Source organism: Petaurus breviceps, unplaced genomic scaffold (genome assembly GCF_028583685.1).
Source record: "Petaurus breviceps papuanus isolate PSGF00001 unplaced genomic scaffold, PetGlider_PUasm1.0 90865, whole genome shotgun sequence".
Classification (NCBI taxonomy): Eukaryota; Metazoa; Chordata; class Mammalia; order Diprotodontia; family Petauridae; genus Petaurus; species Petaurus breviceps.
Genome location: NW_027187367.1, coordinates 11,541,186 through 11,612,268, shown reverse-complemented (window position 1 = coordinate 11,612,268; position 71,083 = coordinate 11,541,186). Strand labels below are relative to the sequence as shown.

Genomic DNA, 71,083 nt, shown 5'->3' with positions numbered 1-71,083 from the left:
TTCCTTCCTTCCTTCCTTCCTTCCTTCCTTCCTTCCTTCCTTCCTTCCTTCCTTCCTCTCTCCCTTCCTTCTTCCCCTCTCTCTCCATCCCTTCCTTTTTTCCTTTCTTCCTTCTTGACCTTAAACATATATGAGTTTGCCCTTACTAGTGGCTATAAGAATACACACTGTCAATATCTAATCCAACATGTGGAACTTTAGGAAAACTGCTTTCAGCCATGAATAACTCAGGGATCCATACTATATGGTGATGAAAAAAGCTTTCTGGTTGGCTCAGGAACTGAAAGGAATGATAATTCAGTAGAGGGAAAATGCACTTACAAAAGATTCAAGTGTACATCTTGACATCTTATTCACTCTTCTTTGGCTGTTTTCAAGTGAGGAAGAATTACTATGAATCACCAGGGAGGGGGAAGGGCAGCTGGTTATTTATTTCCCCTTCCCCTACTGGGCTACCATGTGGCCTTGATTGTATGAGGTCTAGTTGTGTGTGTGTGTGTGTTTATTCATTCCTGATCTTAGGTGAACAACCTTAGGAATCAACCAAGTTATGACTTTCCAAGCTTCAAAAGGTCAGAAGAGACATTACAGCAACTGGACATTTCAACAAGTGAAGTTGGTAGCCAAGACTACCCTAGCTGATAGCAGCAGCAGCAACTGAGTCTGGCAAAGAACCAGTGGAACAGCCCTGCTTGACCCAACTCAGCAGCAGATCAGCCTGACAGCTCAGATACCATGTCCTGGAAGGAGCTCCCACATCCCACACCCATCACCAACAGAATGCCCAGAAAGGAACTTGGTGGGGATTCAGCAAAGGTGGGGGAGGCAAGGCCAGGTGCCCATCACACCTACATGGGTGCCCAACTACCTTTGCTACATGAAGTTTGAGATCATTTCTCTTCTTCCAGGGACCTCACGTATGTAAGAGAAGCATGCACCCCTAGTTTGGAGGGGGGAGGAATATTTTTGCAACTTCCTTCCTTGTTTATCTCTTCTTGGGAAATGCTCTCTTGCCAAAGCTAATTGATGTCAACTTGCCGATTGATATTAGAGGGAGCTCATGGGATAGGGGCATGTGAATAAACAAGAGTATTAGAAGCCACCACTGCTCAGTATTACCCCTAGAACCCTGAGAGGAGGTGGAATAAGCTGCCCTCTGGGGAGCCAACCTGAAGGGGGAGTGGGAGTTGGGAGAATGGGGCTCACACAAAATTACAGGATTGGAAAGGATTAGTTCAAACTGGTATTCGGACACTACAGGATCTATGATTTCATAAGTATGGAGATTTCTTGGTGTGGAAAATTCCCTCCGCTGAGCAGATCACAACCCACCATGACAGAGTAGATAAATTCTGTGGAATTGCCCGAGACCCAGAAAAGTTTAGTGTCATCCAGAGATATGCTGCTTGTAAGTCCAGAATACCATCACCTATACCCTACTGTCGAACACATCCCTGAACCAAAATTCCCTCTCCATCATTCCCAACAGGAGCCTCAGCCTTCCCCTAAAAAGAGCCAATGATAAGAAGATGGCTAGCTCCAAGGCAATCCATTACACTTCAGGATAACTCTAGTTCAGATGTTCATCTCTTTAAATCAAATCTAAATATACTTTTCTTCAACTATAAGCCATTGTTTGTAGTTCTAGCCTAGAGAGCCAAACAGAATGTATTTAATTTCTCTCATGACAGTCGCTTCAGATACTCAAAGATAAAGGTCATTTCTCCCTTAGTCTTTTATTCTCTAGGCTCCTGGACTAATTCCAAGGAGGAGCTGGAGTCCCCAAAGACTTGGCAGGTCTCAGCAGGGCCTAAGGCTTAGGGAAGAACCTTTCCTTAGGTGGATAGAACTAGGGACCTGGGAGATATGATTTCTATGTGACGTTTAAATGCACAGGAATCCACACCTCTACTCCATAGTCCCAGGTCGGCTAGCTTTTCCAAGTGTCAAGTCATCAAATCTCAATATGCTGCCAGAAACACATTTAATCAAAAGATTTAGAGCTGGGAGGAACCTTAGGGACCATCTGGTCCATCATCCTACAAAGGAGGAAACTGAGGATCAGAAAAGCAAGTCATATGCTAACATGATAAAAAAAAAAAAGGAGAAAAAAAAGGAAAGAGTTGAACTTGGTGTCACCAGGACCTGAGTTCAAATACAGCCTAAGACACTTATGAGCTATGTGATCCTAGGCAAGTCATTCTCTGGGCCTCCATTTCATCATCTGTAAAATGGAAGTGAAAATACTCTCTGGAGAATGCCTTGGATGGAAGTAGGAATCACTATTATCATGTGCTTTTCCCAAAGTCATAGAATTATTGAGTAGTAAAGTCAGGATTCAGGCCTACATCCTGTCTGAGCACCAGTGTTCTTTCTAATACAATATGCTTTGTAATTCTTAATAAAAAGATTTGTTCTATAAAACTTGGACTCAGTCAAAAGGCCACACCCAAGGACCTAGAAGGCCACTGTGTCCTCAAAGCTGTAGGTTCCCCACCCCTGGATCTTTTTTTTTTTTTTTACTCATCATGTAGAGTTTGCCTCTAGCTGCAGTTAGGATAACTAAGCTCCTTGAAGCCAGGATTTCTTGGGTCTGTTCCCCTTCAAACCACTGCTCCCCAGTAAAGCCCAAACTCCTCAGTCTGACATTTATAACCCTCTTCGATGTCACCTCTTTTTTTTCACATTTATTTATTTTATTTTTAAGTTATGGAATAAAACAAGTATTTCCATAACAGTATAATAACAAAAAAGATGATTGCACATGAAACTGAAAAATCTATTATGTACAACTTGCTATTCCTTTTAAAAATATATTAAAAAGTTATTGTGTAAATTTCTTTTTTCCCTTTCTTTTTTTTTTTCTTCCCTCCTCCCGACCTTTCCATGTACATGTCACACTTGTCCCTTTCAAGTGCTTTGACACTCTAGCCAAACTGGATGACTTTCCTTCCCGGCTGCCATGGCTTTGCTTACATAATTCCTTCTCCTTAGAACTCCTTCCTTGCCTCCTTTCTTTACCTGCAGTTTTTTACCAATCCTTTGAAGCCCAGATCAAATGCCTCCTCTCTCACAGAGCCTTCCTTCTAACCCAAGATACAAATGATCCCCTCCTTGGAAATCTCAAGGATTCTTTTATCTTAGGGTCCTAGGTGTAGGAAGGGCCCTTAGGGTCCACTCTTAGTTCAACAGCCTCATTTTATAGAAATGAGGGCCCAGGGACCTTACTCTTCTTGCCTAAGGTGTTGTCACAGGCAAGATTGGACCTGGGTCCTCTTCAGAGCCTTTATTCTTTCCACTGTGCCACACTGCCTGCTTTAGGATTCATCACATTATAGCTATCTTTTTGGTTATTTGTAAATATGTCTTACTTCACCCCCACCTCCAGATCGTCAGCTCCAAGAAGGCAGGAACTATATTTCGTTCATTTTTGTAACTCCCACAGTGCCTTACCCATAGTAGGAGATCAATAACACTGAGTTGCCTTGCTGCATCATGGAGGGAATATTAGGTTATCAAAGCTATACAATATATACCATATATATATATATATATATATATATATATATATATATATACACCTTATGGTGGGAGGAATAACAACTCTTTAAATTTGCATAGTTTGGTTCCTTAACTAATTGTAATTATAAGACCAAATCCCTACATATATATATACACATATACACACATATGTATATATATAATTTTATACTCCTTAAAGAGCCAGGGACATGGTAGGTGATGAAAAAAATGTCTGTTGATTACTGAAACAGTTAGAGGTGGGCAGGGTGATTTTGCCTCCCCATTTGACAGATGAAGAGACTGAGGACAAAGAGTCAAACTGGGCCTCTTAACACTAGCCACCTTCCTTTAGCTAACCATCTGGAAGTCTTACACACTCAGCAGAGGTCTCTGCCCTGGGGTAGTCCTCTTTCTCCCCAGGAGAGTACTGAAGCAAGGCAGCAATGACTCTTACCTACCTGTCAGTCTGTCAGTTGCTCGGTGCTTGCTGTGCCCCTCGCTGTCCCAGAAGAGCCCTCTTGGGCCCTGGAGTTGCTGTGGAAGGCTGGAGCTGTTAGCAACCTTGCTGTGGGCCACTTGTCCCCTCTCTTGCTTAATTAACTACTCCTTCCGTTACTAAACCAGAAAATCTACTGCCCCAATCTAGAGGTTTTCCTGTTGAAGTAGCTTCTCTCTGTCCTTCCCCAATCCTGACTCATCCCACCATGGTACTTTCCAGACCACCTAACCCAGGGGTCCTCGGCCTAGGGCACACATACCCCTAGGGGGTACAAAAAGCTTGTCAAGGGGATACTAGAAATATTAAGCAAATAACTACATTATCCTATTGAGATGAATTAACTTCTTTTTTAAAAAAATTCTTTTGTGCATGTTCATGGTAAAAGCTAGAATTTATTTCCTTTCTTTTCAAACATGGCCTACAGGAGAGAAGGTTCCCTGAAATTCACGAGAGAGGAAGATTTCAAAAGGTCAGGTGCCCCAACGTAGTTTGAATCCTTCATTCTACAACTGAGGGCCTGATGTTCAGAGTTGAGCATGAAAGTCGTCATCATTGCTGTTTGTTGTTATTGGGACTGATGCTCAGGGTGGGAAATGACTTTCTGGAGCTCACAGAGTCGATTATCACTGGAGCCAGGATCAGAACTCAGACCCAGCGATCTTCCCTCTAAGCCTTGTCCAAAAAAGGATAATAAAAGACAGAGTTATTTATTGCTAGGGAAGGAGAGGGGAGCAGGGGCTCAGCTCAACCTTTGAAAAGCCCAGAGCACTTGGGGTTCCGTGGTGAGAACAAAAGTGACAGACACACATCCCAACACTCCCAAGGGCCGCCGAAGCCAGATTAAAATGGATTGGGCAAATATTTAACATATTTTATCAAAAATACAATAGAATCTAAATAGTGTTAATATGGTCTAAATCGATATGTAGGCCCATAGGGATCCTCATGCACTGTTAGTCACATTATTAGTACAGAGGAAAAAACACTGAATTTGGTATCAAATGTTTTGGGTCTGAAACCCAGCTCTGTTACTACTTGTATTGCCCTTACTAAGCCTCCTTATATTTCCATGCAATTAATTTCAATAAGCATTCATTAAGTACCTACTGTGTGCTAGGTCGTGGAGCTACAGATACAAAAAATGCAACCATATCTACCCTCAAGGAACTTATAATAAGGATAATACTAGATAGCATTAGCAATTAATAGAATTCTTACTAAGTGCCAGACACCGTGCTAAGAGTTTTACAATTAATATCTCATTTGATTCTCACAACAATCTTGGAAAGTTGGTGCTATTATTATCCTCATTTTACAGTTAAGGAAATTGAGGCAAACAGAAATGGAGTAAGTGACTTGCCCAGGGTCACACAACTAGTAAGTGTTTGAGACTGTATTCAAACTCAGATCTTCCTGACTCTGGGCCTGACACTCTAGGGGGAAACAATACATAAATAAGTTGGAAGGAAGGAAAAGATTATTTATTAAGCACCCATTCCATGGCAGGTACTATGATGAGTGAGGCAAAGGTAAAGTGACTTGTCCAGGATCACACAGCTCATCTGAGGCTGGATTTGAACTCAGGTCCCCTTTCTGACTCCAAGCCTAGCATTCTGTCCACTTCAACACTAGTTGTAAAATGTCCATCATAGAAGCAGAGTTCACATGAAAACACAGTGTGTTTTTGAGAACTATGACTCAGACTCTCTACCCAGAGGGGGAGGCCACCACCAGTGGTCTTGACTTTTGCCTTGACTTTGACTTTTTGCCTTGGATGATTCAGGAGGAGAGAGTGAGGCTGATGACTTTCTGAAGCTCTGCCTCACTAAAATCCGATTCAGATAGAAGTCAAGATATCACCCCATGATGTCATTGGTCCTCTCTGAGAATGAAGGATGAGCAACAGAAGGATAGGGAATAGACCCATGATTTCACTGGTACAGGGAATTCCCATGTGAGGAGACTCCTTTGAACAGTGCAGCTCACACTCAACTCTCCAACTTCAAGACTCAGAAAACTACCTAGAGCACAGAGAGAGGGTGTTTTGCCCAAGGTCACACAGACAGTATGTGTTAAGCTTAGGACTGAAACTAGCCGGCTTCAGAGCCAGCCTGCTACCCCCAATGCCATACTGCCTTTATATGCAAAATATATAGAAAGAAGAAAATTTCCAGAGTCAGAAATATTTTCCATATTGTTACCAGAGGTGGGGCCTTGAGGTCACATGAGACCCTCTAGGTCCTCAAGTGCAGCCAGTTTCCCACCCCTGAATTAGGGCATTTGAAAAATGCTTTCTGTAGCCATTGGTGTTCAAGGGATCCAGGTATTACAAGATAAAGAAGTCAGGAATGAGTGTCACAGGAATGAGAGTCAGCCTTTGAAAGGGGAGGGAGGGGAAGGTGAAAAGTTACTCTTGGGGAAAAGCAAGATGCTTACATGGTTTACAGGGGACTAAAGTGAATGAGGAAAAATCAGGCTGAAAAATAGGCTGACGCTGGATTGCAAAGGGCTTTCAATAGCAAGTTGACTTTGACCTCTTCTTTGGGCTTACTCACAGAGGTGATGCCCTGCCCTATGATGCATGCTCAAGGGTGGGTCTGCCATTTACCTTGTGATAGGAGGAAGTCTTATATTTGCAGTTTTGTTTTTCTCTTAATTTTCTCAAGAACTTTTCTATCCATAGTTTCATTTGGTCCTCACAACCAAGGTAGACAGAGGTAGGAATATTATCCCCATTTTACAGATGAGAAAACAGATTTGGGCTTTTAATGATTTTGCTCAACAAGTTTTTGGCAAATCCAAGACAGGAAGTTCTCTTGACTCCTATTCCATTTTTCTTTTCATTATCATTGTTGATATAATTGAAATTTAGTATTTCCTATGACTGTACATGTATAGCCTATATCAGATTGCTTGCCCTGTTGGGAAAGGGGGTAGAGAGGGAGGGGGAAAAATTCAGAACTCAAAATCTTATAAAAGTGAATATTGAAAACTATCTATTTTTTTTTCTTTTTAGAGGGAAATTGGGGTTAAGTGACTTGCCCAAGGACACATGGCTAGTTTTTGTGTTGTGTCTGAGGCCAGATTTGAACTCAGGTCCTCCTGATTCCAGGGCAGTGCTCTATTCACTGTGCTACCTAGCCACCCTGAAAATTATCTTTACATATAATTGGAAAAAATACTATAAAGGTGGGGGGGAAGAAATTTAACATTGCCACTCCATGACTGTTTTATTCTGGCATGGCGGTGATCTTGGGTTCTGGAAGGATTTGCCAATAGAGCACAAGGTTTGGCAGGTCCTACCAGGATGGTTTTGAATTTAGGTCCAGTGATACACAGTGTGTCTGTGATGTGGAGACCATTTCAGTGAAGTTCAGAGAGTCATGACAAACTGAGGGGATAATTTTGGCTTTTATCTTTGTATCTGCAGTATCTGGCCTTGCATATAGTAGGTCTTTAACAAATTAATATTTTAATTAAACATTTGGTAAATGATGAGCGTTGAATTGACTTGCCCCATTATGATATCCAAGTATTTTTGTTTCACCTCAGAATTTAAATACTTCAACAATTCCAAAGTTCTGTGGTTTCATCAGTGTCAGTGTTTTCTCTATTGAGTATGTAATTCCTCCTTGTCTTCATAAATGGTCTTCATAAGCTTTATTCTCATAAAAGATGAGGAAAGGAAAACTTAAACCCATTTTAGAGATGGGGAAAGTAATGCTCACTGAAGCCAAGGGATTTTGTTGCAGGTACCCCAGGAGTTTATAATCAGTCAAGTGAATATGTGTGTATGTGGTAAGCTGTGAAGAAATAGGCTATTTGCCAATCACCTTGAAGATGGGGCCTGCCCCAGCGCAGAAGAAGTTTGATTTAGGTCTTTATTTTTTAACGTTTTATTATTCAAAGTGATATGGGATGCAAAGTAGTTAGCTTAGGCTGGACAAAGCAGTGATCCAGGGAGCCAGGGTTCTGATTTGGAGTCAAGAGGACTTGAGTTCAAATCCAGTCTCAGAGACACTAGTTGTGTGACCTCTGGCATTTAACTTCAGTCTGTCTCATATTCCTCAACTGTAAATAGGGATAATAATAGCACCTACCTCAAAAAGTTGTTGTGAGGATTGAACGAGGTTTCATTTGTAAATTTGCAATGAAATCAGCTCTGGTGCCTGGCATATAATTCTTGGTGAGTCACGTCCAACTCTTTGTGACTCCATTTGGGTTTTCTTGGCAAAGATTATGGAATGGTTTGCCATTTCCTCTCCAGTTCATTTGACAAATGAGGAAATTGGGACACACAGGATGAAGTGACTTGCCCAGGGTCACACAGCTAATAAATGTGTGAGGCTGGATTTAAACTCAGGTTTTCCTGCCTCCAGGCCCAGTGCTCTAGGGACTACAATACCTAGATGCCCCTGGCACACAGTAGGTATTTAATAAATGTCCTTTTAAAATAGTTGTCAGAAAGTGTCATTTTTTAGTGGCTCTGTGAATAGAAGTCATTGTTTTTTTTTAAATAGTTCCCTCTCTGCCACTGTGTGATTGAGACAAGTGACTTCTCCCCTCTGTGCTTCAGTTTCTCCCACTGCAAAACAAATTTGTGATTCTGCAGCCAGCCTGTTCTCATACAGGTGTGATCCAGCCAGGACTCTGAGCTGAACTAGTGAGGCTGGGGTGAAAGGAGTAGTAACAGGGTACAATTTACAGCCAAAAAAAGCAAAAGCCCTTTGGTTTGTCTGGATTGGGTTGGGGAAACTGAAGGGGGACAGTGATGGCCAAGAAAAGGATGGAACCAATCAGATTATTCTGATTAGGACTGGGCCCCTAAGCTTGGGTTGATAATGGGAGGGATGACCACTGGGAAAAGCTACAATGTAGAGTAAGTCTTTGACTCCCCCTACACACTCAGTGCTCCTTTCTCTCCTGGTACATCCCTGGGAATCCCAGTGCTCTCATTTCTTCCACTCATGCAGGTCTGACTTCCTCATGCCCCAAACTCTGAACTTTCTCCCTCCGACTTAATCCTCTCCCCAGCCTTTCTCCTCCCCCTAAGTCCCCCCAAAATGCTCCTCCCAGCTCTTGGGACCTTTAAAACGTTCCGATAAACTAATTCACACTGAGTTGTTAATGAATAACAGCAGCTTAATGCCCTGGCCCTCCCAGTAGTGTTTGACCTTTAACCTTCTAAGACTTAACTCAAAGGAATGAATTTCAACAGCGAAATTTTAGACATTTGCCAAAGGCCTACAGAGGTTCTATTTGGGAAAGGAGGAGGAGGAGGAGGAGGAGGCCTTTCTTGGACCGTATTTTTGTGTAAATTACAGGGATGGCTTGAAGACAATTACTGGGACATCTAATTCCATCTAAATCTGGGTAGTATTAGGTCCCAGCTTCAGATCCTGCCTCCAATGTTCACCACCTGTGTAAGCCTGAGCAAGTGTGTGCAAGTGTCTCTCTATTAGAAGGGGAGCTCCCTGAGGGCAGTGATCCAGCACTTCTATGGTGCTGCATGTTGACTTCACAGCTTTTCTAGGGCTCAGTTTCCTCAAACAAATGGCCCCTCTAGCTCTGCATCCATGATCCTTTCTGGAGCTGCCATCACCCTATATGAATAAATCTTACCCTGACTTGCTCCATTCATTCAATAGAGCTGGATTAAAAGGCTGTAAATTTTAGTCACTGACCCAGCCTGCACCACACAAACTCCCTCATCTTCAGCTCAAGCTTAGCACCAACTCACCCAACCCCACAAGCCTAAGATATTCTCCCCTCCTTCTCCCCACAACACTCAGTCTCCCCTCACCAGACTCTGTCCTCTCCTCCTGCCCCAACCAAACCACATGCCCACCACATTCTGACCCTTCCCACCTCCTCAACAAACTCTGCCTGTCCTGTCTGTCTTGCTCTGTAATCCCAGGCCCTACCAGTCTGGTCCCATTCCTGTTCCTTCCCCACCAAATGCAGTCCCTCCCTACCACACCAAGCCCCTCCCCTCTTCTCACCACACAGAGCCTCTCCCTGGCTCCTTCCTCACCAAACCCTAACCCTCTCCCTATCTTTCTCCACTGCCAAACCTCCCTCCCTACTACACCATGCCCCTCCTCACCTCTCCTTACCTGACCCTTTCCCTCCCCTACTCACCAGATCTCTCTCCTTGACTCCTCCCTAGCATTTCCAGTGACTCCTCAGCCACTCCTATGGGACTTGACAGCTGTCTTCTACTATCTGGAGAACCGTCTTATGGAAGCTTGTTCTGCCATGCCCTACTAACAGAAGCTGGCAGAGAGGAAAAGAAGGCGGTCTTGGGCTTGATGTGAAAAATGCCTCCAAGCATGGAATGAGTGGCCTATGAGTACCCACTGGGAGTGCTGCAGAGGGCATTCCTATTTCTAAGCTAGATTGGAGGGCGACCTATAAGATCCCTTTCAACCCTGGCACTCCATGACTGTGTTTCTTCAGTTTCTCATCAGACTACATCCCTCCCCTGTTCTCCTCCCACCGATTGCCCTCTCCTTTCCCTACCTTCGAAGTCTCTTCCAAGAAGCCTTCCCAGAATGACCCTGACAACTCTGATTCTTCCTGTCGCTGAGGATGCTAGGTACTCTGACAACTCTTCCCACACTGAGCATGCCCAGTTTGCACCTGCTTTGAGGCCAGCCTTGTGGTTTTCCCCTGCTTATGTGTAGGAACAAATGTCTTGTCCCTAAGCTGCCTGAAGGTTGGGTCCTCCAGGATTCAGAGTTGGCAAGGACCTGAGATCATCTCATCCAAATCTTTTATCTTACAGATGACGAAACCAAAGCCCAGAAAGGAAAAGCGGGAATCCATGTCTTCCAATTCCCAAACCAGTCCATTTTCCACTTTACCAGATACTGAGATAACACCACATAATTAAGAAATTAAAACCAAGCCCAGAACCCACAACCAACACAAAACCCAAGGGATAAAGAAAACAACAATAACATCAAAGGAGTGTCGTTAGGTCAATAAGTATTATTTACTGAGCACCTGCTATAATACCCAACCCTGTGTTAGGGGTCGTGTGGGATACAGAAAAGTATAAGGCACTGTCCCTGCCCTCAAAGAGCTTACAGTCTAGTTGAGACCAAGACATACACATGAACCAGAACAAGAGAATAGAGCCTAGAATCAAGTGCTCAATTGTGTGGTACAGACTCCAAGTGCTTGCTACCTACTCTGCCCTCTAGGGTCAGTGCCCAGGCTGGGGTTTTGTCCACAGGACTTTTGGGACAGGGCAAAATAAGGATGGAATGAAACCTGTTCCTTCTGTATGCAATCAGCAACAGCCCCTCTCACCTTCCCCAGAAAGGCCAGAACATCCTCATCACCCTGCCTCACTTCCAAACCACCGTCACCTTGTTCAGCTGCTACACAAAGTACAATGGGAAGGGAAGGGAGAAGGGAGGAGGAAAGAGGGAATGGGGTCAGGGGGCAGGGATGGGAAAGGGATGGTGGAGAAGGGGAGAGCTGAGAGGAAAACCTCGCCCCGGAACGGTAGCTAGGTCTCTGTAGAAAGTGCAGGGCAGGACAGCACCAATAGGGACCCGGGATCCTGAGCAGCTTGGCTGGTCCACCTTTGGGGAACGGATGCCCACCTGCCTACCCAGTGCCTGAGGGCAGGCAAAGAGGGTCATGACAGAGGGAGGGGGGTAGGGAAAATGCTACAGGAACCAACTCTCTCCCCCACCTCTCAGTAGAGGGCAAAGCCAAAAGGTCAATGGGGTGGGACCCCTGCCCTTCATCCCTTGGCTTTGGCCATCTCAGAGGAGGACAGTCACTTTGTACCCCTACCAATCCTACCCCCAACTCCACCCTCCCAACAAAGTGCCATCTGTTTTTATTTTTATATATATTTTTTCAAATTAAAATTAACTTAATTTAGAGAACCCGGGAGAATTCCACAACACCTGATGGGAAAGAACTGCCCTTGGGCATGTCACCTAACCAGGAGTTCCCGGGTAAGGAACGAGAGGCAAGGAAGTTAGCAGCATTTTGTAGCTACACCAATTTCTGGCCTTGAGGCCAACTTCATTCTATCTTATAGGATAGAGGAAACATAGGACAAGGACATTTTAAATAAGGTTTCAAAACATAAAAATACCCGACAGTCCGACTTATACAGCGGGGGTGCAGCTAGCTTTCCACTGTCGTTTTTTGTGTTTTTTTTTTAAATATTCTCCATGCTATACAGGCCAGGGCCCACCCAGCATGAAGAGAGCGTATATATACAAAGAGGAGTTTAAATTAAAATACAAACAATAATTAAAACACACACACACTGACGAACAAAAAGCTAGAGTATCTGAACGGGGTGGTCACCATCACCCAGGCTGGAGATAGAGAAATTGGAGCGGCAAGTCATGGCTTCCTCTTGTAGATGAGCCTTCGCTTTGAATGGTAGAAATCTGTTAAGGCAGAGGGGAAAAAGACAAGTCCAAGGGTGACCAGGTCAGCATAGCCTTACAAAGAAAGACAATACCAAGTTTTTTACTTCAGTTTTTCAAAGTGTTTTCCCACAAAAGTCCTGGAAGCCAGGGGATGAAAGTATTTATCATTCCCACTTTACTTGAGCCCAGAGAGATTGAGTGACCTAGTCACTGTCACAGGATTCAAACCTAGGTCTCAGGACTTCAAGTTTGACATGCTTCCCACTTCCCCATCCTGCCTATCACCCAAAGCAAGTAATTGAAAGAAAGAACCAGGACCCCAGAAGTGTGCCTGCCCTCCTAAAGAGGGCTTGATGGAGAACTTCATAGAATCAAAGGCTAGAAGGGACCTTAGAGGTCATTACTAGGTCTATTAAACTAACTGTATAACCGTGGATAAGTTATTCTCTCTTCTGGGTCCTAGTTTTCTCATCTGATTTGGGTCTGAACTAGACAATCGGAGCTAGAAGGAAACAGTCAGAAAATATTAAGTCTATTCCCATCTTTTTAAAAATATTTTTGGAGGCAATTGAAGTTAAGTGACTTGCCCAAGGTCACACAGCTAATGAGTATCTGAGGCTGGATTTGAACTCAGATACTCCTAACTCCAGGACCAGTGCTCTACTCCTGACGCACCTAGCTGCCCCCTGACCCCATAGTTTTACAGAATATAGTGAGGCCCACAGAGGTTAAGGTACTTAACCAAATAGCACAAGTCTTAAGTAGGAAAGTTGGGATTCAAATTTGGGTTTTTGACTCTAAACCCAGAGCTGCCTTAATTTTCTCACACTGCCTCATTGAAGCTATTTCTAGCTCTGATATTTGACAATTATAGGGAGCTGAACCAGTAAGGTCGTCTCCTTAAAGAATAAGATTCTATGGTTCTAAGTAGTCCCTCTCTGCCTAACCAAGTCCATTCACCCACTCACCCGTCATGCTGGTCTGCTTGTGTTTTCGAGTTGGCTGGGAGGTCCCAGCCATAGACCCTTCCTCCCGCTCTGGGGTCAGTGGTACTACGGTACAGGAGAGGGACAGGTCCACATGGTCTCCCTGGGTGGACATCTGTAGCAGGGCTGGAGAGCTGGGTCGGGGCTTTGGCCTCTTCCCCCCCAGGTCCTCCCTGCCCCATGGCCCCGATGGACGATATATGGAGGGCAGATCCAGGCCTCGGACCCTCTCCCAGGCAAAGTCGCCCTCCAGGGGGGTCTCAGTGATGAAGTCGAAGTTCCATCGGCGCTGGGCTTCCTGGGTACAGCTCTGCATCAGGTCTTGGCAGTCTCGCTTCAGCTGCTCATGGTCCACAGGTCCAAAGAGGTTCCGGCAGAGTTTCCCACTGCAGGGGATCTGACGGGTTCTGCTCGGTGACTCAGACATGGTGACGACTCTGGCTGGGAGACAAAACGACATTTAGTTGACTAGGGAACTCAGAAACACAGACTAAACGCTGCACAGAACCTTCTAGAGGCCACCTAATTCAGCTCCCTTTTTTGCAGATGGGACACCTGACAAGTTAAATGATTTGCCCAGGGTCCCAAGTCAGTAAGTAATACAGCTGGGATTTTGACTCCAAATCTAGCAGTGTGCCAGGCTTCCTCTCCAAAGGTCCCCACAGTCCTGACATAGACACCCTCCTCTACTCCCACCCCACCCCAACATACACACAGCAACACTCACTAACACACAAGAACAGAAAAAGACACAGAAAAGCTGAGTCCCCTTTCCCAGCTCTGTCATTGACTCCCCTGTCCAATGAAAGCTACTTCTTGATTCTGGGCCTCAGTTTCCTCTCCTGTAAAATGATCACAATAATACTTACATTATCTACTCCCTGAGGTTAGATGGAGAAAAGAATTTTAAAGACCCTCCAAGCCTTATAGAAATGAGAGCTATCATTACTGGTATAATTTGAGGGGTTCCAGAAAATCACTGAAGTCAGGATGTTTATGTTCATAAAAATGCAGCGACATTATGACATCATCTCACTGGATCCTCCCAGCAACTCTGGGGGAAGTAAGCAAAGACTGTTATCTCCATTTCACAGATGAGGACACTGAGGCCCAAAGAGGCAGGAACAGGAAGAACTGAGGCTCAAATTCAGGTCTCCTGTCACAACCTCCCTGGAGTTGGCCTGAATACAATAGCAGTTAACAGATCATGTTTACAGAATTGCAACTAGAATAGATTTATTACCAGCTATTTCTCTTAGCTTATTGCTCAAACATGCTTGAAATTCACACATATGCATGGTAAATCCACACATATCCAGTGTAAAATGTTTTAGCAAGGGCCCAGCCGCAGGAAACATTTTTTTTACTCATTTCTCAGCCCAGGTCTTACTTCAACTAGAGACTAGTACTCTTTCCCTTAGGAAACTAAGACCAGAAAGACCTTTACTAGGAAATTTGTCAATCGCCCTTCCCCTTTGGCCTTCAGAACCAAGTTCAATGTCCCAACTTCCTTTTCCCAGCCCTTGATTAACACATATTCACAGACCACAGGCAAACTGGTATAAGCCCACAGACCCACAGTTATATTAAATGATGTTACATACATCAGTGTTTAATGCTGGTAGATTTGTGAACTACTCCAACCATTCTGAGAACAATTTAGCAACTACAGTCAAAGGGCTATAAAACTGTGCATACCCTTTGACCCAGCAATACCACTACTGGGTGTGTATCCCAAAGAGATCAAAGAAAAGGGGAAAAGATCCATTTGTACAAAAATATTTACAGCAGCTCTTTTGGTGGTGGTAAAGAACTGGAAATCAAGGGAATGTCCATCAGTTGGGATGAAATGAAATAGTTTCAGAAAAAACCGGCAAGACTTGTATGAACTGATGCAAAGTGAAGGGAGCACAGCAACATAAACAATGATCAACTGTGGAAGACTTGGCTACTCTGATCAAGACGATGATCCAAGCCAAATCCAAAGCACCCATGATGAAAAATCCACCTTCAGAGGAAGAAAGAATGAACATTAAATGCAGAGTGAGACATACTTTTCTCTCTTTATTTTTTATTTTGTTTGTATTTTGTTTTGTAACATCGCCAATAAAGGAGAAAAAACATAACCATGTTTTACAAGACCTTTACATATAGTCTCTCCTTTGACCTTCACAACAGTCCTGTGAGGTAAGCGTTAGTCCCCATTTTACAGAGAAGGAAACACCCGGAGGCTCGGAGAAATTAAGAGGCTAACTCAAAGTTTGATAGCTTGTGACAGGCAGCATTTGAACCCCGGTCTTCTCTCAAGTTCAACGCTCTTGCTGCCACACAATGCACGGGAAGAAGAGGAAGCCTTTATCCATCCCTTTAGATCTGGGGTTTTCCGCCTGTGAAGCACCTCACAGTCTTGCTGTATACAGTTAGCTTGTGCGCGTCTGCTTGCAAGCGCCTCCCCATTGTCTGTGAGGCACGAGGGCAGGGGCTGTCTTTCACTTTTCTTTGTGTCTGAAGTCTTTAGCATGATTCCTGGCACACAGTAGGCGACTAATAAATGTTAGCTGACTGACTAACAAACCTTAACACATAGACACACAGGTACAGAAGGGAACTTAAGAGGCCATCTCTATTTTAGAAATGAGGAAAATGAGGCTCAGAGATTAGAGTGACTTGCCCAGGGCCCCACAGGTAGTAAATGACAGTGGGGAGGGAAGATGAAGGAAGGGAACAAGCATTTTTATAGCACCTACTATGTGCCAGGCATTTTGTTTTGGGGGGGTTTTTTGCTTTTTGGATGGGGAAAGGCAGGGCAATTGAGGATAAGTGACTTGGCTAAGGACATTTGGCTAGTAAATATTAAGTGTCTGAGGCTAGATTTGAACTCAAGGTTCTCCTGACTCAAGAGCCAGTGCTCTGTTCACTGAGCCACCTAGCCACCACCCCATGTGCTAGGCATTTTGACATCATTAATATCTTATCCTCACGAAAACCCTGTAGTTGAACAGAGGTTAAACAACTTGCCCAGGGTCACACTGTTTTTAAGTTTCTAAGGCCACATTTGAACTGGGGCCCAGCTGCATCTACAATGGCTACATTTGAACCCAGGTCCTCTGATAGCAAAGCCAGTGCTCCTTCCCTTGCCTCTAATACACAGAACACAGGACATAACCTGGCCCATACTCAGAAGCACATACGAACACTGGCACAGGCCCACAACCACAAGGACCCATGTTCTTTCTCGGGGCTTCCCCAGGCTGGGATCTACCCTCCCAAGCACCTTAGTGCCAACTTGCCTCACCCAGAGTTTCTGGTTCTCTGCCCATAACCTAGACAGCCCTACAAGGAAGTAAGCACTAAAGTGTTGAAAATAACCTTTGGGCCATGGGGGTGGGGTGATTACTGCTAGAGCACAGCTGTGTGTGTGTGTATGCGTGTGTGTGTGTGTGTGTGTGTGTGTGTGTGTGTGTGTAGATGCCCCTATGACATCACTGGCAGCAGGCACTGTTCCTTGACAAAGTCAACTTCATGCTTTTTCTAAAGCCACCACCACTACCCCCATCCCTCCAGTACAGGAGAAAAGAGCCAGGAACTAGAAATCAGGAGACCCTTAGGCTCTAGTCCCAGCTCTGATCCAGTAACTGCAACACAACCCTGGCCAAGTCACTGACTTTCTTCAGGCCTCAGTTTCCTCATCTCTCTCACAAGGCAGCGGTGAGGATCAAGAAAGGCTTGTGAAAACCCTTTGAAAAATATGAAGGATTACCCACTTCTGTGTGGCTCGGACAAATTCCTTCCAACTCACCTTTCCTCAGGCCTCCCTTCCCAGGCTAAGTGGAGGAGCAGGCCCCAGACATTTGCCTTGTGACAATCTCTATGGGTTGAGGGAACAAAGATGCTTAAAGAAAAGTTCCACAACTATGTGGGGTAGCAGACAACACAACAGAGTGGAAGTCAGAAGGCCTGGGTTCAAATCTGGCTCTGTCCCCTAATACCTTCTCCTCAACTGTAAAATGATGTGGTTGGAGTAAATGATCCCTAAAGTCCCTTGTGAATTTCAACTCTGAGGATGATCCCAGGTAGAGCATGGTCTGAGGGATTAGAGAATTCCCTGTCTGGAACTAGAAGAGACTTAATTTCTATCCAATCCAACTGGCCCATTTTACAGATAATAAAACAGAGGCCCAGGAAAATTAAGTACCATTAACACAAGCCCACAGACCCACATGGACAGTAAATGATAGTAATGGGAATGGTCCAGAATTTTACAAGTGCTTTATATCCATTACCTCACATGACACTTAGAATTGTTATCTCCACCTTACTGACAAGGAAATTAAGGCTTGAATGACTTGCCCACGGTCACACAGCTAGAAAAGGTCAGAGGCAAAACTGGAACCCAGATCTTTCTGAGTCCAGGTCCAACACTCTTTCCAGTACACCAAACATACTCTAAAATATACTCCCACAAACCCTAACACAGACACACTGGCATATATTGAAGAGTCACAGGTTAGAGCTGGTAGGGACTTCAGAGGCTATTTCCATTTTAGAGATAAGGAAAATGAGATGCAGAGAGTTAAGTACTTGCCCTGTGTCACATTGGTAATAACTGACAGAGATCCTATTTGAACCTGGGTCCTATGACTGGTAGGATGGAATGGGGCAGGGCGGGGAAGGGCAGGGCAGGGGCCCATCAAGGGAAAGAAGGTAGTATCTTAGGAGACGAGCTACATCCTGAACAGACATATCAGGTGATTCTAACAGGCCACATACTTTGAACTCACTGGTTTTTAACTGCTTGACCCCAAGAGGCCACATTTCCAAGCACCAAATCAACAAAAAAATACATCTCAGCAGGCTTTCTGTTGCCCCCTACCTCCACATTTACCTAGGCTCCTCCTGTATCTGGCGTCAGAGGAGACCTGAAAAAATAAGCTTACCTATTTACGGTGACCCTGGTACTTGCCCCCACCCTACTCCTCCATGCCCTGACATCAGCCAGGCTTCTGGGAGTTATTGGCAAGCCTGGGCAGGAAGTTTGTTTTGAGGAGAGCAAGCCCAGGCTTGTGTCTTTCAAAGGGACAAATAATATTTGATAATTGAGCTAACCCCCACCCCCAGGGACCAGGGAGCTTGAGTCAGTAAGCCTGCCAACAAACATTTCTTAAGTGCCTACTGTGTGCCAGACTCTGTGCCAAGCCTGTGTCCCACCTTTTGCTACAGCCACAGAATCATAACATGGAATGAATGGAAGAATCTTAGAATTTTTCTAGTCTAACTTCTTCCCATAAAAGATGGAGAGACAGAAGCTCAGGGAAAGAAAATCTCTTGCCTCAAGGTTACAAAGACAGCGAAGCCAGTACGGGGCTCCTTCCCAGAGGGGGGCTCACTCCACTCTCAGTAGAAAAGAGCCCCACTCCCCAGTATACTCCATTCCCAACTCCCAAGGTACCCTCAAAATGACCCAAAGAAGGGAATTTTCTCTTGTGCTGACCTTCCTCATTCCTTCTCAGCCTCCCTCCCCCACCCAGGACAGGATAAGAATGGGAGTAAGAGTGGGGCATAGAAGCAGAGGGTTTATTTTCAGTGTCCCAATAATCCAAAGGATATGTTGGGTGGCTACAATTAGGACTTTGTTAAGTGGTAACATCAGAGAAGCTGACACTTAATGTCACTGCTGGAACAACTGTTCTACAATAAGAAGTTACAGGGCATCAATGCCCCCGCCCCAACTTTTGCCTTTGAGTTTGAATCCCAGCTGAGACATTTATTAGTTGTGTGACCTTGAACAAATCACTTCCTTTTGGGGTCTCAGTGCTCGGTACTCATCTGGGGGGGGGGGGCAACTAGGTGGTGCAGTGGACATAATGCTGGGTCTGGAGTCAAGAAGACCTGAGTTCAAATGTGACCTCAGACATTTACAGCTGTATGAACCTGGGCAAGTCACTTAACCCAGTTTGCCTCAGTTTCCTTGTCTGTAAAATGAGCAAACACTCCAGTATTTTTGCTAAGAAAACCCCAAATGGGGTCATGGAGAGTCAGACATGGCTGAACAATGACATATTCTACTCTGATAAAATGAAGGAATTGTTCTAGCTCCTTGAGGGCAGGGTATCTCCAGCGCCTAGCACTTAGTGCCTGGGATATGACAGACACTTACTAAGTTCTTACTAAAATCTGACTGGTATGTGTTTTAATAAATGTTTGTCTACTGATCAGCTCTAGAGTCTACAAATTCCAGGCACCAGTTTGGTAAGGAAAGGGTTATTTTTGCAAAGTGGAGCAAATCAGGAGAAAAGACCGGAGTAGAGTGCGTGATGAAATGCTGGCTGGCTGTACATGCCTGCTGAGTTCAGGACAGAAGGTTCTCTGGGAGTGAGACACAGGAAACAAAGGCCCCTAGGCAAGAGTCATTTGGGAAATTTCTTTTGAGCAATACTGGGGTAGGGTGGCTGGGCTATGCAGCCCCGGGTCCAGGAGGGGGCGCCTGCCTCTAGGAAATCCCCCCCTCACCCCCACCCCTACCCCACCCCCCTGCAGCCTGCCCTGGTGCCTAGGGCAGCGGGACAGTCCAAAAGGGAGAAGTTGTAGTGAGTCAATTTCCTGAACTGCCAGCCCGCCAAAACTTGGAGGGAGGCACGTCACAGACTCCTGGGGAGGGGCAGGGGGAAAGGAGGGTGGAGGGATGGGAGAGGGATGTGAACACGTCACGCTGAGCCAGCCGGGCTTCCGAAACTGCACATGACATTGTTGGGAAATAAGCCTCTCTCACTCCACTCAGACACAGACAAACAAAGACAGACCCAGGCAGAGGCACGGACAGACAAAGACAGACACAGCCAGGAGACACAGGCGCACATCTCTGCCACGGCCTCAGCTCCACACCCAATCCACCCGAGGAGACAACTGGTTAACTGGGGAATAAAAATAGCAGTGGGAAGCAAAACCCAAACGACTAACAACACCCCGCTACTCTTTGGGACGTGCCTGAAGCGGAGAGAGGAGGGGAAGGGAGGGGAGGGGACCTGCAGAGTAGCTAGGCATCGCCGCCTACTTAAAAGTATCCAATTCAGTGCAAAGCACAGCAAAGCAATTCTACAACTATTTGCTGCTGGGCGGGCACACACGTGACCTCCGTGTGTGTGTGTGTGTGTGTTTGTATGTATGTGTGTGTGCGTGCGCACGTTCTCCAGGCTGGCCAGGATCTGGAGCCAGGAGCCCTAATACACAACACACACGCCTTCGTAGTTTGCATACACACACCGGAAATACCCAACTAGGAAAGGTGCCTTCGCTGCCTCCACTACCACCCCACATTCTGGTCACTGGGTCACCGACAGTCCTAGGGCCTGGGGAGAGTGGGCCCTGCATCGAACATCTCCTGATCCCACTAGTAAAGGGTACGCGAGGCTCCCCAGACTTCCCTCCTCCCTCGGGTCCCCGCCCCCCTGGGTCTGGGAGGGGCAAGGTCCGGCTCCCGGACCCGGGCCGAGACGAGAAGCCGGCAGGGGTCCAGATACTAGAGAGGGATGTCAAGGAGAAAGGAGCCGTCCATCTCGAAAAGAGAAAGAACGCCTCAGAAAAGTGAGGGAGGATGGCTGTGCCCATTTTTCAGAAGAATAACCGAGGCACAAAGATCGCAGGCACTCAGGTGCCCCGGCTTTCCAAAAGCTTAGGTTTCTCCTCCCTGGACCGGGAGCAAACTTACAAAGCCGAAGCCTAGAGGAGGACTCTGGCCACTGTCCCCTCAACTCCTCTCGGGGGCCAGCCCCTTCCTCCCCCCCCCCCCCTCCCCATCCCCCCCTCCCTTTGTTAAGGGGTAGCTCCGGAGTCGGAGGTTCTCAGAAGCCTCGGAGCTCTCCCCACACTCCCCCCCCGCCAACCCAGCTCTCCTCCTCGGGGTGGGGCTCTGACCTCACCCCGCCCCACTCCCCGGGGTCTCCGTGTCACCCGTGAGTCACCTCCTGCTCCCCCTCCCTTAAGGGACAAGTCCCCGCACGTCCCAGGGGGCTGGCGACACCACCCTCCAGACCCGGAGCTGAGCTGGCCAGGCGGGCCGGGAAAAGGGGCTAGCCTGGGGGTGGGGCTCGGGGGACAAGGATTCCGGGCCGGGCGGGTGGGGAGGGGTGCAGAGGAGGTGGCCTCGGTCCCTGTCTCCCGTGCCAAAGGAAAAAAGAGAGGGGTGGTGCCTGTCGCTGAGAGAAACTGCGACATCGCCGTAGCCGGCTGCGATCCCTCCAGTCCTCCGGGATCCGCCAGGGAGCCGCCCTCGGGACCCGGAGACATTCTATTCGGAACCTACCCGGATCGATCAGCCTGGGGATCCCCGCCCCGGGGCGGGCCTAAGCTTTTAACCTGCCGGGCATCACCGACTCCCGAGCAGGGAAGAGTCCGAAACTCGCCTCCCACCCCTAGCCCGGGCCCCGGTCTGCATCGGGAGTGGGGGGTGTCTTCCTCAGATTCCAGCTCTTCGCCCTTCTCAGTCCCCCCAACTATGCTGGTGAGAAAGCAGGAAACGGGCGGGGTCCCTGAATCGGGGGTGAGACCCCCTTCCTAACACGGACGAGCTCTAGGGATAGCCCCGTCCCCCTCACCCCCTTCCCCTTCTCTCAAGTTTCTTCTCCTTGGGTCCCAAGAAGGTTGAGAGAATGCGCTACACGGGTACCAGGGCTGGACCGGGCCGGGACCATTCAGTAGAGACCAGAGAAGAAGAGAAACCGGTGGGGAGGGGGCGCTCCAACAAGAGGCCCCTTCTCACCCCAAGCGGGGAGACTCGGGCCCACCTTCCCCAGGCAGCCTCTCGGACCGCCCCCCCACCGATAGGGTGCCTCTCTGTCACAGCCCCACCCCCACTCCCTCTCTCTCTCTCTCTCTCTCTCTCTCTCTCTCTCTCTCTCACACACACACACACACACACACACACACACACACACACACACACACACCAATAACAGTAGAATTAAGGGCCTCTCCAACCCTCAAGTCCTGCCTCCTTCCAGTCCTTAAATCTTCAACTCCAAATCCCCTCTCACCTCCTCAGAATCCCTCAGAATGTCTCGATCAAGCCTTGCCTGTTCTGCGTCCCTGCCCAAGCCCCAGCTCTCGAACCCGGTTCGGTGGCGTCGCTCACACCTCCTCTTCTGACTAGGCTGCCCGGCTTCGGAGCCTATTATAGCTGCAGTCTCCGCCCTCCGCTGAGCAGTCCACCCAAACCCCGCCCTCCGGGCTCAGCCGGGGGAGTAGGGCGCGGCGCCAGGCTCGGGGAGTGAGTGAGTGACAACCGGGCTGGGGACTGCGGCCGCCGGTCTCCGCAGCCTAGCCAGAGGGCTGGGGGCAGGGGCGAAGCGGGCCCTGGCAGCCAGAAACTCTCCCTTACCCGGTCGAGACTCCCGCCCGCGCGCGGGCGCGCGCGCCCGAACACACACACACACACACACACACAGTCATACGCACACATACAAACACTTTTGTAGTTCTATTTCGTCGCCCGTGTCGCATTTCCCAGAAAACTTAAGCTATAAAATCAACATTCCTACTGAGAAAGGACGTAAGGGTCCTGAAAGGAAGGCAATGAATTTCTTAAGCCCTCTCTGGCTAGCTGCACAACCCCTCTGAGTAAGAATTTACCCCGAAATAGACGGAAGAACATTACTGTCAGTGATTACCTCTTAAAGTTGCCTAACCTCTTACACTAATTAATGCACTTTCATTTTCTGTATCTTTTCAGGCCCCTTCTTAAGGCCTCTTCTGTCCTCCTGGGGGTCCTAAAGGACCTGGGACAAGGACCACCAGATATCCTCATAGATGTGTGCAACTAGAAATGGACCTGGGCAGGTGATGTACTGACAATGACGGATAGTCCCAGTGTCTAGAAATAGAACCAGAGAAAGATTTATCAGACTTTGGGGTAGATGTCTCTGGAAGATTTGTGCTAAAATGTGAACTAGAATGGCACAGAATGGTTTCAGAGCAACTCTGACGAGGAGCTACCTACCTCCATTAGATTTCATATCTAACCTATTGATTGCTCAAGGGAGAAATCATAGCGTCAGAGAATGGGACCATCCAGACCATCCTCATTCTGTGGATGACTGAGGTTCAGAACAGAGACCTAAGTGTAACCAATGACAGTGCTGGGTGGGATTGAACTCAGGTCCTCTGACTTCAAATACAGAGGTCTTTCTGCTACCCTCTGCCCTTTGATCCCTAATTCAAGGGTCTTCTCATTACTTGGGTTAGGTTAACCTAGGATTTTGGGGAAGGAGGGACTTCCTTACAAGTTCAATCCAGGCTAACCCACTGACCAGGTCATTGGAGGGAAACCAAACTCCATTTCCATACCCTCATCCAGCAATTTCACTGTATTCTACCCCTAGCTGAGGTTATCCTTAGTTGTTCTGTGACAAAATTACTGATAGAAAGTTGATGGGTCTATGAAGATGAGGGTCAGATCTATGTAAGTAAACTACCCTTCTTCTGTCTAGCTAAATCCTGAGCTGCTCTGAAACAAAAAATAATATTGGGAAGCTGGCTCAGGATGGGACTGATTCACCTGAGCCCTCCATTCAGGAAACTGAGGCCTGTAGTAGATGAGACTTTTCCTAGGTCACACAAAGTGGATTGAAAGGCCAGAACTTGGATGTATATCATTCACTTTTCCAGCCCAGGGCTTTGCTTTGCTCTCTTTATCTCAATGTGTCATCTCTGGAACAGAGGTAATGTGATAATGTCCCGTTATCTTACGGCCCTTTGTTTGGGAAGTGGGAAGGGGAGAAAGAAGAAGATAATATCAATATGTTCACATTAAGGGGGGGGGGGCTCATTTTGAAAACACTAATCAGGTCATTTTTGCCTGTTCTAAATTACTGCTCTCTTGGACTGCTGGGACAGACAGAAAATAACCATGCCTTCCCTTCTCCCTTCCCCCACCCCAACAATGAATTCTACCTTTCTTTCCTCACCTCAGATACCTGAAGCTCCTGCCCAAGAAAGAGTGAGAACTGAGTAGGGAATCTGGACAGAAACTCTCAAAAAAACAAAATAGAATCCAGACTCTGCCATAACAATGACTGGAAGATAATGTTGGTTCAGTGACTGCAGAGTTCTGCCCAGACTTGTTCCTTCCTCTCTCCTTTGCTCTCAGAAAAAGACACTGGACCCTAGGTTTGCTGACCCCAGCTGAAGAGAAGGGCTCTTCATTCCTCCTGTCCTTATTAGAGACTCAGCAGCAGAAAGAAGTAGGCCTTACTGGTAAGGATCACAGCCCCCTACCCCACCCTTATCTCCTCCAAGTGGCCAAGGAACATGCCCTGTGGAGTCACTAAACCCGAACAGTTCTACTGAGCTGAAGACCCATCTCAGGGATGCAAATTGCTTTCAGAACTTGGACTCTTCCCTTGGGCAGGAGGGAGTCACAAGGGATGAACTGGTCAAAATGACAGTCAAAGGGGGGGGCCTATGGAAGAAATACTACAGTATAGTATGATCCAAAAACCACAATTCAAACCCAGGCTCTCTCCCTGTCTCCTCTATCCCAGCTGGGTGACCTTGAGCAAAATCACCACTTTTTTTTTTTGGAGGGTAGAAAGGAGGGCAATTAGGTTTAAGTGACTTGCCCAAGGTCACACAGCTAGTAAGTGTTCAGTGCCTTGAGGCCAAATTTGAACTCAGGTCCTTCTGACTCCAGGGCGGGTACTCTACTCACTATGCCACCTAGCCGCCCCAAACACCACTTTTCTGAGCCTCTATTTACTCATCGGTAAAATAGGGATACTTGCATTATCTCCTCACAGGGTTGTTATGAAGGAAAGTGCTTGGCAAACCTTAAAAAACCAAGACTGAGACATGGAGGATTTTGTTATTGTTACTGATCTTGTTATTGTGTTTGTTGTTATTGCTATTATTCTTAGCCCTCCTAGAGCTGTAACTACGAATATTTTCAAAGCAACTGAATGGAGGTGGGGGAGTGGAGGGTGGGGGCTGGGGGCATGGTAGTGGAGGTGCAGAGGACAGTTTGACCTCCACTACTGAGGACAGTTTGACCTCTGGTACAGTTATGTAAAGAGAAGGGAAGGTCTTGTTATTGTCTCTAGAGTTGGGATGGGGGGTGGGGAGGTAGAACTGGGCAAGAAGACTCTGGAGATGGTGGTGTTCTCCTAGGATTCATCTCTCCCAGAATCCCTTCAGGGGTAAAGGCCAGGCAGCCCCCTGTCACAACACAACTGAACCTCTAGCAACCAATCCCCCAGAAAACAATGAGATGAGTTTGAGGTTGGGGTCACTTCAAGTAGGAAACACACTCACGGGGGGCAAATGCACCCTCCTAGAGGCAGGCAACTTAAGGCAAAGCTCCATCTACCCCATGGAGGTTACAGCTCATAGCTGGCCAGAATTTTTTAAAAAATACTTGAATTTGTCTGGATTTTTCCTTAGGGATTAAAAATTAATAGGGGTTTTCTTAAATCTGGATGGTTGTAGAGCTGTGATTCATATGTTTTGTCTGATGGGAGAAAGAGGATCTTCCCATTCATGGTAAGACACGTGACATTTACACTACTGTGTGTTCAAGATGACAACTTTGAGGGACAAATCTTAGTAGGACTTGGTCCCATGGTAGAGTTGTTGAAGAGGAAGGGCATCAAATATTAAGAAACCAGCTCTGCTGTGCCATATAATGGGAGTAAATGGTCTTCCAACTCTATTTGCCTCCATTAGAAAGGTGGGATGTACAAAATGGGAGTGAACACATGGTAGAGAGCTTTGTGGATGATTCCGGAACTGTGGCAGAATCTTTAAAAATATTCCACTTTTCATATTGGTTCAATCATAGGGCCATAGGTTTATAAAATTAGCAAAGGATTGTTAAAGGCTTCCAGGGAGTGAGTGGTGAGAGAGCATGAGTTTGCAGGGTTCCTTTACAGGTGTTGCTGAAATGTCATTTTTGTGTGTTTACCCACCCAAACTGTTTCATTTCCATATGAGATCTTGAATTAACAGTATTGCTTATAAAAAAATACCCTTGTCCAATCTGGGAAACATTCCTGGAGTTCTATAAAGTTCAGCCCCAAAACTGTTATCATTAGTACTGGAAAACTCTTTTCTAGGGGCAAATGATCTCATTACAAGCATTGTTTGAGAATTCAGCTTTAAGGATCAGTCTGCTTGATGGACACAATTACTGAATGTTCACTCCGATTTTGACAATTAGAAATCTGCCTGAATTTGGTTCCAGTGCAATTTCGTTGGCGTTTGTTGTATAACTAGGTGGTGCTGTGGATAGAGTGCTGAACTTAAAAGTAGGAAAACCAGAGTTCAAATCCTGCCCCTGACATTTATTAGCTATGTGATTCTGGACCAATAATAATATAATAATAATAGTATCTAACTTACAGGGTGAGACTCAAGCAAGATAATAATATGTTGGTCGGTCAGTCGTTTCAATTGTGTCAACTCTTCATGACTCCACTTGGGGTTTTCTTAGAAAAGATACTGGGAGTGGTTTGTCATTTCCTTCTCCAGCTCATTTGACAGATGAGGAAACTGAGGTAAACAAGGTGAAGTGACTTGCCCAGGGTCACACAGCTAGGATCTATGGCTGGTTTTTAATTCACAAAGATAAGTCTTCCTGACTCCAGGCTGGGCATTCTGTCCTTTGCAAAACTGAGACAGATAGAGGTCAAAAGACTTGCCCAGGGTTACAGAGCTCTAAGTGTTTGAAGCCAGATTTGAATTCTTGTCTTCCTGACTCTTGGTCCATTGCTCTCTCCACTGCTCCAGCTAGTTGACGAAGTACTTTGGAAACCTCCCTGTATAAACATTAGCTCTCATTAACTCTTATTATTATCATTATTAATCACTCCAGACCAGCGTTTTCACTGGCTCTAATCAAAATATGCCAGCTTACTTGAGAGAACTTCATATGGCAAATTGAGCCCATGCACACTGGAGCCAAGAAAGACCTGAGTTTAACCCCAGTGCCAAGGCTGAGACTTGTGTAATCCTGGCTAATCTCTGACTGATTTCCTCATCTCACATTTCCTTGAAGGTAAGACATTTATTTCCATCCCCTGCATTATTTTGCATATCAGGCACTTCATTATTTCAGCTAGTTAACTGGAAAATGGAGAAAATAAACTTGTGCTTCCTACTTCAGAGAGTTGTTGTGAAAAACATGTAGGAGGTGCATGCTCTGTGTTTGTGTTTGCAATCTGAAGATGCTGTAAAGAAATGTGAAAAATATTCCTCTGCCTTTTTTCAAATGGCTCATTTCATGTCAGTTGCTAGAATGATTATTAATTAAGTACTTCCTTAACATAAAAAAAATGCATGTTGACTTGACTCCACCAAAATCCTCCTCTGATGTCTTGTCATGGCCCAGAGGTAAGAGCCCCTACCAAGCTATGAACTAACACTCAAGTAATTTATCCAGTGTGTTCCAGCCACTACCTGGACAGACAAAAATGAAACAGTGATTGCCCTCGAGGGGCTTGTATCCTCTGGGAAGAGCAGCCCAGAGAGGTTCATAAATAGAAATTTGACAGCAGAAGATACATTGATTTCTCCACGATCACTCCCAGGGATGGCAATAACCTAACTAAGGCAGGGACAGGGCATCTTTCCCCAGTGAAATCATAGCTCTTTTGGCATAGTGAAGGAAAGCTCTTTTTTTTTTTTATTCTGGCGATAAGTAACAGTTTGGTGTTATACTGTTTCTTAATTCTATGTGCCCTATGTGTCCTAGAGTCTACCTTCTTCCAGAGACATCTCTCTCCTTCCCTTATCCCCGAAGAAGCAAATGGCAGGTCCTTTTAATAGCAACAGGCCCGGTAGAGAGGCAGCCCCCTCAGACAGCCCCCTGGATGGACCAGAATGAATCATGAGTCTGATTAGGACTCCAACAGCCCAGTATAAGCTGAGACATGCCCCAAAGGGCCTGGTGGACCACACCCAAAAACAAAACCTTTGAGGGACACATTGTCAATCCGGCTCTTGGTCATCTAAGACTAAAAGTAGGTCTTTGGGCGGGAATGAGGTTCAGCCGTTGAAAATCTCAAGAATAGGGGTGGCTAGGTGGTTCAGCGAATCCACCGACCCTGGAATCAGGAGGACCTGAGTTCAAATTTGGCCTTAGACACTTAACACTAGTTATGTGACCTTGGGCAAGTCACTTAACTCCATTTGCCCCACCTTCCCCCCTCTAAAAAAGCAAAAAATTAAAAATTAAAAAAAAAAAAAATCTCAAGAATAGAGTTGTAGTCCTGACTCTGCCATTAACTTAATATGTTAACTAATTTTAGAAAAGGTCAGTCACCTCTCTGGGCTTTTGTAATATCCTCTGGAAAATAAGGGGGCCAAATGAAATGATCCTTAAAGTCATGACAGCGTTATGAAAAAAAAGCACCAAATTCAAAATGTCAGGACCTGAGTTAGAATCCCAGCTCCTCCATCTACCAACCTGTGCAAACTTGGCCACATCACTTAACTTCCCTGGGCCTCAGTTTCCAAATATATAAAATGGAGGCTGAACTGATTAGCCTCTAGATTCCCTTCCAGATCTAGATCTGTGAAACCAGCTCTGGCATTTTCCAGTCCTATGAAAAGCAATTTATTTCAGCGACTAGTTTGCTTGAGTCAACCCAAAACCAGGGGAATGAGACAGATGCAGAGAGAAAGTGGAAGTCCTGGGACTGTATAGAAGGAGGATGTGAAGATTCTCATAGTGAAGAAGGGAGTCTGCCTAAGAGAGGAGGGGAAGTATTTGGAAAAGAATGTCACCGTTTCTAAGAATGGCCTGGGAGAGTCCCAAACAAAAAAGAAACCCAATTCTGAGCCACCAGATTTCAGGGGAATCTTCCTCTCTATTCCTAACCAAAAAGTCCCCTGTGAGGAAAGAGAAATGCCATCTTACTAAAGGACCAGGGCCTGAATTGAATATGGACACAAGTACCAGAAAACAGAGCACTAATACCTGGAAATATCCCATCCCCAATAAAGACCACTATACATAATAGATGGCATGGCCAACTACTCAAGTGGCTTGACTTCAGATTTCTCCCTGCCACCAAATCTTTTTTCTTATACCCTTCCCCTCCACCCTCCACTCCCCAACCTGGTCCAGATACCTGAGATTCCACCACTAGAGATTCATTCCTTTGGCTAATACACAATAGATGACAAAGCCCTTACCTCTGTCACTGCAATAAACAGTATTCATCATAACCCTTTGCAGAGGGATGACTTGGTCTAGGGATCAAATTGTTAACTCGCTTTCTTAGGCTTACCTTAGTTGGAAAGTCTCTCCTTGCTGGGTCTTTGCTTAATTAGGAATAGTTTCCTATTCCTAAGCCTTAGTTCTGCCCCCCCTCCACTAACAATCTCTAGGCATGGAAGGGCGAAAAAGCCTACCAAGCTGAGCTTTGGTAAGTGAATAAATAGGAGTGTGTCCTAAAATTAATTTTGTGGGCTAGCTTCCTGCTTTCTTACCCAAAGCCCAGACTGGTAGGCTTTCTATCCTTTGCTCTTGAGAGCATGTAGAGGTCCATAGTGCAAGGATAGTAAGCTTACCACACTAGGCCTTGGTGAGGAGACAAGGAAGCTAATGTTTGAGACTAGCCAAAGGACACACTTACTAAGGTCCACCTTGGCAAGCTTCCTACTTTTCCATCCCTAGAGCTTGTCAATGGTGTATGGGGCCCGGGAGAAAAGAACTAGAGAAAAGAACTTGACTGATTCAAAAGGCCACACTTAAGTATTTAGAAGGCCACATGTGACCTTAATGCTGCAGGTTCCCCAGGAGAACTAGACTTGCAAATCAGAGAACCTGAGTTGTGGTTCCATCTAGGCCACTGACTTTCGTGTGTGACCCTGGGCAACATACTTCCCTCCTGTGGGCTTCATGCCCTCTCTGGTAAAATGAACAGATTGTACCAGATGACTTCTAAAGTTCCTTCTAGATCTGACATTCTAATTGCTGTTAGCCTGGGTGGGCTCATAGGAGCATAGATTTGGCATTAAAAGGGGTCTAACCTGTCCCCTTCCAGAGGATGAAACAGTGCCCAAGGTCACACAGTGAGTGAATACAGCCAGATTTGAACCCCATTGCTCTGACTTCCCAAGTCTAATATTTTTTTCCCAATGTGCTAAACCCAACTATTTATTTCAACTGAAGCATCCTCTTCCTCATCCACAGGAAGTTGGCAAGAACAATCCAGCTTATGGAACACTGAGCCTTTCCCAAATTATTCCACCCTTTTCAGTTTCCAAATTATTATTTCTTCTTCTTTTTGATTAATTAATTTATTTTAGTCTTTAACATTCATTTCCACAAGATTCTGAGTTCCAAATTTTCTCCCCATCTCTCCCCTCCCCCACCCCAGGATGGCATGCATTCTGATTACCCCTTCCCCCAGTCTGCCCTCTTCTCTATCACCCCACCCTCTCCTATCCCCCTCCCTCCTCCTCACTTTCTTTTAGGGCAAGACAGATTCCTATATTCCATTGCATGTACATCTTATTTCCCAGTTGCATGTAAAAACAATTTTTAACATCCAAATTATTTTCTAAAGCCATGGCTGACCACTAGCACCCTGGCTACATGATATTTAATGTAGTGCATAAAAAGAAATGACATGTCTTGGTATACTTTAGGGTGAAATGAGTGAAGCATAATTCTCTATAGCAACGCTTCATTCTGGGCTGTGATGATCATAGGGCTTTAAAGATGAAAGGAACTTTCAAGGTCATTCACTCCAACTCAGTTCATTTTACAGAGGAGGAAACTGAGGCCTAGAATTGGGAAGTGGCTTGCCTCAGGTCACCCAGCTAAGAAACAGCCAAGCCAGGATTGCTACTTTTATTCCCAAGTTTCTGATAAAATGTATGCCCTGAACATAATATGAGTAATTTAATGGACACAAGGAGAGGCCTATGATCAAATAAATGCTTCAGCAAGATAAGCGCTTATACAATTTCAGTCTTCAGTAATCACAGGGCAAGCAGGAGTCAAGAATTGCTCCCAGTCTAGCTGAACTAAAATAATTCTCTTCTAAATTCTTTGTGCCTCAGTTGGTCCTTCTGTAAAATAAGGCCAGGCTGTAGCTAAATCTCAGGGAAGCTTACTAGGGTTCTAGCTAATTGAAAAGCATCACAATTAAAATGTCTTTCTTGAGCCTCTTACTAATCTCCTCAGGTTTCTGTAGCTTAATTTACCTGAACCTACAAAATTGGGAATATTCCAAATTTGTCTGCCAGCATTCCTCCAGCTGGGGTTTTCATCCACTCTACAGATTACAGTCAGAACGTCACCCTCAGCAAATGGTTTCATTATCGCTTAAGGAATCACATGGGGATGTAGGCAGCCTGCCAAGACCAGCCAGGTATCAATGTCTCCTATTGATTGGCTGGGCCCATGGCACATATTGTTACCCAACCAATGGGGGAGTCAGGCAGAGACTGAAGGTGAGCAGAGCCTGGGGCCCCAGGCAGATCTCCTAGGAGAGAAGGAGGCCATTTGAGGTTGGAACATTGTAAGGGAGTGTGCTGTGGGGGGGTTGGGGAGGAGGATGAGCTCCTGTTTCAAGTATGACAGACTCTATGTGGTCACTTGGGGCTAGGGTCCAAATCAAGATAGGCTGGAGACTAGCTTTGAATTGTGAAGTACAATACCAACCAGCTTTTACTGGTCAAATAAACTTCAAGCATTCTGTTTAACTCTATAGCACTTTTCATTTTATATGTGTTTCTGTTTCCTTTGCATAAATTATTATTGGTCTGGGATTGTGGACAGATGGATAAATGACCATGGACTTAGGGTGCCCCTGAATTGGAAGGAACCTCTGAGACCATCTAATGCAACCCTTTCATTTTACAGATGAGGAAACTAAGGCTGGCCAGGAAGGTTATGACCTATCCACAGTCATATATGCAGAAAGCATCAGAGCCAGGTTTCTAGCCTCCTCTGACTGCAGAGCCTAAATTCTTTCCCCTGAACCACTCTGCCTCTGATTTCCATGTGCAAGATTCAGGAAGGGACCAGACCACAGTAGGACTTTAGGTAATGGACTGACCAGATCATTAGAAACTGAGTAGAAGAATTCAGGATGGAGACAGGGAATGTAAGCTCCTTGAGGACAAGGACCATTCCTCACTTTGTATCTGTATCCCCAGGACCTAGCACAGTGCCTTACATGTGTAAGTGCTTGATAGTAAGTAGGTGCTTGATCAGTATTGGTCACCTCAAACTGAAGTGGAGTTCCCAACCATAGATCCAAGTCCAGTCGCTGATCTATTCTAGTCTTCGGATTGTCATGGGCGTGGAGGCAGCTGGGTCCTTTGCATTTCCAACATTCTGTGCTCTAAGTCCCTTTGAATTCTGACATTCTGTGTCCTTAAGGTCCCTTCCAGTGCTGACATTCTTTATTCTGGGGTTCCTTGCATTTCTGATAATTCTAGGCCATTTAAGCTGTGTGACTTTTTATAACTTTGCATTTATACAGCATTTCATACTTTTAAAATCACTTTCTAGATTATCATTTCATTTTTTTTTCATAACAAACCTATGAAGATAGGTAGGAGACTAATATCATTAAAGTCCATGTCAAAAAATATGAGGAATCAAGGCCCAGAAAGGGAAGTGACTTGCCCAGATTTACACACTTGGCTAGTGGCAGAGCCAGGATTAGAACCCTGATATTCTGACCTTCCAGCCCAGTGCTTTTCCAACCATCCAGCAAGATGGTGGCTGTGAGATCTGGTGAAATACCTAGGCACCCAGTAGTCCTAGGATGTCACGATTATTGAACAGGTTTGAAGAATCTGTTAGGGGCTTGGAAGAAGGGCCCTTTACCTTTGGGAGAGCCACTTAAAGGAGGCCTAATAAGGAATTACTGTGTTACCCCAAGTTCAATAGGCATGTGCATCAGAGAACAAGGCCTTCCTTAACAAGGCTTGTTGGAAGCTTGGAATTGTTGAGGTTGGGGGTGGGGGGTGTGGAATTGGATCTGGAATGAGAGGACCTGAATTTGCATCTGGCCTCTGCTACTTCCTCATTATGTGACCTTGGGCAAATCGCTTCTCCTCTCTAGGCCAGAGTTTCCTCACATTAAAAAAAAAAAAAAGGATGGAGCAGCCAGGTGGCTCAGCAAGTAAGAGCACCCACCCCAGTGTCGGGATGACCTGGGGTATCGAATCCGGGCTCAGACACTCAGCACCAAGGTTACTGGCCGTGTAACCTTGAGCAAGTTACTTAACCCCAATTGCTTAATAAAAAAATAAAATAAAAAGGAATTGGACCAAATTAGAGGTTGCAAACACACAGACTACCAGATACATGTAGGCCCATAAAACTCTCCAGTGAGAATGAACCAAACAAAATTAAAAGTAATTGTGAAATATTTAACAAAATAAATCTATGGTAGAACATAAATAATGTCAGTGTACAGTTTTCCAAATCAATATACACATCACATGGATACTTATGCACAATTTAGTGGCCTCTTTTTCTCTGATCTTGACACCACTGGGCTAGGTGATCTCTAAGGGCCAATCTGATGCTCCATCCCATGATCCTAGGGGAGATGATTTCAGGAGCTTGGGAAAGTCCTGTTCCTTTATCCTCCACCCTTGACTGATGCCTGGGGCAAGACCACTGTACTGTAAGCTGCATAAGGATCAAGATACCTTGTCACATAAAACTCTGTATGTCCCTCTGTGCCTAGCATGGTGCTGTTCTCATAATGGTTGCTTTAGAAATGGTTGTGGAATGAAGGAATGACTCAGGAGAACTAGATCTGAATCCTGGCTTGAAAACTAACCCAGGAGCAGGTCCTTTCCAGCCCTTAGTTCCCCCAGCTATGTAATAGATCACCCTGCCTTATCTCAAAAGGCTATTGTGAGGAAAACAATTTGGAAACTTCAAGCTCTACAAAAATGAGAGCTGTAACTATTAACCATTTGAGCTTCATCAAAAGTCCAGAGTTAAGAGGTCATAAGTTATCTGTGCCTCAGTGTGATTGAAGGAGCTGAGAGAAGTTTTGGAGAGGAGTCAGATGGAATGGCATAGAAGCTCCTTGAGGGTAGGCATTTTTGGTTTGTTTTGAACAAGTGCTTGATTGGGCTGGACTACTAAAGAGAAGGGGACAGAATCAGAGGCTAATGCCTCATGGGGACAAGTAGAGGGAGGAATGGAGTGCCATTGACAGGAGTAGGAGACATTAAGGCCAAGGGTGCCTGAATATAAACTTCTGATGTCTCCCAATTTTGCCCAGGGCTGGGATGGCCTTGGCGGTGGGACCCCATCAAAGCAGCATCAAAAACAAGCTTTTCTTTTATTCTCAGTGCCCTACATCCCCACTCACACACAATACACCTTCTCCCCAGCTAGCCCGATTACTGCCCAGAATATGCTCAGGCATGTTTCTGATTGCATCATTGCATAGGGCGGTCTCAGAAATGTCCTGCTGCCAGATGGGCACCACCCACACACCCCTAGATGAAGCTAGGGAATTGGATCCTTCAGAGAAGCCAGGGGCCACAGGGCGAGGACAATGGAGCATTTTCTGTTTTACTGGCCAGGTCTTCCTAGCTCTGTGTGATTTTTCTGTTTTTGAAATAATGATAATAGTCAGAATGAAAATGAAAAGGAATACAGATGGAGGCTTGCAACTGTTATTCCAGTAGAATCTGACAATCACTGGACTTAGGAGTCCAATGGACCTCAGAAAACATCTATTCCAAGGGCATTTAGCCTTCTTTTGTGTCCTGGACCCCTTCAGGAGTTTGGTGGATGAAGACCCCTTCTCAGAATAACTTTGTTGCCTACATTCATAATGGAAAAAATGACAAATTTCAGTTAGAGGTTAGTGATAATCAAGATGTCACTTTCTTCCCTTTTTCAGGTTCATGGACTCCTTAAAATTTATCCATGGATGTCCAGATTAAGCTCCTGATCTAATCCAACTCCTTATTTAACAGAGGAGCCAGAGAGAAGGAATGACTTGAATACAATCAGTTAATAGCAGAGATGGGATGTGGTCCAGTAGAAAAAGCATTATACCTGGAGCCATGGGAACCTGGGTTCAAGTCTCGCCGCCATTAGTTTATAAGCGTGGACAAATGATTTAACTTCTCTAGGTTTCAGTTTCCTCGACTGTAAAATGGAAGGTCTAGATTAGAGGGCATTTGAGGTCCTTTCCAGTTCTAGATCAACAAGTCTAGACTTTCATAGCATTACTTCCAGGGCAGTGCACAAAGTTCTCCATTAAAAATGGTGACTCTGTGCACAACAGAACCTTCCAGTAGATCAGAGAAACTCTATTCTTTTCATGATAGCAATAATGATGATAGTACCTCATATCTATTTTGAAAATATAAGTCGTAGAATGTCCCTGAGAGAACTTTTTTGGGGGGAGGCAGACCTGGGATTTCATTGAGGTAAGAAATTCCCAGTAGGGAGGCTCTCTCCATTACAGCTCAGCCAATCTCCAACATCTTCTCTCAGAGAGTTGGCACTGAAAGGATCACAGAGACTTCCTTACTCCAAGGCCAGTCCTTTTGTCTACCCCTAAATGCAAATAAAGCAGTCACCCTTCTGGAAAAAAGAGACCTCTTTCTATTATGCACCCCTCCTCTTGTCTTCTCCAGTGAATGAGTTTTATAGATGGGGACACTGATCCTCAGAAAAAAAGGAAGTGATTCGTCCATGGTAAGTGAGTCAATAGCAAATATCCGGTTCCAGATTAGAGAGTTTGATAGAAGGGTTTGAAGCATCCCTACTTCCATCCAGGAACAATACATTTGCTTTTTCCACCACACCAAGGGAAGCTGCCATAAGTTTTCTATACATATCATAGAAACCTTGATTTAGAGACATAGATTTTAAGCTGAAAGGAACCTTAGAAGCATCTAAATGAACCACTTCATTTTACAAGTGAAGAAACTGAGAACCAGAGAGATGAAAGTTAGTAAATGGAAAAATTGGGATTCTAACTCCTGTCCTTTGGCTCAGCATTCTTTCTGTTGTTCCAAGTTAAAAATATAGGTGGCGCAGGGAATAGAGCACCGGCCCTGGAGTCAGGAGGACCTGAGTTCAAATATGGCCTCAGACACTTAACACAAAAACTAGCTGTGTGACCTTGGGCAACTAACTTAACCCTAATTGCCCTACCTTCCCCCCCTCCAAAAAAAAAGCAAAAAAAATAAAAATATAGGTGCAATGGTCAAAGAGGTAGGAGGAAAACCGCAACATTTTTTATTTTTATGGAAGCCAAGGAGTGGGTTTTAAGAAGGAAGGGGTAGTCAGTAGTATCAAAGATTAGAGAGGGGTCAAGATGGACAAAGGTACAAAGCAAAGTCATCAGTGATGCTCAAAAAGGAAGATGTAGTAGAATGGTAGGCATAGAAATGATGGAGGATTAAGGTGTGTATAGCTAACAGCCTGAGGCAGCTAGAATACTCAATGGGTAGAGCCCTGGGCCTGGAATCAGGAAGCCCTGAGTTCAAATTTGGTCTCAGACACTTAGTAGCTATGTGACCCTGGGAAAGTCACTTTACCTCTATTTGCTTTAACCTGCCAGAGGAGGAAATGGCAGATCACTCCAGTTTATTTGCCAAGAAAACTCTGTGGACAGCATTAATGCGCTATGGTCCATAGGGGTCGTGAAAAATAAGATACAACCGAACAACCAAACAACACAACAAGTTAGCAGCTTATTTGAAAAGTCTGGGAGAAGAGATATAGCAGAAGAAACAGAAAGGAGACACGAGAAGCAGAAATTATGGCCTCCTTTATTTCTTAGTGTGCATTCCTAACTAATGTTTCAGTGTAATCCTTCCTGGAAAAGCAGGGCTGGACTAGATCACCACTTTATCACAGAATAACAGTGTCAGAAGACACTTTAGAGATCATTCAGTCATTGCATGAGAAGATCAGATATTTAGAGCTAAAAGGGGCTTTAGAGATCACCCAGTAAAACCCCCTCCTTTTGCAGATGAGGAAACTGGAAGTCCAGTTTCTGGAAACCTCAAGAAACTGAAATGACTTGTCCAGGATCACATAGGCAGTAAAGGACAGAGCCAGAACTGTCAACTCAGGTTCTCTGACTTCAAGTCTTTCCACTGCATGCTTCTCTCTCCACCCACCTCTCTTGTTTTACAAGGGAAGAAATTAAGAGAGGGTGGGAGGAACTTTGACCAACTCCCAACTCACCTAGCTAGAAGGCAGCACCACTGAGATTTGAACTGGGGACTTGTGACTGCCATTTCTGGAGGCTTTCAAGTACATGAGGTGAGATTGCCTCCAGCATTTTCATTGAAGTTAGAGTCAACTAGATTTTTCTTTCTAGTTTGTACATTCTGCTGCAATTTGAAAATGTGCCCAGAGCAAGGGATGGAGGCAGTTAAAACAGACTCAGTCATGCAATGTCTTAACAAATCAACACTTTAAAACAACCAAGATGCATACACACACACACACACATACACACACACACTCACAAGCACGCATGCACGCATTAGCACACAGTTTATCACAAGAGGGATCCCAACCCATGAAAAGCCCCTAAGAAGGTTATCCAAGAAGCCACAGGCCCTGTGAACTCTATGTCTAAGCTGTGGACCAAATGTATCTTAGACTTTAAAGATAATTATGTTGCAGATGGAGGGGCATTGGCCAAGATCCCACATGGTTTGCCTGAGATGAGATGAGCATACCTTTTCTTTAAAAAATAAAAAATAAATATATCATCACGCTACATAAGCACATCTGCAGGGTCATCCACATGGAAAAAGCTGTCTTGTCCTGTGTGTCCATTAATTGGTTTCCATATGAGGAAGGCTTTTCTCCCCACCTAAAGGTGGTACAGTACATAGAGTCCTGGGCCTGGAGTCAGGAAGGCCTCAGACACTTAGTAGCTGTGTGAACCTGAACCAATCACTTCAACCTGTTTGCCTCTGTTTCCTCCTCTGTCAATTGAGCTGGAGAATGAAATGGCAAATCACTCCAGTATCTCTCAAGAAAACCCCAAATGGGGTCATGAAGAACAGGACACAACAAAACAACAAAGCCTGTAGTACTATTCTGCCTTCTATCTCTCTGCAGCCTCCAAGGTTGGAAGTATCCAGCAGATTATATAGAAAGAACATGGAACCCACTCAAATCCCAGCCGCGCTCGTTGTTTGCTAACAGCATGATGAATCAGCTCACCTCTGCTGCTCTCAGTTTTCTCATCTGTCAAATGGGAGTAATGCCACTCCACCCACCTGATAGCACTGTTGTGGGAAAGTGTTTTGTAAACCTTGAAGCTGCGTATAAATGTCAGCTATTATTAATAATCTATACTTTCTTGGCTGAGTGGTTGATAGGGCCCTATTTGGTCGGGAGTGCCCAGCCAGGGGCAAGGCTGGGTAGACAGCCAGCTGCTGAGTCTGCCTATAGGGTAGGGCTGGGTGTGGCCACACTTCATTAGGCACTTAATAAAAGGTTTCTGATGTTGAGATACAGGTGGCTCCCTAATCCAAACATCTCAACCAGGAAAGCAGTGTGGGGAATTAGAGGGAGGGTTTTGGAAGGAGAAAAATCTCGGCTGGAATGCCAGCTACCTCTGCTACTTAGTGACTTCTTGAGGCTGGGTAAGCTGTTTAACTATTGTGATATAGGGGGAAAACACTGTGTTTGATGTAGGTTCAAATACCACCTTTGTCACTACTTAGGACAAGTCGATCTTTACAGGCCTTTCTTTCCTCATCTGCAAAATAAGGGGGTTGGACTCAAAGTTCCCTTTAAGAGACATCACCTGTGTCTTTCAGAGACATCATCCTATGATGTCTTCCTGAGCCTTAGTTTCCCCATTTGTAAACAGAGATGATAATAATAATAGCATTACCTGACTCACAGAAGACTGATGTCATTAGGAATTAGACTTGCAATTTCACTGATATAATGAACTCTCAATTGAAGAAACTCCCTTTACCAACATAGGTTGACAACTCAGGTCTAGGTTCCTCCTTGTTCCTACCCTTAGTGGATAGATTTCTAGGGATCTGTGAACTTGGATGGGGAAAATTACATATTTATTTGCTTTAACTTCTAACCGAAACTCATTCCCTTCAATTATTTGAAAACATTATTCTGAGACGTGGTTTATAGGTTTCCCCCAACTGCTCAAGAGCCTCATAACACACAGGAAAAGCTTAAGAACCCCTGCTCTAGTTGTCTAGAGATTAAATAAATTACTCTATAAATTTGTTGTTCAGTCATGTCCAACTCTCTCTGACCCCATTTGGGGTTTTCTTGGCAGAGAGGCTAGGGTAGTTTGCCATTTCCTTCTCCACCTCGTTTGACAGAAGGAGAAACTGAGGCAAACGGGCTTAAGTGACTTGTCCAGGGTCACAAAGCTAGTGTCTGAGGCCATATTTGAACTCAGTTCTCTCCTGACTCCAGGGCAGGCACTTGAACTAGCTGACCCTCTCTGTAAATATAAAACACTAAAGATTTTATATTTGAATATATATTCAAATATACATATTTGGAGAATAAGGAGAGAAAGGTCAAGGAGAAAGGGGAGGGTATTTACCTATTCATACATCTAGTTGGAATCATTGTGTGCCTAGAATAATCAGAGCTGGGGGGAAAAAGGCTTTTGAGACTATCTAATCTTAATTCTCTAATTTTACAGAGTATAAAACTTAGGTCGAGAGTGTTGAAAGATTGTGGTCAAGGTCACTCAGCTAAAAGACATTGCTCTAAGAGTCCACCACCTTTACGCCATATTCTGGAATAAAGATTTCTTGGCCTCGAGAGGCGTCTAAGCCTGTAAATGCAGTCTGTCTGTCTCCCAGTTTGGGAAAGAGCTGATCTCTGGATCCCTAAATCTCTCCCCATCTTCAGCTCTCAGTTTCCACTCCTGGAAAAAAGAGGGCTTTTTGGAAGAGATGGTCCCTTTGCTCCCTCCCAGCTCTGGCATTTTTGTTCCAGTGATAATAAGAAGGGGGTGGGGGAGAGGGCGGGAGCCACAGTCAAGGCTCTGACTTTGGCTCCAGCTGATCTGAAATTCCAAGTGGAGGAAGCTGTCAGACCGTGTGTTTGAGGCTGTGAGTCACCTCAGCCCATGCTTCTTCGAGGGGGGCCCCCCCACCCCGGCTGGGGCAGGGGGCGGGGCCCAAGCAAAGGCCGGGAGCCGGCTATGGGGACATGCCCAGGCTTATATCCTCTGCAGTCCCATGCTGGGGTGTTTACAAGCCTCTCACATGGGTTCCTGTTTTCCTGTCTGGAGGACACCAGGGCCTCGGAAAAGACAGCATTCTGGGACATGTGGGCCACACCTGCACATCCATCAAAGCTGCTGGGGATGGAGTGGAGTGGGGGAGGGCATGCAGAGATGGGGACTGAAGAGTGCCGTGGGCTCGTTTGGGAACCAGAGACAGGAAAAGTCAGACCAGGAGGGTGCCCTGCTTTAAAATAAACAGGAGCGGAAGTGAGGGGCTGGGGCAGCGACCTAGAGGCCCCGGCTCAGGTTTCCCCTCCCCCCTCCCCTTTACCTTCCCCCCCCGCCCAGCCCCGTCCCCCCGGGCCCACCCCCCCCCCCCCCCCCCCTCCCGGCTCAGCTAAGGCTTTTCCAGTTAGAAGGGACCTTAAGAGATCTGTCCCTTGCCAAGCGAGAACAGTCGTTGTGCCTTCCCAATTGTGCAGGGGGATTAGGGTTTTCAGAGGGTAGCATTTACGGAGCACGTGTTTATTAAGCATTTGGCTGGTGCCTATCACCACCATCCTAGGCCCGGCTGCAGGGGAGACAGAAGGATAAGAGAGGACAGTCCCTGCCCTCTTACAGGTTTATGGTTTGGTGGGGGACACAGTTGAAAAAGTATTAAATATGGGGGGCAGGCGCTTGAAGGAGGGAGACTTTCTTTACAGAAGAGTGGTGTGGGTGTAAAATATTGCATACATTCACGGCCAGTCACAATTAATGTCTTTTTTTCCCTTCCCCTTTCTTCTTTGTTCTCTGTTACAAGGGCCCCTTGCTGGGGCAAGGGAGTGGGGAGGGCTGGCTGCAGAAATGAAAATGACGTAAGATCAAAAAGATGTCAATTACTTTTAAAAAAAATAACAAAAACTGCAAGAAAGAAAGAAAGGAAGGCTCTGGTGTCAGGGGACCTGAGCAGTTTCCTCATCTGTAAAATGGAGTAATAACCCTTGCACCCACTGGATCACATAAGGATTGTTGGGAAGAATCTGGCCTTCTGAACCTTAAAGTGCTATAAAATTATGAGTTATTCATAAAGTAAGACAGATACAAAATCTGGATTCACAACAAAAAGGAGGAAAGAGGAAAGCAATGACTAGCAAAAAAAATAGAAAGTTGTGAGCAAGGACCTGTCCAAATGAGAAGAGAAGAGTTGCCTGTTTGGAATGCAGCCTCGGTGGGCAAGACATGCAAAGCCCACCTGAGGAAGACTGCTCAATGCCCTATTCTGGGATTGTCCAGTTTAGAAGTGGAAGGAACCTCAGAAGCCAGCTAGTCTAACACTTTCACCTTGGCAATGAAATCAAGACCAATAGACAAAAGGTTCTTAACCTGGAGTCCATGAACGTATTTTGAAATTATTTTGATAGCTATATTTCAGTGTAATTGATTTTCTTTGTTTTCCTACCCATTTTATCTTATCCACTTAAAACATTCTGAGAAGAGATCCATAACTTTTGTCTGAGTTGGGGGGGGGTCATTTGTGACATGCAAAAAAGTTAAGAATCCCTGCAACAGAGGCTGACAAAGTACACAGTGAAAGAGGTGGGAGGTGAGCCAGTGTTTGCTCAGACACCAGACACAGCACTCTTTCTACTATAATACACCCTGCTATTAGGCTGAGACATTTGGATTTTATCCCATGGGCAGTAGGGAGCCATCTTAGGAGCTTCAAAAGATAATGTTAGAGCTGGAAGAGATCAGGATGATCACCTAGGTCAGCCCCCTCATTTTACAGATGGGGAAACTGAGGCCTAAAAAGACGCAATGTCCTAGCAGTGGTCACACAAAGAATCAGTGACATAGCCTGCACTTGAGTCCTTAGGGAAGAATTGCAGACTCCTAGAATATCAGGACTAGAAGGAACCTGGGAGGTTATCAAGCCCAGTGTCCTCATTTTCCCCTGTCAGGAAGTGACTTGCTTTTGCTAGTTAGTGGCAAGATTAGAACCCAGATCTTTAGACTCCCAGTCCAAAGGAAGAAAGATTCTGCCTTGAGAAGAAAGGATGAAGAAGGCAGCCCCACTGGGCATCTGCAAGCAGCACTGAGGAACTCATGGGGGAGAAGGGAAAGGAAGAATAGGTGAAGGGGAAATGAATCCAAAGATCTGGTTTGACTCCCAACTCTGCTACTTATTAACTTGTTCAACTCCATCTTCAATTCAACAAATATTTATTAAATTTCCAACCCTGCCATTCTCTGATCTCCTATGCCTCCCAAAGGGAAGGAGTGTGTGCCTGAGGCAGGGGGGCAGGGGATGGGATGGTGCTGAAAATAAACTTCTCTGATTTCACAGTTTTGCCCTTGAACGATGTGGGGCCAACCAGCCAGCTGTTCTGGGGATTACCGGCGCCCACAGAGACACTCCCATGCAAAGGCTGCAAGTGGCCTCCCCACTCCCCGAGCTCAAAAGTTGTCTTCGTTCAGCTGAGAACACACTGCGCCCATTCTCCACGGATACTATGCAGCCTCCTCCATCATCCCCTGGGGATCGTCATCAGAGCAGGGTGCCACAGCTGGTATCCCTGCCCCACCCAGCCCCACAACACCACCCTGACAACTCTTCTCCGCTGTGTGGATGAGAGAGAGCCTCCCGTCCACCTGCCAAGGCCCATTGGGGCCCTCAGCCAGATTCCAAAAGTCTGAAACAGGTCCAACTGCTTAGAAGGTGCCGGCTGCTTTCATCAGGAATGCCATGCCTGTTTTAGCAGCTGGGAGGAGAACCAGTGAGCATGGCTTGGGTGATTCTGGGTCACTTCATAGAATGGGAAGATGTTAGAGTTGAACCTGAGGGTCTGTCTGGTCTCCTTCCCTCATTTTCCTGAAGAAGAATTGAGGCCCACAGAAAGGGCTCACTGGGTAAAGAAGTGGAAAGTTTTGGACCAGAACCCAGGTCCTCTGACTTTGCAGTCCAGTGATCTGTCCACTATGAGCACACTCTCGAGCAGGAAGGCCATTTGTGGAGAGAAAAAAAGAGCCACCAGCCCTAAAATTAATCAGAGGCAGGGCACTGGGCCAAAAGGGACCTTGCACCTGTCCTAATGGCTGGGTTATGGATCCGTCAGGAATTTCAGCTATTCCAGGGACTTCTAAGTCCTCAGCCTAGGAGTGGTTTTGTTTGCCTGCTTTGGGAAAGAACACCTCTCAGAAAAAAAAGGGTGAGGTCTAGCTTGGAGAAAAACAACCTGACAGAGGGTGTGGTGTCCGGAGCTCTCCCTCCCCTTTGGGGAGTGGCAGCTTTGGTACTGGACTGGGAGTCAGGAGATCTGGCTATACCAATCATCACTCACCTCTTCGGTTTGGACCTCAGTTTCCTCTTCCGTCAAAATGAACAATTTGCAGTTGATGGTCTCGGAGGTTCCTCCCAGCTCTGATATCCTAGGAGTCTATGATTCTAGGAACTGGGGTGCTAGTCTTGGCCTCAGGAGCTGGGAAGACTGTACTCAACTCTGACCAGGCAGCTGGGCAGGTTTTAGCCAGGGTTCCCAAAGGAGACAGCCAGAGGGGAAAAAGAAGTCCTTGTGTAGGCTGGTGTTTAAAACCCAAGACTAACAGTCTGCCCCAAATTCAGCTCCACCCATCCAAACCACTATTATCAAGGCAGTTAAGTCTTATTATAGACTGCGCTCATACCTTATTTTTTAACAGCGTGATACACAAACATCGGCAGATGGTTTTAATTGCTAGAGTATAAGACACATAAGATAATAAACACACACACACACACTGTATAAAATTGCGTTTCCCACACTGTATTTTGAAGAGCCTGGTGTTCTACAAAATGTGAATAGGGTTTTCATGAGTATTTCCGTGCTTGTGCTATTTTTATCTTTAAAAATAGTATATATAAATATATCAAACCAAGTATCCTAAATACTTATTAAGTGGGAAAATTTTTCCAGTAGGAAAAGAGGCTTAACAGTATTTTGCTTCAAAATGTTCCCCAACTGAGCTACACCACCCCCAATCCCACCATCCTTAGATGGTTCCATATCGTGAGCCCTCCCCAAACCAGTCCCTGAAAGGCAGGAACCATTTCATTTTTGTCTTTGCAACATCAATGTCTTCTAGCACAGCACTTTGGTACATGGTAGGTACCAAATAAACTAGTTTTGAAAAAATGAATCACTTTGATTTCGAGGCAGTTTGGCATAGTAGAAAGAGTATTAGCTTGGATTTGAATCCAGCCTCTGACTATTGCAACCTGTGTGTTCTTCTTGGTCAAGTCATCCTCCTTAGGTCTTAGTTTCCTCATTTGTAAAATGAAGGGAGTTGGACTAGATGATTTCCTAGGACCCTTCCAGTTCCAAATTTATGACCCAAGGAACTATTGTTCCTCTCAAAGTCACTGCAGTGACCTGTGTGAAAATGTCAAGAGTCAGGAAATTATTTTTAACATTAGTTCATGTCTCTGAGGCTGAAAAAGCACTTCCCTATGACCACAGCCTTGTGGAAGTGGAATTACTGTTTCCCCTATTTCACAAAGGAGGGAACTGAAGTTCAGAGAGGTAAGTGACTTACCCAGGGTCACACACAGCTAATAAATGTGTATAATAAGCTCCAGGTCTGCACAGTGAATAAAGAAGATTACTTTCAAATCCCAGACATGTATCAACTGTATAACCCTGGGCAAGTCACTTAACTTCTGTTTGCCTCAGTTTCCTCGTCTGTAAAATGAAGGTAATAATAGCTTATAAGGATCAAATGAGATAGTAATTGTATTGTGCTTAACTATAGTACCTGGCCCATAGTAGGCATTCTATAAATGTTATCACCATCATCATCATCCCCCCCCCAGCCCCCCGTGATGCTTCCAGCCTGAAGAAATGATTCAGGATCCCTTCCTCACACATACACCCATACTGTGGTCATTGGTGGTCTTTCTGTTCTGCCAGAAGCAAAGAAAGAACACGAACAGTAGCAGAAAAAGACCAATCTGCTTTCCAGACCTGGTCCTCACCCAAATTTCCAAGCACTTGAAGGCTGGGGCAACAATGTGCCCTAGATTTTTCAAGATAGTCCCAACTCAAGATGAAGCAAGTGTACCCCCCAACAAAGTTTTGCAGAAGGAATATCATTTGTCAGATTTCAGGTCACAATTTTTGGTTCAGAAAGGATTTGTTGCTGCAATTCTCCACGATCCCATTTGGGGTTTTCTTGGCAGAGATACTGGAGTGGTTTGCCATTTCCTTCTCTAGCTCATTTGACAGTTGAGGAAACTGGGGCAAACAGGTGTGAAGTGACTTGCCCAGGGTCACACAGTTATTAAGTGCCTGAGGCTGGATTTGAATTCATAAAAGTAAGTCTTCCTTCCAGGCCTGGTGCTCTGTCTGCTGTGACACCTAGCTGCCCTAGTCAGAAAGGAGAGTCACCATAGAATCATAGATTTAGATCTAGAAGCGACTGTAGAAGCCATCAAGCCCAACCCCCTCATTTTTTATAGATGAGGTACCTAAAGCCCAGGGAAGGTTAAGTGTTTTCCCCAGGATCATACAACTAGTTAGTAAAGGGGGGAGGGGCTGGTAAATGTTTAACAATGACTAGGGAGGGAGGAGAATGTATCCATGACAGGCTTTTAAATTTAATCTGCACTAACATTTTCTCTATCACTTTTCTTAAGTCTAGACAATCAACAAAACTGTAATCAAGTCTTGATTTGCAGCATTTGTCTATTTCTGAGCTCGAAGGGGCATCTAGGTGACACAGAGTAAGTCAGACAGAAATGACTAAAGAATAATGCTCACACTGAAAGTTTAACAATCAACTCTCCCCCATTTGAGCAGTTTTGGCACACTGCTGTTATTAATATCTAGAGTGGGATTCTGAACCCAGAAATTGGCCATTCCAAATCCCATGACCGATCCACAAATCCTTCTGGGTCTCAAGGAGCTCGCCAGTGAAATTAGGTATTATTACAACATCCTGGGGAGATGGGGTGTGAAACCCTGAAACACCTGTGAGAGAATATTATTCCCTGCTAAATTTTATGGTCCAGACTAGGGCCCTCCTTCATGGGGGAAGAACAGTGAGAAGGCAGCAAGAGGCCTTGGAGAGGCATTGTCTGAAGGAGTACTGCATGGGGAGTAAGAAGCCCTCTGTGGGTTTGGAGCACAGCACAGTCCTGTGTGGTCTCAGGCAAATTCCTGAACCTTTCTGGGCCTTGTTTTCTCACCTATAAAATGAGGGGGTTGGACTACAGTCTTTGAGGTCCCTTCCAGCTCTAGAGTTTTAATCCTATGAGTGCAGGATTTGAGCCCCTTTGGAGTTTTATTGGCAAAGATACTATAATGGTTTGCCATTTCTTTCTCCAGCTTATTTTACAGATGAGGAAACTGAGGTAAATTGGGTTAAGTGACTTGCCTACGGTCACATAGCTAGTAAGGGTCTGAGGACAGATTTGAACTCAGGTCTTCCTAATTCCAAGCCCAGCTCTGTGTCTGGCCCCTCATACTATTATTTATTTTTCTCCAAGCCAATCTGGTTTTCAGATTTCAAGCTCCTTATGGGTAGAAGTCATGGCACCCCCATCTTTTTTATTCCCTATTATAGAGCCAAGCATAGGACAGCTGATTGTATTGACCTTTGTATTTTAATAGGGGACCCCTGAAGGTACAATGCCTTAATTTGAAGCGATGAAACACAAAAGGTGGCATTTCAGACATCACAAATGGTGGCATTTCAGTCATCAGCAGTAGGCGATCTGGGGCCAGAGGACTGTGTATTTGGCCTTCAGTAAGGTTGGCCCTGTGTAGCTTCTCTGTGGGACCTGACCCAAGTTACCCCACCCTTCAAGTGGCTCTACTCTATCCTGTGCCTATGAAACATCCCTTCCCCAGGCTGACATTCAGTGACCTGGAGGAATAACCCTGTCATCTGTGAGCCCGTGGGGCCCTGAGGCAGCAGGAAGAGAGTCCCTGTGGTTAGTTGCTCAATAGAGTGGGTAGTATCCCAGATGGGGACACCAGGCTAAATACCAGCATAAACAGTGTATTGTGAACCCCCACTCCCTCCCTCCTCCCCCCAACTCCCTGGAAGGGAAATTCAAATCATATTCATTAAGCTCTTCTGGTCCAGCAGATCACCCTCTTTCCCCCCCAGTCCCCATTGCAGATTATACTGAATGGCCCTTACATTCATGGGGATAAGGGTCGGGGGGGAGACTTTCTCTCCCGGGCAGGCTCCCGAGGTGCCCTATTAAGTGTTTTTTTCTCCTAATAAGATTTTCCCAGGAAAGAAAGATGAGGATGACACAACTGTGAATGCTTGATTAACTGGGGCCCCTTGAAAACTTGGACACTTTTCATGGACCCTTTCACTGCCAAGCCACCATGTGCCCTAGGGCTCTAGACCCACCAGGGAGGCTCCCAAGGGCAGCAGAGTATAGAAAATGACACACAACCCCCCATCTCAACACAAGGAGAAGCCCCGAATCCCTAGTGGGCCCTTGGTGGCTGGCACAGGAGAGGCTTAGGGGCCTGGATGGGGGGTGGGCAGGGAGAAGGGGGCTGCTAGCACTGCCAGGAGAACGGATGGTCATTACTCTAATTGCTTCAGAATGGAAATGTTCCAGAATCAGGAGCCAAAGGCATTTTTGTTGTCTGCAAACAGGGCATCTCTGTGGCTGGGAGGGCCAGGGTTTTTCCTTTTTTTTTCGTTTTTTTGCTGATTCATTGCAAAGCCAGCCTCAGCCCCTGGTGCGCCAGGGGGACCAGGCCTGGGATATCTGTTTTGCCTTTGCCCAGACTAAGAGACAGGTGAATGGGCCAACTCCACTCAGAAGAAACAAAAGCAAGAGAAGGCCCAGGAGGCTTCTCAGGTCTGGATGGAGCTGGGTCTTGGAATGAGGAGGGAGAAGAAATGGAATGATTGAGTTTATTGTTTCCCTACCAGAGTATAAATTCCATGAGGGCACTGACTGTGTCTTATTCATCTTAATATTTCCCAAAGTGCCTAGTATGGTGCTGAGCACTTAGAAATAACCATAATAATGATCATCATATTCACCTGTGCAATAATCCATAGACTAGTCATTATAAAAGGGTGGCTAGGTGGTGTAGTGAATAAAGTACCAGACGTAGAGTCAGGAAGACTCCTCTTTGTAAGGTCAAATCTGGCCTTAGGCACTTACTAGCTGTGTGACCCTGGGCAAATCACTTCACTCTGTTTAGCTCAGTTTCCCCATCTGTCAAATGAGCTGGAGAAGGCAATGGCAAACCACTCTAACATCTTTGTCAAGAAAACCCCAAATAGGGTTACAAAGTCTGAAACAACTGAACAACAACATTAATTATAAAATAATAATTGCAAGAAAAGATTTGTCCCAGACCCATTTCTGTCTGAATCCCATTGAAAAACATGAGAACCAGTTAATAACAATTGTTATTCTAATAACTATATGATATTAATAAAAAATAACACAGGACCCACCAGCCTAAGGCAACTATAGAAAGACTGAGACTTCTTCACCAGAAAGGAGGAAGATTGGTAATTTTTTTTTCAGAGGGAGGAAGGCAAGGGTTAAATGGGGTTAAATGACTTGCCCAAGGTCACATGGCTAGTAAGTGTTAAGAATCTGAGGCCATATTTGAACTCAGGTTCTCCTGACTCCAGGGTCAGTGCTCTATTCACTGTGCCACCCAGCTGCCCCCAGGATTGATAGTTTCTTAAAGCACAAAGACAAACAGGTCAAATAACCACATAAATATTTTTTGGAAGGAGCAGACATCACTTCACCATTAGACTTCAAGTTTCTTGAGAGCAGAGATTATTTTTTGCCTTTCCTTGCATGCCTCTTCTATGCCTGGCATATGTTGTTTTGTTGTTGTTTAGTCATTTTTCAATCGTGTCTGACTCTTTGTGACCCTGTTTGTGGTTTTCTTGGCAAAGATACTGGAGTGGTTTGCCATTTCCTTCTCCAATTCATTTGACAGATAGGGAAACTGAGGCAAATAGGGTGAAGTGACTTGCCCCGGGTCACACAGCTGTAAATGTCTGAGGCCTGTTTTGAATTCAGGGAGATGAGTCTTGACTCCAGGCCTGGTACTCTATCCTCTGTGCCACCTCTCTGCTGCCTGGCATAGAGTAAGCACTTAATAAATGCTAGTTTGTTGATTGATCCACCAAGCAATATTAAAGGCAAGTCTGTGCCATTGAATTGATCTATTATAACCAAAAGAAATTTACCCCAAATGTAAACAGTTAAGATTCAACATTGAAATCAAAAGGCCCTTCATGGGTGACACCTTCATCAACTCAGCCAACAATAACTGGCAAAGAGAGTTCCAGCAAATGGCTATTATCGTTAGGATTTGTTTGTGGAAATAGAGAGGTTTGTAGTGGTAATTCAGGACTTTGTTATGGCTTCTAGAATTTACAGAAGATTAAACCTTAAGGAGTCTAGATTTGTCTACTAATGTAAATTATACACACAAATGATAGAAACTGTGTAACACGTTAACTTCAGGCTACAAAAATTCAACTCCTTCTGAATACCTAACCTGGTGGTTAAAATTATCTGTCAGAAGTTTCCTATCTTTCATGGACTGACAAAATGCTATGAATCTAGACCTCAAAACGTTCTGGAGAACTAAATCACATACTAGAAGGAGACTATTATCACCATATTTAATACTCTTAATCTCTAAAGTTCATGGAATGTAAAGCTTTCAAAATATAGAGACTTAGTGAAAGATGTTAAAACCATATGGGAATGAGACTAGGTACATGTAATCCCTGTCATGCTGTCTGCTTATGTGGGTTGTCCTGAAAGATGCTGTTGGTGGGCTTCCAGAAAATGAGCTTTCATCACAATACTCTTATTCAGATACAAAAACCTGTGCAATTTGTTGTTGTTCATTCATTTCAGTCCTGTCCAACTCTTTGTGACCCCAGTTGGGGTGTTCTTGGCAGAGATACTGGAGTGGTTTGCATTTCCTTTTCCAGCTCATTTTGCTGAAGAGGAAACTGAGGCAAATAGGATTAAGTGACTTTCCCAGGGTTACACAGCTAGTAAGTGTCTGAAGTTGGATTTGAACTCACTTGTATAATAATCTGCATAATATGAAATATAAAGACAATAGGATGGCAAATTTTCCTCAGACCTTACTATCTGAACCCCATTTAAAAAGGAAAGATCAAGGTCATTACTACTACCAACACCACCACCACCACTACTATTACTACTACTACTACTACTATGCTGCTGCTGCTGCTGCTGCTACTTAAGTTTATATAAAATTTTAAGATTTATATAATACCTTCTTCACAGCAGTCCTGGAAAGGAGGTGACCAGCACTCAGTTTTTTCTTTCTGAATTAGAGAAACGAAGCAGGCCATATAGTTAACATAACTTTTCATTTAGAGAAATAAAGCAATATGTTAGTTTATCTACAGGTCTCTGGGTGAGGTACTTAAAAAGGAGTCAAATGGTTTCTGGCTTTCCTGGAAAAAGAGTTCATTAGTGCTGTGCCTTCAGAATCATTCAAGAATGGTTCCATTGTACTTAGAAGGGATTATGTTTAGCCTGCTCTCCAATTTGTTGGTTTTGGAGAGCTAAAATAAAGCCATCTAGATCTACTCCCTCATTTTACAGATGAGGAAACTGAGGTTTAGATTAATTGGCTGATTTGCCAAACTTCAGATGGGAAAACTGAGGTTAAGTGATTTGTCCATTTCAGATGGAGAAACTGAGGCCAAGAGAAGAATTTGTCTTCTCTCAGCGGAATACTCTTTCCACTTATATCAGATGATCTCCCACATTCTGATTTTGGGGTGCATTGCTCATGATCAGCAAGGTAGATCATGGTCTTCCAGTTGACCTAAAGGCCCTACTTGATTGATTCCTAAGCTGCTGTCCTACTAGTAGCCTGAGAGGTCAGTTACCTCCATGGCAGTCATAAAACTTCTTCAGAGGAACTCAACAGAAAGCCTAGGCATGCTTGATGTATTACATACTCATAGGTTAATTCTAACTTCCCTTTTCCACATTATGGCACACCAATTTCCCTTCACATTTCCCACCCCAACCCAACGATGGACTGCTTGTAATTCCCTCATTTCATCCTGCCCTTCCCAGACTCCCCAAATTTGGACAAACCATATCCCCATACATACTCACCCAATGCCTGGAAATAAAATCTCCTCACAACTCCACTTCCTTCCTTCAATACTGAGCTCAGGGATTACCTCTACATTGCCCAGCACAGGGCCTGAAGCTTTCCCTGATCCCCTCACAAGAATGGGCTCTCTCTCTCTCTCTCTCTCTCTCTCTGTCTCTCTCTCTGTCTCTGTCTGTCTGTCTGTCTGTCTGTCTGTCTCTCTCTTTCTCTCTCTCTCTCTCCTTCCCTTCTCTCTCTCTCCTTCCTTTCTCTGTCTCTCTGTCTCTCTCTGGAGTTTTCCTATGCAGTTCACAGTTCTCAAAGTATAGTTGCAGGATCACTTGAGGTCTCTGTGACCCTTTCAACAGATCCTCAAGGTCAAAGTTTTTTCTTTACCATCATCATCATCATCAGTTTAAATTTCTAATACAGTAAATACTGATAAATATAACCCACATAAACAAAAGCTCTTTGGAAAGGATTCTCAATTTTTAAGAGTATAAGGGGATCCTCAGACCAAAAAATTGAGAACAGCTGATCAAGTCCAACCCCTTCATTTTAGCAATGAAGAAACTGTTAAGCTACTTGCCCAAGGCCACACAGCCTTCCCATGGTAGAGCCAAGACTAGGAGCTTTGTCACCTCTGTTCACTCATTCAGCCAGTTCATTCATTGTAATCATCTATATCTTTTGCATGGTCTCTCCCCCAGCTTGATTGTAAGTTGGATATCAGGGACTGGGTCTCTCATTTCAAGTGGGGCAAACCACTGTCTCCCAAATTGCCCTTCTACCCCTCCAGCCCTAATCAGTCAATAAATATTTATTAAGCACCTACTAAGTGTCAGGCACCATGTAAAGTGATGGTACAAAAAGAGGCAAAAGACAGACCCTGCCATCAGGGAACTCATAATCAATGGAGGAGACAACAAGCAAATGTGTATGTGTGTGTGTGTATTCACAAATACATATAAACAATCAGTGTATATAGCACATTATATATGTATATATATTCATATAATATATCTATATATATAGAGAGAGAGAGAAGGAGAGAAAGAGAGAAGAAAGGAAAGAGGAGAAAGAGGAGCAGGAGAGAGGGGCAGAAAGGAAGAGAGAAGGAGAAGAGAGAGAGAGAGAGAGAGGCTATATACAGGGTAAAAGGAAATGAGGAAGGCCTTAGAATTAAGAAGGGTTGGGAAAAGCTTCCAGTAAAAGAAGGAATTTTAGCTGACACTTGAAGGAAGCCAGGAAAGCCTGGAGTAGGAGACAAGGAAGTAGAACATTCCAGGCTTTAGGAGTAACCAGAGAAAATGCCTTGAGCTGAGAGAGAAAGACTGGAGAGTTCAGCAAGGTATAGCAGAAAGAGACCTAGACAGAAAAGCAAAGCACCAAGGTTCAAATTCTAGTTCCTCCTCTTCCTGCCTCTATGACCTAGGTATAAGTCACTTCACCTATGCAGACCTCAGTTTCCACAATTATAAAGTGAGGAGGCTGTGACCCAGGAGACCCCTACCCACACTAAATCTATGTGGTCCAAATCTCCCATTTTCAGTTGAAGGAAAGGGAATAAGTATTTATTAAGCACCTACTAATGTTCCAGGGACTGTGCTGAACACTTTTTTTTTAAACAAATATTACTTCATTTGATCCTCATAGCAATTCTTTAAAATGGGTGCTTTTATTATCCCTATTTTATAGTTAAAGAAACTGAATGAAGCAAACAGTTTAAAAAATTTGCCTAGGGCTACATAGCTAGTAAGTGTCTGAAGCTGGACTTGAACTCAGGTCTTCCTGACTGTAGGTTCCAGTATTCTTTCCACTGTACCCGCTACCAGTTGCTTCCGATTGAGGAACCTGAATTTGGGGGGTGGGATAGGAGATGACTAGCTCATAAAAGTTAGTCAGTGCTGATATCTTGGGGCTGAGCAAAAGGGACTGAAACTTCAGGATGGGCAGTGTGGAAGGAGGAGGGGCAGGGAGAGTTATGTTCTGAGACCAATTATATATGAAGACCTAAGGTCTTTTTTTTTTAAACACCAGCTGTTAGGGGCTGTGGACACCACTTGTCTTTCTGCCATCTGCTATCTCAGAGCAACTCTAGCCTCCTGATCAGCTCAAAGCCTCTCCAAATTCCAATTGCTCATGCCTTAGGAGCAACTCGTTTGGCAGTAAGAAAAGGGACTCTGTTAACTAGTGTAGTGGGATAGGGGAGTGTTGATCAGGACACCTCTAATCAATTGATTTCCCCAATCTGGTTGATGCAGCTATAGAAGGTAAAGCAGCAGAGAATAAATGTTTAAAATCTCAACTGAAGTGTAAAAAAGAGTATTTATGTGCTTTGCTACACCTTAGAAAGAGTGAAGATGTTCTTCAGAGCAAAGCTGATGGACTTATGGGCAGCTTGTCACAGGCTGACCCAAGATCAGTCATCATGGCCCTGGTGGTCTTTAAAAAGCAAGCTTGCTAACTCTTGTGTCAATGGAGTCAGGGAGAGCTCTGAGGAATTTGACCCCTGGCAGCAGAGAAGAAAACCATCCCCAGAGGAGGACCCCAGCTTTTGAGAGAGGAGGCACTCTCTTTATCTTTCCTAGGGCCTCTGCCAGAGGGCAACAAAGGAGGTAGGAGAGGTTTCTCTTCCATTTTTCAGTAGAGCTACTTGGTCAGTAGGAGCAGGTTCAAAATGAGAGCTTTGGTGGGAGACAGGCTTGAGGAGTGGAACTCCAGCAGCAGAGAAGAGAGGAACATATGGAATCTTGCGAGAATTATTCCTGGCTATTGAGAGTTGAGCAGCAGAGAGGATCAGGCCTAGGGATCCCAGCTGACTGACCTACCCAGCAAAGACACTTAGCTCAAGGGAGAGCAATGTGAGGACACCAGAAGAAGAGAGAGGACAATCAGGGACCTGCAGTGCCAGAGGCATTGTTGTTCATCCTTTGTTCTGCAAGAGGACCGATGACATCAGGAGGGTGATGTCTTGACTTGCAAGTGAGTTAGATAAGTTGCTTTGGGTACATGTGTTCCTTAAGAATATGCCTCTGTCCTAATGTACTCTATGCAGACGCCCACTTTTCCCACTGCAACTGCATCTATTTGTGGATATTGTGCCCTAGGTTTATGGGGAGAAAGTTTTACACCTGTTTTTATTGTGGCCTCTTTAGTAAATATCTTTGTTTTGAATTAATTGTATCTACTAGCCAACTATTAAAAGTAAGTTCACTGGTGGGGGCTTGTGAACTATAGTTTTAAGACTGTGGCCCCACAAAGGATCTTGAGCCTGAAAAATCCAATCTTCTATTTTTGACATTTGAGTTATTTACTACACCAAGATATTTGAGTATAGGATATTTAAGTATAGGATGATAGAATGTCTAAGCTGGAGGAGATCTAAGAGACCAACTAGTTAACTCCCCTCATTTTAAAGGAAGGAGAAACTGAGACACATCTAGATACTGAAGATGACTCAAGGAAACAAAACTACTTAGTGGAGTGGCTAAGTGGCACATTGAATAGAACACCAACCCTCCAGTCAGGAAGACCTGAGTTCAAAACCAGCCTCAAACACTTAACACTTAGTAGCCTTGTGACCTTGGGCAAGTCACTTAACCTCAATTGCCCTGCCCTCCCTCCTCCAAAAAGAAAAACACAAAACCAAAAACAAAACCTACTTAGTATTAGAACCCAGGATATAATCCAGGTCTCCAGACTTTCAGTTCAATGGAGAGTCTACTACATCTCGACATTTCAAAAGTCAAATTCATCCCAGGGATGATGAGTTTAATGTCTCTTAGGGACATTCAGATTTTAACTGGAGAACAATGCCTTAGTTAAGAGAAATAAATAAAGAAGTTTGAGGAAACCTCCACTAGCCAAGGGGAATGCCCCTCAAAATCACACTTCATGGGTGTTTTTTTAACAGTACTAGGAACATTTTCTTTGTGTTGGCAAACAGGAGGGGGGGTGGAGGGGTAGGTAGTATGGAGGTGTTTTGCTTCAGTGAGAAGACTAGGGGCAAGCATGTGCTGGATATCACTCCAATAGGCTGTTGAAATTTTAATTTCCAGGGTAAACATTTACACCTTAGAAACAGACAAATGCTACACAAATGTCTAGAGTTAAGAAAGTGATGGAGAAAATGTTAATAGTGTAGATCGAACTGAAGAGAAATGGTTATTAAACATTTACCAGGGGGTGGCTAGGTGGCGAAGTGAGTAGAGCGCTGGCCCTGGAGTCAGGAGGACCTGAGTTCGGATCCGGCCTCAGACACTTAACACACACACACAAAACTTGGGCAAGTTACTTAACCCCAATTGCCCTCCAAAAAGGCAAAAAAACAAAAAAAAAAAAACATTTACCAGCACATCAAAGACTTTGGGGCTCCATATAGTTCCCCAAACTTTTTATCATCCTCCACCTCCACCATCCAGTATCCTCAGCCCTGGGGAAAACAGACACAACCCCACAAAACACAACACAATCATTCTCTTCCCATAAATCCCCTATGAGGCAGGCGCCTAGGGGGCAATCCCTCAGGGCCATAGCCACTCCACCCCCTTGTAGCTGGAGCTGAGAAGCCCTGTGAAAGTGCCTCCCTGGGCTTCAGCTTTCCTTTTCCCTGGCCTGTAAAATGGGTCTAATCATACCTTTGTTCTATTCAGTCAAGGAGTGGGAGTTAATTGGTGTCTGCTCAGTCCTGGAGATCTCAGATGAGGTCTTCAGGATGGTTACCCAGGAGCCTCTTAATAATTAAGGTCCATATTTACATAGCGGTTTATAGCTGCTAAATGCTTTCACATAAAGTATTTCATTTGATCCTCTCAACAACCTTATGAGATAATGAAAATAATGCTAATAATAGCATGCATTTCCATAGGTTTGCAAAGCACTTCACATACATAATCTCAAATTGTACTTCACAATGACCCTGGGATGTAGGTGCCTACCATTAACCCCATTTTACACATGAGGAAACAGGCTTAGGTGGGATGGCTTGCCCAAGGTCATTGGTGGAGATGGGACTGGAACCCAGATTTTGAGCCCACGGATCCTACCATCAGTCCCAGAGATCCATTCTTCTTGATAGGTCAGATATTCCACTTTAGAGGCAGCTTATCATGACACCAATTTGATAATAGCTAACATTGTTTAGGGCTTTAAGATTTGCTAGGTGGCATTATTTATATTATTTCATGTATTTTGACATAAAGTTTAATAGTTAATTTTTAAAACTAACATCCACTTATTACTTTAGTTAAATTTTGAGTCTTTTAGTGGGTTTTTGGTTTTGTTTTTGGAGGGGGAAGACAAGGTAATTGGGATTGTGACTTGCCCAAGATCACACAGCTAAGTGTGTCAAGTGTGTGAAGGTGGATTTGAACCCAGGTCCTCCGGACTCCAGGGCCAGTGCTCTATTTACTACACCACCTAGCTGCCCTTGGTGTGTTGAATGAATAAAAATAATGTTCTTTATGATGGCATATTCAATAAAATAAAATTGAAACGCCTATTAAAAATTTTCTGAGGTATACACTCTAATGAAATATTACACACACACACACACACACACGCCCAAGTGAGTTTTGAACCTAATTCCTCTGAATTCAGAAACAATATTCTCTCTAGTGTTCCATGCTGTCTTCTCATTGTCCATAGCAAGTAGAATAGAGATCCAGAGAGGGAAGTGCCTGCCCTGGGTCATAGAGTAAGGAGCAGAACCGGGATCAGACCCATGTCCTTCGACCCCAAACTTCACCAACTATATTCACTCACTGAGATTTTTTATTCATTCATTCATTCAATAAGTATTTCCCATTTACCTCCTTTAGTTTATCAGAGGATAAAATGAGGGAGAAATAAGCAAAATTCTAATTCTGATTATTAAGCAGCTAAACTGAAGCCTCAGGATTCAAACCAGGATCAGAATCTCTCTCCCCCTTCTCCAGGACCTAGCATCCAATCTGGGCAGCTTCCAAGATCACACCCTTAACTGTGAGGAGATGAGGGGCAGCTAGGTGGTACAGTGGATAGAGTGTCCGATCTAGAGTCAGGAAGACTCATCTTCCCAAATTCAAATCTGGTCTCAGACACTTACTAGCTGTGTGACCCTGGGCAAGTCACATCATCCTGTTTGCTTCAGTTTCCTCATCTGTCAAATGAGCTGGAGAAGGAAATGGCAAACCACTCCAGTATCTTTGCCAAGAAAACCCCAAATGGGGTCATGAAGAGTTGGATAAGACTGAAACAGCTGAATAACAACAACAGGGTTCCACACTCATTTTGTGGATCCTGCTCAGACCCCTGGTGCTATAAACCAAATTCAGGCCCAAGAAGTCACAGTCATGTGCCCAAGAGAATTCCTACCTTGGGTCAAACCTGGGATTCCCCAGTCCAAGTATCTGATTCAGAGGGACTGGGTATGGGAGAGTATGACGCCTCACAGGTTAGGGACTAGCTGTTGCTACCTAGATCAGTAGCCTTAGAATTTATTTACATCTTTCTTGAAGGTGTTTTCACTTTCTGCATCAAAGTGATGAATGCCTGAGATTTTCTCTCCGTTGTACGAAATAAGTCTATCTTTTATTGCTTGTTCTTCTTTCAGACTTAAATGAATCTCTCTTAATCTCTGTTTCTCTTCCCCATCCTTCTCTCCCTCCCTCTCTGTCTCGTTTTCTCCTCCTCTCTTTCTCTCTGTCTCCATCCTTGTGTATGTGTGTGAGTGTGCTCGTGCTTTCAAGCACTCACATTCACAAGTGTCTCTGCCTCTCTAGGTCCCTCTCTGTCTTCTGTCTGTCTCTGTCTCTCTATCTCTGTCTCTCCCTCTCTCTCTGTCTGTGTCTCTGTCTCTCCTTGTCTCTGTCTCTCTGTCTGTCTGTCTCTGTCTCTGTCTCTATCTCTCTTATTCCAGGATATGGAAAACAAGTCCAGGCTTCCAAAAGGGGAGCCTGAGACTGAGAACTCAACCAGTCAATCAATCAACAAATATTTATCAAGGCTTTACTTTGCACTAGGCACTTTGTGAGACACTGGGGATACCAAGATGAAAAGGAAAGTTCCTGCCCTCAAGAAGCTTCCTTTCTATAGGCATAGATGATGTGTACCCATAGAAGTCTACATAAAATAGATATAAATGAAGGCACAGGAGATAAAGAGCTAGCCTCAAAGCCAAGAAAAGCTGAGGTCAAAACCCATCTCTTACATATATTGTCTCTCTGACCCTGGGCAGTCAATCAGCCTCTCTATTTTCTCCTCAGCTCTCTCTAAGACTAAATTGCAGAGAAGGTGCTGGCCTGCATTGGCAGAAGGATTTTCCTCCCCTGGAAGTTCCTTATGCCAATGAAACTGCACTAGACATCCCCTGGATGCAAAATAAATACCAGGTAATTATGGAAAGGGAGTGATAGAAGTAGAAATGCAGCCCAGCTCCCTGGACTTTAATAATACCTTACATTTGTGTATCTGCTCATAAATGCTTGTTGATGATGGTGATGGTTAACAAAGCACTCTCACATCCATTATTTTCTTTTGATCCTCACTACCTGCACTGAGAGGGAGGGATCATTATTCCCATTTTACAGATGAGCAAAGAGAGAGCAGATGCAACCTGCCTCAAGATCACAAGGCTAGTTAATACAGCAGAGCCAGGATTAGAATCCAGGTCAGAAAATTGCAGAATTTAAGGTATTTTTAGGGGGTCATTCAACCCCTCTACTATATTACAGATGAGAAAAGTGGTCCAGGGAAGTAAGTGACTTGCCTGTGTTTATACAGCCAGTTAATAAGGAGCATTTATTGAGAGTATGCTCTGTGGAAGGAACTAAAAATACAGAAACAAAAATGAAACCGTCCCTGCTCCCTAGGGGTTTCCATTCTACTGGGGTAAAACAACATGCTCACAGAAAAAAAAATACAAAATATAAATAAAGTAAAAGGTAATTTTAGGGGTAGGAGCAGGGGCAATGACATTTGGGGTGGGATGGGGTGGGGTGGGGCTGGGAAGGTCAGGTGAGGTCTCTTGTTGGAGGTAGATAGAGCTAATCCAGGAAGCCACCTGGGTGTCCAAGTCACAGGTTAGGAAGCAGTACATTCCAGAAATGGGTACAAAGGCAGAAAGGTGGAATGGAGTGTTGCATCCAAGGAACGAGGTAAGTCAGTTTGGCTGGGACTCAGAAGGTGAGAAAGGAGGTGATGTCAAATTAGTCTGGAATTACAGGTTGTAGCCCAGTTTTGTGTAGGGCTTTAAATACCAAACCTCAGGAGAGGTTTATATTTTATCCTACAGGCAATTGGAGCTACATGAGAAGACTAGTGACATGATCAGAACTGTCAGTGGCAGAATTGAGACTAGAACTCAGATCAGTTGATTACTTGCACAGAGCTCCTATGTGTGATTTGGATTTTGTGTTTTAAGCTTCCAGCACATAGTGGGTGCTTCTCCTATGTCTTTGTGTCCTAGGCACCCAGCACATCATAGGTGATTGATAAATGTTTGCTTATTGACTTAAAGGGTACTGCCTCTAAAGGCTGGGACTAGTAAAGTTCCCGAACAGGAGTCTTGGCCTTAGAGATGAGGAGTCAGAATAGGGCAGTTTTCAGGATTCCCAACTGGCCCCTGGAAAATTTGGGTCAACAGCTAAGCCAAGTGAACAAAGGAAACCCCAACCCCACGTGTTGCCAATCCCCTTGGGGGAAAAGCCAAGACAAACATTATTCTGTTTGTGTCAGCTAGGCTTGAGAGATTCCAGCTCAGCAGCCTCAGAGTTAGCCTCAGGAGGAGGCAGGGATCTGACCAAGTTTGCCGCTACCTCTGATGTACAGAGTTCCAGGGACTATGATCCTCTCTGGAATTTTCCCAGACACCTCTTTGTGATCCACACCTCTCTCTCTGTTGCCCTGTCTGTAGCACCTCCGGTTTCCTTTGACTGTTTCAGAATTCCTTTGTTTTAAAATTACAGAAGCAGGATCTACGTTTTAGACCTAGAGCACCATACCGCCTGCTCTTCTTCATCCCCCTCCCCCTGTGCTTTGGCAGGGGGAAAGAACGCTGGATTTGGAATCTCAGAGGCCTTGGGTTCGAGTCCTCTGGTTTCTCTTTCCTCATCTGTAAAATAGTCCCCAAGATCTCTCCCGGCTCAAAATCTGTGATGGCTTCTCAGGTCCCTCCCAGCTCCAAAATCCTTTGAACAGAGGCTTCAAATAAGTCTGTGGTGATGGATCAGTTGGGCTTATAGGCATTCTTGGGGCCAGCACTGAGGTCATCCTGCCTCAGCACACACACACACACACACACACACACACACACACACACTCTCTCTCTCTCTCTCTCTCTCTCTCTCTCTCTCTCTCTCTCTCTCTCTCTCTCTCTCTCCTACTAGGCATTTGAAATGTCAGCTTGAAATTCTGCTGAGCACTAGGGAGTAGAGCCGGAGGCGGCATCCCTCCCTACAATCCATGGACATTTGAAATGCCTGTGGAGGGGGAAGCTGCCGGCTGATATTTCCAAGGTCCGTGGGCTAGAATGAAGGGATGCGACTGGAGCCAGCCCCCTCCCTCTGGAGTTTCTGTCTGAGACCATGGTATGACTGGATGCTGCTGTGGCAGCAATGGCAGCATTTCCCCCAGGGTTGCCCACACAACATTTCAGCAGCAGCCTCTTACTGGCTCCCACTTCCTGATCAGCCACCCTTCTCCCACTTGGGGGAAGCCTGAACCCTTAGGTACTGAGCAGAATCATTAAGTCCTTTCAAGCTGAACGGTTGCCTAATTCAATCCCTTCATAGCTTCTCCCCCTCCCCACAGAAGTTGCAGACCTCTCCCCCGTTCAAAAATTCAGGGAAAACCATCATTTAGTGTGGCACAGTGAGTAGTTAAAAGTCAGGAGACCTGGGTTCTAATTCTGACTCTAGCCACTATGTTATGTGCCCCTGGACAAATAACTTCCTCTCTCAGCTTCAGTTTCCTCATCTGTAAAACAGGCCACTGGACTAATCTCCCAGCTGTTCTTAATCTGGGGGCAGGAACCTGAAAAACAAAACCAAAAACCTTTGACAACAATCTTTGATAGAAATGTTTTTCTTTGTAATCCTACATATTTATTTTATGCATTAAAACCATTGTCCTGAGAAGGGGTGCCCACGCTTCACCAGACTACCAAGGAGAGATACAATAGTTAAAAATCCCTGCTTAGGTTGAGATAGCTTCACTAAGTTTGAAGACCCTATGTTCTGAACCTCTGTTTGAAAGTGACTGTTTAAACGCATTTTAAGTATCAGAATGCCTTTTTAAAAAATAGTAGTCTTTTACATAATCAAGCTCGTGAGAATTGTTGGGAGCTTGCTAGGGTTAATAGGAAACAATTTGACATTAATTAACTTTTTCCCAAGGCTGGCCTCAAATGTGGAGACTTAGGCAGGATAAGCAGGTGTCAGGTAGAGAGAAAAAAAATTGTCTGAATGGAAAAACCCAGGGGTTCCTGCTGCTGCTGGGGAGGGGGATGGAAGGGGGAATGGGACACATTCAGCCTGAGGACAATGGCCAGACCCGGCCCTGCTATTAAGGAAGGGGGTGGGGTGGGGGGCCTCAGCTCCTCCTCCTTCCCCTTCCAAGTCCCCCTAGTCATTTTCCTGCCCCAGTCTTCAAAGGGAACCTCCCAGCCGCCAACACCCAAGCAGCAGGCAAGTCGGCTGGCTTTTGCCATCTCCTTTGTCTCCACATAACCATTGGCTGGATGGCATAGACTGTTCCCTGATTTTAAGTGTGCGTGTGCGGATTGTCCACATCTTACAAGCTCTGGTTCTTCCTTCTCTGCCCCTCCCTCGATCTCCTACTCCTTTCGTCTTCGTTCCGCCCTGACCCTGGACAGCGGCTGCTCAGCGGCTGGTGCCTCTCAGCCCCTTGAGTTCCTAGCCCTGGTTTTCGTACTACTGAGTACCTCGGTTATATTTCGGTGGGTCAGCTGAAGGGGACAGGGAAGGTCAGGTGCTGCAGAAGTATTCTTTGTGATGGTCCTGTTTCAGGGGAGGGAGGCTTGCTGATGGCAGAGCCCCACCCAAAAGGGAATGTCCATTCATTTATTCATTCATTTTGTGTAGGCTTTCAAGAAGAGTTTAGTAAGCTTCTACAATGAGCTTCTACAATGAGCTGTCAGTGACTACAGAGCTAAGCGCTACAGGAACAAAGACAATACATGAAACAATCCTAGCTCTCAAAAAGCTATTCACAGGATCACTCGATCACAAACAGAGTTGGAAGAGACAGACCTAGGAGGTCTTCTAGTCCAACTCCATCATTTTACAAATGAGGAAACTGAGGAAGGTAGTAAGCCTTGGGGCCCAAATTCATACTCCGTTCTTCTGTCTCCAAATCAAGGGCTTTTTTCCATAGTCCCGGAAGCCTCCCAAAGAACACATACATAAAAAATCTGAAATACAAAGTAATTCCTGAGGGAAGGGCTTTAACTTTCTCCTGTTTTAAAATAACAATAGCTGACAAAGATCTGGTGCCTTAAAGTTACAAAGGGTTTTGCATACATTATCTCATTTGAGTCTTGAAACAATCGGGTCAAGAAAGTTTTTTTGTTTCCATTTTACAAAAGTGAAAACTGAGTCTCCAAGAGGTTGGGGGACTTGCCCCAGGTTCCAGAGCTAGTAGATGTCAGAGACATGATAGGAACCCAAGAGTGGGACTCTGTACACTACAACTTTGTTCCAAAGAAAACAGTATTTGTTTGCAATAAAAATAAAACCCTATTATATACACACAGAGAGGTATGTGTAGGATCTGTGATTCCAACTGTTTGGGACATACATATGTCCAGTGTTAAAGGCAGCTAGGTACCACAGCAGACAGAATGCCCAATCTGGAGTCAAGAAAACCCAAGTTCGAATCTGGCCTCAGACAGTTCCTAGTTGTGTGAGTCTGAGCAAGTCACCTTATCACAGTTTTCTCATCTGTAAAACAGCACCTATCTCCCAGGGTTATAGGGCAGCAACCTAACTTTTCTTTCCGGAGTCTTTTAAATATCCAAAGGGAATAAAGGTGGATGAACTAGTATGTAATTGGAAGGGAGAAGTGAAATTGAGCTCTCCTAGTATAATGGGCACCGAGGTGACATAGCAGATAGAATGCCAGCCCTGCAATCTGGAGAACCTCAGTTTTCCCATCTGTAAAATGGATCGGAGAAGGAAATGGCAAACCACTCTAGTATCTTTGCCAAGAAAACCCCAAATGGGGTCACGGAGAGTCAGATAGGACTGAAAATGATCAAACACAACCCAGGGTTGTTGTCAGGTTCAAATGAGAAAATACATGTGAAGCACTTTGCAAACCTGAAACTTTATAAATGCTGTTATTGTTATCTCTGTATAATACAATAATATGTGTGTGTACATATTACATATACTTCTCACAAAGTAGTTTGGTATACTGTGCTGTAGCTGTATGAACATGGGAAAGTCACGACTAAGTTCTCTCTGCCCTGATATGTAGGGATGATAATAATTGCATTACCCTCTACATAGTATGGCTGGGAAGAAAGAATTTTGTAAAACTTTAAAATGCTATAGAATTGTGAGTTTTTCTAGAACATATACACACATTTCTTTTGGTTGCCTTTTGAACAAATGGGTTTTATTTTTGTTTCTTTTGTTTTGAAAAAAAGGACTGCCTCCATCCAGCACAGGAAGCTGCTTTGTCAGCCTTCTCAGATGTGACAAGACTTGGGTACTCATGGACAGCCCTGTCCTCTTCTCTCACCTTGCTATAACATTGGGGAGCAGAAAGGAATGATTAGTCTGATTAAAGGAATGCTCCAAAAGTTAGGAACACTAAGAGAAATATGGATGCCTCTAATGTGACAAATTAGAGTTAAGAGCTTTTGATATGTAACCCCTCAGAAGCTGCCCTCCAGCCCCAAGCAGCCAGAACTGCATTCAAGGTTTTTTTTTTTTTCTTTTTGTATGTTTTTTAACCTGAAGCATAAAATGAGAGATGCTTAAAGATTTCTCCTTGAAGAATAGGCAACCTTTGGAGTTAGTGATTAGTAACAGCTGAAGTTTAATCAGGAAGATAAATTGTTTTATTTCTTTGTGATCTCTCTTCAGATGTGTATAGAGATGCTGATAACTATGGATTGGTTAATATTAATGCTTTCTTATTCAATTGAAGGGTCATTTTTTCCTCAGAAAGGTATCATTTGACTGAATCATAAATGTTCAGTTATAAGTTCATAGTCATACCTATGAAAAGCCTGACTGGTTTGCCACAGAGCAGCTAGCCCCCAGATAACACCATTCTCTTAGGGTCAACTCATTCAGTTGTAAGCATTGCTCCTGGGAGAAATGATTCTGCCTCTGAAACCTTAGCTTGGAAAACCCAAACTGAAAACCAGTAGCATTCTATAAAACAGCCCTCACTCTCTTCATACTATGGAACCTTCTTGGAGTTATAATGGGGAGCAGGGAGAAGAGAAGAAGGGTTGGAAAAGGGGCAATCTCTGTGCAGGAGCAGCATTGTTGGTCATAGGTTGAGGGTGGAGGGTGGCCTGGGCTCAGAAAAAGGATGTGATTATGTCAGTGCCATAGTCTGACGTAGACTCATGTTGGCACCCGTTCCTGGGTATGTCTTCTGAAGATGTCAGCACTACCCCTACCCTCTCTGGGAGTCTGCTCTCAGGAAAATTGTTTATGAGGAGTTCTGGAAGATTCTCATTTTAACCTAGTTCACTTAAGGTTGAGAGCACTGCCCCCCACACTGCCCACAGATGCCCAGGCCTACCACACAGTGCTATCTTGCTTGGTTCTGCCCTGTCTGGGCAAATAATCCATCCCCCTGACTTATAAACTCTAGCAAATCTTTAAATGCCTCCCCTTCACTCAAGACCCAATTTTTTAAGTGGCAGCCAGCTCATTTGATCCACCAATCAGTGCTAGCTACTGGATTAGTGTTTAACACCATAGGCTGGAGGGATGGGGATGAAGGGAAAATGTAAAGGGATGGGCAACCTCTTCTTCTCGCCCTCCCACTCCCAGCCCCCACTGTGGCTCTACTCTATCCTTCCCCCTAGGTAAACTCCAGTCTTGGCTCCCTGATGCCCCCTACTGGTATGTAGCTGTCACCACCTCTCTTGCTTAGACCAGGTAGTCAGATGCCCATCCTGTAGAACAAGAGGTCTGACTTTTCCTTACCCATCCTTTCCAACACAGATATTTTAAAACAACATTATGGGGGGGGTAAGGATACACATAATGGAGCTGTTTTAGGTCTTATTAACCAATCCAAGCCTCTCATGCTCACTCAGGAGACTAAGTTTCTTTTTAGGTTCCCTTTCTCTGGCTGACCCTTATCTCTCCAATTGTAGTCTGCAAAGTCTTCATGCTAGAGGAGAAACAGTAGAGTGGAAACCTAATTAGATCTGGAGTCAGGAGAGCTGTGCTCAAATCCCAACTAATGCGACCTTGGACAATTTGCCTAACCTCTCTAGGTCTCAGTTTCTTCATCTGTAAGATGGGGATGTCTACTTGGGCTGCCTTCCCACCATCTGTAGAGATAGTGATCAATGATTACAGTGGCAAGTCCCAGGTGAGAAAACCCCCTCCACCAGCACAGGTCACAACTTTTCTGCAATTTAGAGTCTTGGTGAGTTTCCTAGAGCTCTGAGGAAGGTAAATGACTTGTCTAGGGTAATATAACCAGCAGATGTCAGAAGCAGGACTGGAAGTCAGGTGTTCTTGGTTTTGAGTCAGCTCTACACCCCTTCTGCTGGGCTGCCGCTCCAGCTGTGCAAAGGAAATTGCTTTGCAGACAAAACACTATGGAAATGGGAGCCCACTTTGGCTATCTCTGTTTCCTGTCTCTTGCCCATCAGTTCAGGTCAGTGTCTCTGCCTTTCTGGAATCTCTTTCTCTTAGGCCTTAGCACTGGTTCCAGAGAGGGCTCCTCATTTTATATGGGAAGATATGAAAGCCCAGAAAAGACAGGCAACGTGTCCAAAGTCACACAGGAAATTAGGAGCACAGCCAGGATGGAGGCCTCCAGACTCCTGAAGCTCAGTCCAATACTATTTCCAGGACCTCACATGGCTTGATTTCTCCATCTCAGCTAGAGTTTTTAGCTGTTTACTGAGATGTCAGCTAGGGCATTCTTAATTTTAAACAGGTCTTACAGAAATGTGATGAGCATTGCACTCCTAGGGAAGGTGAAGGCGGGGGTGATGGTAAAGAGCTGTAGGACCAGGAAAGGGAAGGGTTAGAAATGAGGCTTTGGAAAGCTATGTCTTTATCCAGAAGGCTCAGAGAGAAGGTGGAGGTTTGGGGCATGTAGAAGACCAGAGTGGAGAGTAGGACTTTGTCACTGAGATGAATCCCCTGAACAGTGTGAAAAATTGGGGTAATCCTTGTCTTAGGAGAGAAGGAGAGACCCCCTAAGCCCAAGCAGAAGCCCCTGGGACATTAAGAGTTAGTCCTATATGATTAAGAATCTACCAGGCCTGTGAGTTCCCTCAGCCCAGGACACAAGTCACTGATGGTACACAAGGCGTTGGGACAGTATATCAAGAACAGGGTGTGTGGGAAGGAAAATGCCAATATCTACCAGAAGAGTAGAAGCTTTAATTCATCAATTACCAAGTATTCAATGAGTGTTGATATGTAGATTTATTTGTCAGACTGCACACTTGATAGAAAGGTGAGATGAATTGTCTTGGAAGGTAATGAATTCCCCATCACTTTAAGAAGGCTTAAAAAAGAGCCTGGTTGTCCACTTGTCAGGGATATTGTAGAGGTAGGTTTTGTTTATATACAGGTTGGATTAGCTGGCCTCTGAAATCCCTCCGCCTCTGAGATTCTGTGACTTTTATGATACTAATGCCAAGCTATGAGCTAGGTGCTCTAGGAGAACAGAGAATGAGTATAAAACAAGCCATGGTCTCTGCCTCCAACAATTGACAATCCGACTGGGAAGATAAGAATAATACGCAAAGAACAACCATTAGTCACCATGTGCTAAATCCATGGGACTGACCATAAAGCAGTCAGGCTCCCAATGGAACAAGAGACCACAGTGTTTAGGAGTAAGTTTGGAAAGAAGGTCTTGTGTTCTCAGAACTGAGCTTCAGAGATCCATCAGAATCTGGGGAAGGGGAAGGAAGGGTGGTATGGAGCCAGACTATGCTATAAATGTATGGCAGTTTATCACATTTATTGCACTTTTAAGGTAAAGTACAGGTGAGTGCCTTGCTAGAGGCATAACTAGGGAAGAGTGAGTAGGCCTTTGTCTCAGAGCATCAAATTTAGGGGTTGCTAAAGGCACATGTGCTCATTCCTTTTAAGCAGCATAGAAACGAGCCGTGCACCTTGCTTAGTATGTATTATTAACTAAAACAGCCCCAGTTCAGTTTATTTTCTTAACATGTACTAGTTCCCTTCTCCCACCCCCATCTCTGCCTTGCTCTGGTATTCAGTCTTTCCTAACTTTAGTTTTATTGGTAATAGCTTTCTTTCAGTAACTGATGTTACAAATTCTGGGATCTTTCAGATACCTAGGATCCTTCAAAGTAACTGACATAAATCCCATTAATAGCCTTTGTTATCTCTATCTGCTTTTCCCCACATAAGAGTGTTATGTAGCTACCATAAATGCATCCAAATGAAAAGAGAAACAAACATTCTTATCATCTACAAGTTTTCCACACAAGACACATTATTTGTGTGATTCCTTGTAGCAATTTTCCACTGGAACTGACAGGTCTTCATTACTGGCTATCTGTTTTATACTGGGAACAATTTCTCCCAAGTACCATAACTCTCTGTCATCCTCATCTCACATTCATACATCCTCTTCCTCCAGGATTTCCTTTTTCACGCCTGTCTCACATGAAGAGATGGACCATCTCCTTGCCAAGGCAAACCTCTCTACATGTACAAGTGATCCTGAGAGTGTGGAGGAGGGAGGAGAGTTTCTCAGACTGCAGCAATTCCCTTCCTCCTCCTCCTCCTCCTCCTCCTCCTCCTCCTCCTCCTCCTCCTCCCAGCTATAGCCTGAGGTAGTCAAGGAAAGAGAAGAGCCCCTGGAGCAAAGGAAAAAAGGCAGGCTCCACCCCTGTGGCCCCCTCTTTTTTTTTCTTTTAATGTATTCCTCTCCGTATTCTCTGTTTTTGCTGCCCCTGCTAGACTGGAAACTCCAGAAGGGCAGAAACCATGTCTTCTTATTCATCTCTGAATCCCCTTTCCTCATGCCTGGGGCAGTGCCTGCCAATTAGAAGTTCTTCAATACAGATGTGTTGAATGAAACTGAATAAATGTTCATTGCATAACAGATGGTTAAGGTCTTCTCTCAAACTCAGCATTTGGTCTCACTATATTTGTTTGTTTCCTTGTAATGTTTTTTATTTTTATTTTTGAGAGGTCAGGACCTGTGATTTCATTGGTGCCTAGGGTCATACAGTCACTTTGTGTCCAAGGAGATCCTTGAAACCTGGTTTGTTCTAGTCACCACACCACCTTGACTCTCAATGCTTTCCTTTGTTTTTGTTTGTTTGTTTTTCCCCAAAAACAGATACCTAAGACAAAGACAATACAAATATGGGGGGGAGGAGGTGTGGTTCTGGCATCTTAGCATCTCAGCACTGTTTCCTTTGGTCCCCTAATTTCCTTCCACAATTTGCACTATAAATGGAGTGTTCAAAGTATTTTTTCAAAGGTGCCTAAAATGAAGTGAAATCCATTAAGAAAATGAAATCCCAAGGATTTAGCCCAAGACAAAAAGTCCATAAATGAGAGCCAAACAATCCACCAGGCACGAGAGTACAATATTATCATTACTCCTTGTTAACAATGTTTGTTTTGCTTTGCCTTTTTTTAAGTAAAAGTTTTATTGACGCTCTTGTTAAAAACACCCCAAAGCTTCCCCAACCCCCAACAGAGCCGTCCTTGTAATAAAGGGGGGGGGGAGGGCTGATGGTTTGAGTGTTTACTGTAAAGCTTTTGTTGCCTTAAAATAAAGTGTATCCTTTAAAGAAAAACAACCCACCAGGTTTGCACAGAACAAATGGTATAATAACAAATGCCCTTGCAAAGAAAATCTTTCAGCCTCTTAAGACGCCTCTTAAGACTTGTAAGCTCCAACAGGTGGTTCACATATTTCAAATATTAGATAATAACAGATAATCCATAATAATAATAATAGATCAGTCTAAAAACTTTTTTTTTCTCGAAGCCACTTTTGTTCCTGTCACCCAAATACTTGGCACTGTCAAATGTTTCAACTTCAGACATTTTCTGATTTTACCAGAAGAAATGACATCAAAGAAACATCATTGTCTGTCTTGGTGTTCCCCCTAAGCACCATGGGACCTCTCCATCTTACTTGCAGCTGAAACCATCCATACGTCATCTCCTCCATTAGAATGGGAGCCCTGTAAGAACATGGACTGCCTCCCTTTTCTATTTGAATCCCCAGTGTTTAGCACATCATTAATTCATATAAATTCAACTATTTAAATTGGTATAGTGGTGTGGCACCATGGGAAGAATCATTTGGAACCAGAGGACCTGACATCAGATATGGTCTCATACCAGAGGTGTGCTGGAACCACCAGAGAGCTGATTGTAAAATTTTCATCGTGAGCCTTTATACCCTGGAAACTGAAAATGTTACAAAGCAGAGATTGATTTAATGTTTTCTCTGGACATGGAGAAAGTGTTAACAATGCAGGCATGTTGAATAGAGGGATGGGCCTGAAGTCAGGAAGAATCCAGCCTTAGACGCTTACTAGCAGAGTGACCTTATACAAGTCACTTAAGTTTGGTTTGCCTCAGTTTCCTTAACTGTGAAATAGGGTAATAATACCTACTGGGGCAGCTAGGTGGCTTAGTGAATAGAGCACTGACTCTGGAATTAGGAGGACCTGAGTTCAAATCTGTTCTCAAACACTTGACACTTAACTATCTATGTGACCTTGGGCAAATCACTTAACCCCAATTGCCTTGCCTTTCTCTGTCCAAAAATGATAATAATAACAACAACACCTACCTTGAAGGGTTGTTGTAAGGATCAAATGAGATAGTATTTGTAAAGTGTACAAAGCTTGGCATGTTGTTGGTGCCACATAAATGCTGTTATTAATACTGTTAGTCTTTCTATGGCTAGCCATAATCAATATCTATTACTATAAATTATTATATAAATATTATTATAACTTGTAAATAATAATAAACATTTACAGTATATACCCCTGAACCTATATGGTCTTGGGCAGATCAAATCATATTTTACAGACGAGTTTCCTTTTCAGTAAAATGGGGGAGAGGAATCAGACTGGATGGTCACAGGTTCCTTCTAGCCCCAAGTCTGT

General features: G+C 44.7%; 1 protein-coding gene and 1 long non-coding RNA gene across 8 annotated transcripts; one reads left to right on the top strand and one right to left on the bottom strand.

Annotated features, from left to right (window-relative positions):
* Nucleotides 1-10,994: 10,994 nt before the first annotated feature.
* CDKN1A (cyclin dependent kinase inhibitor 1A) lies at nucleotides 10,995-22,597 on the bottom strand. Of its 3 annotated transcripts, none has more exons than XM_069073574.1 (3): nucleotides 22,445-22,597; nucleotides 13,398-13,856; nucleotides 10,995-12,447 (listed from the first exon to the last, which is right to left on the bottom strand). In XM_069073574.1, exons 2-3 carry the CDS (start codon nucleotides 13,840-13,842, stop codon nucleotides 12,401-12,403), a joined length of 492 nt encoding a protein of 163 aa, XP_068929675.1. In that variant the 5' UTR covers nucleotides 13,843-13,856; nucleotides 22,445-22,597; the 3' UTR covers nucleotides 10,995-12,400. The 3 variants fall into 3 exon arrangements, with proteins under 3 accessions (XP_068929675.1, XP_068929676.1, XP_068929677.1); XM_069073575.1 differs by having other exon boundaries at nucleotides 13,398-13,852; nucleotides 22,445-22,566; XM_069073576.1 differs by having other exon boundaries at nucleotides 22,484-22,558.
* On the top strand, nucleotides 21,789-39,022 carry LOC138150136 (uncharacterized). Of its 5 annotated transcripts, none has more exons than XR_011165523.1 (6): nucleotides 21,789-21,912; nucleotides 23,140-23,246; nucleotides 23,897-24,127; nucleotides 24,379-24,662; nucleotides 27,274-27,456; nucleotides 35,306-35,998. It is a non-coding gene; the product is annotated as an uncharacterized lncRNA (long non-coding RNA). The 5 variants fall into 5 exon arrangements; XR_011165524.1 differs by lacking the exons at nucleotides 21,789-21,912; nucleotides 35,306-35,998 and adding exons at nucleotides 22,731-23,027; nucleotides 38,506-39,022; XR_011165522.1 differs by lacking the exon at nucleotides 21,789-21,912 and adding an exon at nucleotides 22,731-23,027.
* Nucleotides 39,023-71,083: the final 32,061 nt, after the last annotated feature.

Coding starts and splice junctions, on each gene's coding strand:
- CDKN1A (XM_069073574.1), bottom strand. CDS start 13,842: ATGTCTGAGTCACCGAGCAGAACCCGTCAGATCCCCTGCAGTGGGAAA. Junction 12,448..13,397: donor CAAGCAGACCAGCATGACGG/GTGAGTGGGTGA, acceptor CTGCCTTAACAG/ATTTCTACCATTCAAAGCGA.